Raw genomic sequence first — 58,496 nt, 5'->3', positions numbered from 1 at the left:
CTTTGCCTTAAACTTTAGCATTTATAAGCAGCATATAAACACTTAATAAATTGTTTATCACACACTATAATGTGGCTGTAAGCAGATATATGAACAAACACACAAGAGCCAGTCAGTGTGTTCCAGTGTGCTGTGGCTGGAGTTTGCTCAGTTAATCCATAATTTATAACAACATATTCTAAACAATTACAACAGTATGACATCATATTGATAATTATTTATTGTCTGTTAATCTGCAGTTATTCACAGGATGCTCCACATGAGCAGCAATAGTTACTGACAAATACATTAATAAACATTTCACAAGTCCTCATATCTGCTTACAACTACATTATATAATCTTTATTAGCATTCATTAAAGCAACACCATGCAACTTTTGAAAGACGAAATAACACATTATTCCTCTGACAAAGGAAAAGTTGAATTTCTAAGCAATAAAACTAGACTCTTGCTGAGTTCAGTACACTGCTGCAGCCTTACTTGGTTTGGTACAAGCAGTCCTGAGTTCTTTGACTTAATGACTGTCTTCTATGTGTGGTACTGTTACACTGGACATTTTTTTTTTTTTCACTTGTTGCCCCGGTGTGAAAGCTACATGGTCTCGCTTTAATTGTTTATATACAGCTTATAAATGCTAATCAAGGGGGTTAAAATAAAGTGCTACCAATATTTCTGGCAGCCATGTTTTACACTACTCATTCTGGAAATGTAATTGGAAATTATTGCGGTGATGAGCAACCTCTGCCTTTGTTAGACTGGTGATGGAACAAGCAGATACAGTATTTTGTAGGATTACATGGTGTTTGATTGAGTTTACAGTTGATAAAGGAAGCATTAAGCGGAGAGTCGTGCAGCTTTCAGCAGCAATCAGTCACGATTGGTTCTGTAACTTGAAGCATGTGATTTTGTTCATGTAAGGAGAGGAGTGCAAATCAGCCAAAGCTGAGGAATAAAGATGGATGCATGGACAGAAAGACAAATCAAAATCCAAGGGAACCCATTTGTCCTCTATCCCTCCTTATCTGTCAGCAGAATCTAAATAATCTCCTTATTTACCTGTGGTTAAAACTCACGGGGTGCACCAAAGGGATTTGGAACAAGCTGGAGATGTTTCACCACATGAGCCGTCAGTAAGTGAGTTAGTGATCTTGAGTGATATATCCTCGTATGTCCCTCTCCTTAAATGAGTTAGTATGTGTCTAGTGGTCGTGTCGCCCAGACACCTCGGTGATGGATGAGGCCCTGAGGAGATGGGCTGTAAAAAAGGCTGATTCTGGCACTCAAGGGTGAGATCACTTCCTCAATAAAAAAGCATTGTCCCGAATCATCACGGCAAGGTATGAATGCTGATTAGGGTATTAGAAGAAGGAGAGCTCCTCTGTGGAAATAAATCAAATGAGCCGCTGGTTAATGTGGGGCCCCTCTTATACAGAGTGTTGATGTCTGGAACTGGGGACCAGTGGCTACAGATTTAAAGAAAGTGTTCAATAATCACTTTATTTTGGTAGAATTATTATGTGACAATGTTGCTTTGAAACATTAAATTGTCCTTGTTTTCTTGTTGTTACTGGAGTGGACTTCCCTTCACTGGATCAGGAGTCAGTGAGATGTGCCCAAACACTGAAAGGAGATACAAATATGAATATGAGTTGCATGTTGCATGAGGATAAAAGTGATTTAAAACTCACATTTTCCACTGGTTTCTGTCTCCGTAGGACATTTTTATACAAACTTTGCACCTTAGCCTTAAAAAATTAGTTGTCTGATGTCTTTTTCCCCTAAAAATTTTGATTAAGAAGTTAAAAATTCTTAAAATTACATCTACTCAGAATCAGTGAATATGCAGATGTTCATTCCTTTCCAATGTTTCCAAGACATTTTGTACTTATTGCTTATTGAACTACAATTGGACAGACTAGTTGTGATGTCACAAATCCTGCTTGCACATACACGTCTCAAACTCAGATTTAAGGCAAGCAACATGATGAATGTGAAAACAGCCTCCTGGTGTTAAACCCAGCCAAGGTCAAACATCCAAGTGAAGCAGAAAAATACAAATTCTTTCAGTGGAGGGGTCCTTTAATGTTACTGGGAATATACATCAGATTAAATATTGCCTGGGAAGCCCCATTGTGCACTTCACCACAGAGAATCATGTTTAATTTAGAAAGTCTGAAGCAGAAGGAGACAACAAGACGACAGAGCGGTAAAATAAAACCTGGTCCTGATCCAGCCTGCGGAGCTCATCCTGCGATGCTGCTCATATGTTTGAAAGTTTTATGCCTTCCTGCGGCACTATCATGAACACCCTGACAAACTGTTACTAAATCTGCTGCCTCACCTCTTCCCTGTCATTCTCAATCATTCCCCCAAAGCAGACGGACAACTGTACATGTACAGTTAGAGGACGACACAGAGAAAAGTGACTTTTTTTTTTGCACATCGGGGCCTTCAGCTCACTGCAGCTTTAGTCTCAATACGGAAGACCAAAGGGTTTAGTTGATGTATTTTCAGCGTGCATGCACCTGTGGACGTGCACACCTGCCTTCAGCCCTAATGTGACATTATGGTGCACGAATAGCTGTGACTGAGGAGAAGTGGTACAGCAGCTATTTGCATATGGAGTTTCGTCTCTGCTGCTGTTAACTCATTATACTGGGCTGCCTCGCAACAACGCAGCCAGCAGCTGCAGCTTAGCGCCATCATGTGGTCATACAGCACACTGCAAGGACCACCATGCACTGTATATTCTGGAGTTGTTCTTAAACCCCAGTTATTTAAAATATTCACGGCAAACACATTAATGTAACTGTCCATGAAGCATAAAACATGATCAGAATTTGGTAGTTACAATAGATCTTTGGGCTTTTTTAGACATTACATGTGGCTTATGATACTTGGTTGCAATAAAATATGCTGAACAGTGCCCTTAAGAACAAAAAAGCTCAGACAGTTGCGTTATCATTGTTTGAGAGGGAAAAGAGGATTTCCTCCTCTAAATTTACAGACTCTCATTATAAGATGACTGATTTCGCTAAAGAGGTAATTAAGATAATTGATGCATTAATCCGTTGGCATTTGTAGGCTCTGAATTTAGGCACAGTCAAAGGAACAAATACACAGTATTTCTGCTGATGGCCTCATTAAAACACGTCCTTTCCTCTTTTGTGTGCAGACAAAAATATTATATTATTGTATGAAACCTTGACTTGGAGCACTGTGCTACAGGAGCTTGCGACACGGTGATCAAATCAGGCCATTTACTTAATTTATGTCTTAAATTTACATTGGATGCTGTTGAGATTATTGTTGCGTTCATTAAAGTGTCACATCAGACAGAGCCATGGTGCCGTGCTCATTTATCATGATGACAGGATATAAAAACTCAAGCAATAACTAAAAAGTGACACATAATCAATGAATGTAGATTGAATGCGATCTGTGCCTTGCTCAAGGACACTTCAACAGGGAAGACACTTGCAAACGGTGAAGAATGTGTCCTCTTTTGCATATGTGTCTTTGCCTAACGCTGCCATGAAGTGTAACATCTACAGTGTAACTGTAACGAGACAATGCCAGAGCAGTAATGAACATCACACTACAAATGGGAAATACAATAAGCGAACATAGCACAAAACAACACATTGCATATCTTCTTGTAAGAAAGGACACACAAACCAGAGGATCAGAGGGGTGATACTACCATGCCTCTTCAGGTAAACTGCAACCTGACACCTGGCTGTTACCATGGCAAAGCAAAGGTTGATGGGAGTTCAGAAGCGTCAGAGGAACACACATGCAGTTTGTCTGAGGCTCTTTTAGCTCTGATACTATGTTTCTTCCTCCTGCTCTCTAGGAAACAGTCGCCTCAGGGCAGGGAAAAAGACACGGGGGATCTACCCTTTTTCTCCAGTGTCTGCTCATTTGTGTGCTGCTGGAGAGAGCAAGTCAGCAAGTAAAAGTATCAGGTGTAAAATATTGATGGGGCGACAGGTGTGATCCTAAACGCCCCAGCAGGTCTTACCCTTCTGGTCGATGTACCACACAGTGAGGGGCCGCCAGCACCCCCGCCACAGGCCGAACCACGGACCTCAGCACTGGTGAGTCTCTGGGAGGATGCGTTTCACTCTCACTGCACTTTTTCCCATCACTTCTTTCTCATTTTCCAACCAGAGTGTCTCAACCTGTAACATTTGGAAACACATTGGCTTCTATTGGAGAGCTTTTCCTGTAACATGCTGGAAAGGAGCGTGAAACGGTGGCATTATTATACTCAGTGAACAGCATCGTGTTGCCTTCAGGGTCCATCAATATACTGTACTTCCAGAGACTTGACCTGTTTAAAACTGCATACATTTATAGAAATATGAATGGATAAAAGTGGCATGTGGTGCTATCTGCAGGCTAGAAACTAGGCCACGAGCACAAGGATGTCTCCAGTTACGGCGTTATCTCCTCTACAGTACGTCTGTGATCGTCTTTCTTTCTCACAGAGTGTTGACTTGTGATGTACTCTTATCACATGTAAACCCTACAGAAGTAATAATAAGTATAGGAAACAGGGTTTTAATAGACATTTAAAGGTATGTGCTCTAAGGTGACGTTTTTAATTATATGACAATGCAAAAATTGCCTTATGGACATTTCTACATATGTTGTCTGACAAACCTTCAGTTAATAATGAACTGTGAGGAAATTCTGAGTGTCAGAGATTTAGTAATTACTGCCAAACCTCAGATTAGACACAAATCAAGAGCAAAAAGACAAATACAGAATGACAGTAATAAAACAAAAGCACTTGCATGTTTGAACTCCTTCGCTCCAGAATCACTGAGCCCCACTCCTCCTGGAGGAGGAGGCGGAGGTGGAGGGGGTGGTGAGCGGGCAGAGGGAGGTCAGGGAGGCCAGCCGGTCGTCCGGGAGCTGTGGTTCATCGTGGTGATGACAGGCATCGCCCTGCTGCTGCTGGCCGTCATCCTAGGTGTCATGCTTCATAAGGTAAGAGACGGTTATTTTGTGCTATGTGATGACGTCAACATCACAGATCCTTTGAAACTCCTTCTCTTTCATCAATAAGAAAACAGGGGGTATCAGGACGCACAGTATGGGAGCCCACAACAGAAAAAAGCAAAACTGTTACCTTGTATGCAGCAGCTCTTCTCGTAAAAGTAGTCCAATTAAACCTTTTCCTTCCATGATCCTCCACAAGGCCCTGAACAAACCCCCCTTCACCAGAGAGAGACCCCCGCTGGTGGCCCTGCCCATGCAGAAGAGGAGCCCCATGGCGGTTTATCCACCCAGCAACTCTGTTTTGGTGAGGAGACGTTTGTGTACCAATCTCTGTTCGCTCCATAGAGAATAAATGGTTGTAGCACACCCGTAACTCAAAACAAGCCAGATGACACAGTACCAGGTCTCATCTACAGGGACACCAAAATGGAATGCAGCCATCATTAATGTTAGTGACCACTGATATGATTTTCCTGTTAAGACGTCAAACTATCTGCTGTGAATGTGAGAAAGGAAATCTAGTTTTTAATTGTATTGTGGGATAATCTTAGTAAGCTATATGCAGTCTGAGCATTCCTGAGAGTGCAATGGGAATTTTTAAGAGTGTAAGTTATCATATTGTTAAAGTGTCAATCACTCTCCCTTTCAGTTTGACACTGTACCTGACACAACGGGCTTCTCCAACAGTGTAACACTCAAGGGCTTCACCATGAAGATTGAGGTAAAATCCACCGCCGCACCAACAAAATCAGGCTACGCATCTGCACGGCAAACATATTCATCTCTCTCCCCTCCACCAGGAAGTGCTGGAGGCTAAATGTGAGCCCCTAGATGAGGTCCCACCTCAGGGCGAGCTGGGGATCCTCAGCGTGAACTCCCTGAGGCGCAGTGTCAGCCAGGTGATGGATGGCAAGTCGCTCACAGGGGACGATGAAGCGTGGGACCCAAACATTTCAGGCCATGACAGTGGGATGGTGAGAGACCCCAAAAACGTATGCCTAACCTGCTCAGTCTTATAACCATCTAACACGAGCCTCGCACTCAGCTGTGCACCAATACAGCAGCACAAAGGTGAAACAAGTAACGCACAGATACAGTTGTCGAAGTACTGAGATACTTTACTTCAGTAAAACTTCTATTACCACACAGCAAAAGTACTCTACTTCAAGTTAAAGTCCAACATTGAAAATCTCACTAAAGTAAAGGTATGTAGCATTTTAAGTAAAATGTACTGAAAGAATGAAAAGTAAAAGTACTAATTTTGCAGTAAAATGCTCCCTGTCTGAGTTTCTGTAAATAAGGTACAAGTACCTTGAATTTGTACTTAAGCACAGTACTTACTGTACTGCTCTTGTCCTCGACAGTTTATGGACGATGAGGAGTTTGTTGACACCATCAAAGGTTTCAGCACGGTGAGGAAAGAGCACACCATGTTCACTGACACCAACCTCTGACCTGAAGGATGACCTTTGAACCCGGCAGGACACCGGCCCTGGACGCTTTAACGCATTGGTCTAAAGTACTGACCGGTTAAAGCGCCGACCGCGGCTGTGAGGAGGCCGGACGCAGCCGAGGTGGAGGTGAAGGCGCCAAACGAGACTCACGACAAGATCGCTGGAATAACTGCGGCAACCAGGAGAGGACACGTGGGGATGTTACAGTCCTGACGTGTAAAGACAACAGGTCAAGATGCCTTTAGAGCGGGAGGTCTGAAAGGATGTGCTCAACATTAAAACTGAATACAGACTCAGCACACATTGAGAAAAAGAAACTGTACGGTGATGCAGCAGGACAGTTATCTATCTGAGCTTTTTTCTATAGTTTTCTCCTGAAGAGAGTGCTTTGGTCTGGTAGTTTTATAAGAAGCACACTTTTTTATTTCCAGACACGTTCTTTTTAATCAGGTCTCCATGACTGGAAGCTTTTGGTGGGTGCAGCTTGCAAGTGCCATTAAGTTAGTCAGTAGTAAGTGAAACGCTGAATGCACAGAACAGACTTTATGTCTTTTGCTTGTTTTCCCTTTTCAGCTGATTTCAATATTGATATGAATACTGGTTTGGTTGCTACTTGACTGGCTCATGGGTTCCATTTAATACAGCAAAGTTCATGCGAGCAGCTTCAGGCCTCATCGTTCTCAGTTTGACATCGACGTTCACGCAAACAGTCTTGTGAATCACTCAAATATTCATGACCAGCTATCAAGACACGCTTTCATAATCACGTATTTAAGGAGTGAAATAACTGCACCTGTGTCAATATCGCTGTTTGCTGAAAACCACGCATCTCCAAATTTGGGGATTTTGGTTCTTTTACACAACCTGCTAAATAAGACATCAAGTTATTAGAAATTGTCACAAAGGTAAAAACCAGCTTGTTCTTAGTTCCTGAAAAGTTTGTTTGGGAGATACATGGTTTTCACAGGACAGTAATGCTTTGCTATGTTTTTTCTTTTTTTTAAATGCATGGACAGTTTATGAGTACAGCATAATATAATAAATTGTGATAAAATGTCTCTCACTCACTCACTGAACCAAAAAGCACATTAATCTTCACATATGAATTTATTTGAAATGAGCTGCAATGCATTGTGGGCACAAAACACTTGTACCATCACAGTCAATAATAATGGTTACAAAACGAACATTTACAGAATAAATTAATATACTATAGTACCACATGAGACAGTAAACATAAAACCCCAAACTGGGCAATTATATTGCATTAAAAACAAAAAGGAGTGGGTTTAATGTACAAAAATCTTCAGGCATTTACAAAGGCGGCCTCTTTTTTCCACTTGCTTGTTTTGTTGTACATGTATAAATATAAATCTCTAAATCGTAGTTACACTGATATGTCTGCTAACAAGAGACCAGATCTGGCCTGAGACGAGATCCTCCAGTAACTTCCGTGCTGGCTGCCATTTAATCATACAACAAAAGATAGATTTACACAGTTGGTATCGTTTTCATTGAAGCTTCTGGAAGATTACGATCGATTGCGGGTTTCTTTTCTTAAAACGGCTCATGTTTCTCTGTCACTGATTTGCTCTGAGTTTATCTGCATTCCACTAACATGCACTTGTCCCTTTAGTGTAATATTAATATGTCATCAAACAAACAAACGAATCATTATCAGAAATGTGTCTGCAGCAGTAAAGTGCACGTAGCACATGCTCGGCTGTGAATGTTTTCAAAGATGGGAGCAGCAGAAACGACTGCTCCGTATAAATAGTTAAATATAGCACTATGAGCTTTTGCCTTCTTTTACAAAAGAGGAATGGACCCCTCAAATTTAAGCAACCCTTTGTGCAATCTTCCCCAACATGCATGAACTTTATCACACCCCTTTTCATCCTCCTATGCCTTTTTCTTCTGGCCACATGCATGAGGAACATGCTTAAAATTCACATGTGAAGGTAAATTCCTTTCTTCAGCGTCTCACCTCCTCCTACATATTAACTACTGATTTTCCAAAGAATCAAAGTTTGGTGCTAAATGATACAACTGCATCTACTATCGTCACTCGACTGCTACGCCGAGCGGATGCTACTGCAGCCTGCGCCATTTAACTGCTGGCTACATCTAATGCTATTACTACGAAGCCGAGTCTAGGAATTTAAGCTGTGTTTCAACGAATCGTGACATGATAAACATCTGTAATTCTCCCCTGATCAGTCAGGAGGTTATCACAAGTACCTCCACCTGCTGGTCCAGGCATTTCGAGAAACTTGTGACAAGATAAAAGTGCAGCACGTTGAAGTCGAGCTGATAAAATGTCGCTAGAAACATACAAAGACTCAGGAATGTCAGTACCTTTCAGAACAAGATTTTGAACTACTAACACTGATGGTCGTACCTGAGAGCTAGACTAGACCTGATCTGACAGTGTGTGGTGCACCTGTAGTAGCTGGTGATCTGAACGTTAGTCTGCCAACCTGCTGATGACGTGGCAGACTTGCAGCGCTAGACTGACGGCACGGTTGTTAAAGGGGCGCTCCGGAGATTTAGTATCGCACTACCACAGAGTTGGGAGACTCGCAAGAAGCGTGGTCAACAGAGAACGGTCAAAACCGATGAGGCAGAGGCTGAGATATTCTGACTTTTAGTCCAAAACCACTGGATCCTACAGTTCCCATAATGCAACTTTCTTCTGTTCCCGCCTGGTACATACACACATCTTTCAAACTCGTACGTAACATAAGCTTTCCGTTGCAAATTAGTAGCCTCAAGGCCAATCTGAGGCTTGGCTTTCGGGGGTCATCTCAAGCCCAAAATGAGATGACCCTGCTGACATCACCATGACATCGTCAGGGTTATTTTCTTTGCTAAAGCTTTTTACAGGCTGATCAGTACTCTGTGCGGTTGGTGGAGTGCCCCTTGAAGCTTGTTTTCACTCCCATGCTCACGATGACCAATAGACAGATGGAACAGGAAGCATGACAACAACTGATGCTGACGTGCTTTTGGCACCACTAGCTTAAACGTCTAATGCTAGTGAGACGTACTTTCCACAACTACATGACCAGATCACTGACAGACTAAAGTGCTACCACAAAATTTACACAACAGTTAAAGGTAAACTTTTAACAGAAGCTTAACTACGCAATTATCAATCCTAAAATAATCTTAATTTCACTATTTATCTAAGTATTTGCAGACTCATTTAATGTCGACTCCCGGGGAAGTGATAAAGTTGTTGGGGGGGTGGAGGTCACTACTCGAGGGCTCAGAGGTCAATGGACAGCATTTACAAAATGATGTTGCACGGCGGTCACAAAAAGTGGCTACTGGCAAGTCCCTAATCTCGATAAAAACAAACCCCTTTCTCCAAAAATATGCTTTACGTGTTTTGTTCGTCCAGCTTTTACTTTCTCAAGACTTTTTTTTTCCCTTTTTCAAAAAGTAAAAAGTTCCCAAAACTGTGCAATTTCTCTTAATCGTATACAAAATATGTTACTTTGACATTCACCTAACAGCTAATATTGAGCATAAACCCAAAACCAACATGCAAAGACATGTAGACTGATGATTTTGGACTTTACAGTTAAAGGGTTTGCTCTCTGATCCTTAGCAAGCAGAGTTTTCAACCCCAACACATTCTGCCATTTTGGCAAAGCTTTCCATACAGGATTTACGCTTGATATCACTGCCAGCCCGTCACTTTGAGATTCAGAGACTCTGCGAGGATTTGTTTGCCCCGTCAGGCATGAACGACACGGATGCAAACACGTTTGAATTCTCAAAGCGCATAGACAGGACTGCATCTCCCTCACAGGTACGCCTGACCCCTTTCTCCATTCAAGAGCTGCTGGCTAATCAGGAAGTGAGGTGTTCAGACTAATACTGATTACTGGCATCCATAGACAAATCATCATGCAGTCGGGATATACAGGGTTGTAGCACTCAGGCATTAAAAAGTTAAAACATGACAAATGAAAAGAACTACACAGACTGAAGAGTTATATCTAGATTAAAATCTTAGGGGAAACAACGGTGGCAGAGTTAAAAAAAAAGAAAGAAATGCCACGAGGAAAGAGAGTCTATGTGTCAAAAGTAGGAAGATTTGGATCTTGAATCCGTTATCTGGGGGTCTTCCAAATGACCAGAACCCTCTTCTGATGGTCCGACGAATGGTTCTGGAAACAGGAGGCTCGCCTTTGGCTTTACGTGGGGCAAAGAACTGTGGAGACAAGAGCAGATCAGCTGAGGATGAGGGCTGTTTTCGCGCCGACCGCGGCACATGAAGGAGAGCTGTGCATTATGGAAGAGCGACTACCACAGGGAGAAAATGTGGGGTGAGAAAAGCGAGAGAAAAACAGGTGAGAAGCAGACACATCGACAGCTGCTGCTACAAGCTGGCGGTAAAGGGGGAAATCATGTGCATGAGAGTGTTTGAGTGTGTGAGGGTGGGTGTAGTGCAGCCACAAGCACTGCACAGCACGAGAGGCACTACAGCAAAGAGCGAGTGAGGGAAGGCTGCTGCTTCGGGAGGGAGGGGGTGGTGATACTACGAAGACGTACTGAGAGAGAAAGAGAAAGAAAGGGGTGTTTGACAGCTTGAGAAGGCTGAAGGTGAAGAGTCTGCGTTAATGTATCAGAGCCTCACAAACCTCAGTTTCCACTGCTCTCATACCAGAGCTACCCAAACGACAACGCAGCACAGACGAAAGACAAGGAAGGTACAGGTCAACAGTGAAGGCTGGCAAGAAAGGCATCCATTCATGTTCAAGTGCTACTGTTTCCTGCTCTACCGTCAGCTTCCCTGAAAATGGAGGAATGAATTTCCTCTTTCATGCGAGAGAGGGCAGGATATCTGAAACAGAAGTCACGTGGCTGTGACCGTGACTCTGAATATGAGTCGCTTTGAGGACACAGTTTCACCACTTTGAGGATTTTTTTTTTTTACATTGCTGCAATAAACCGATTTGATGGGACTAGTGTTGCTCAGTTTTTCATCCCACTAACTGCTATCAAATGTATGAAGAAGCAGTAAAAAATGGCGACTGTGCATTTACCTTTGAGAATGTAGTCTGTTAGCAGGGCAGGCACCTTCTCGCTGTCATCCCTCATGGCGTGGAGGACTAATGGGGAGAGGGCAGCAGGTTACATTTCAGTACAAAAACAAAGAAAAGGCCTCGAAAACAAAGAAGCTGCGGAGGTGCACTCACTCTTTGTGAGGATCTGGAGGTCTTCTACTGACGGGGAGCCAGCTTTCTTCTCATAAGGGATTACTGTGGTCAGGTACTGAAGAAGAGAAGGTCAGGTAAGACACGATGACAGAAACATTGTGCAGTCATCTAATTTAATGTTAAAACAAAAAAATGCTTCAGCTTGTATGCAACTGCTAATTGGCTTCAGCCTTTCAGAGACTTAACAGGGTAAATCTTCACTTTCATGCGAGCTAAAGAAAGCGATGATTATGCAACGGTGTCCTCTTAAAATAAAGGAACAATGAGTTGACATCGCAGTGAACGTTGCAAAATATGACAAGTGATGAAAGAAAAATAAAATGGCAAGTGAAGGACAATCAAGTTATTCAAACATGACTTAAATAAAGCAAGATAATTAAAATCAAAGACAAAAGAGATTCAATAAATGACGCCAGCGGTAGCTGCTGCGGAGGAAACAAACATGCCAGTGGTAAAAAAAAAAAGAAAAAAGGAATGAAAACAGAAAGACATCTGAAAAGAAAAGAGATGTGAGGCTGAAGAAAGAGCAGGGGCACCTGTTTGTCCCCTCCTGTGTTGCCAAAAGTTTGACGGAGGCCATTTTGAATGACATTGGAGAGTCCCTCCAGAGTGAGGAGCTACAAGGAGCGAGAGGAAGGAGGAAAAAACAGAGAATTAAGAGTGATGAGGAGGTGTCTATATTAAGAGAAAGGAGGAAAAAGGTAAGGCCCACACCCTTGGTGCTGTATAAAAGCCGCTCCCCATGCAAGCTGTCTGCCAGGTTTACAATTCAGCTTATACTCTGAAGGAATGTGGGGCTGCGTGTACTAGCGCCGTCACTATCATCGTACATACATGACATCTGCCTTTGTTCATGCCTCCCACGCCACATGACTCACCGTGCCCGGTATGTGCGTGCTGGTTGTCCTCTGGCCGTTGGGCCCGGTCGTCGCCGTGCTTCTGATCTTCTTCTTCTTCCGCAGCAGCTCACGGTGCTCCTTCTGCCTGTTCTGCACGTCGATCAACAGCGAGATGAAGCTGTTCTTCACCTGTTAGTTTGTTTAATACAAAACCCTTAATTTGCATTGGTTTTTCAGGATCAAGCTGCAATTTGTTTTGCATTGCGTGTATGCACGGACAAATCTATTTTTATCTACAGTCTAAAACACAGTCATGCCATTGAAGCAAATGACATTGTAGAAATAAAGCTGCTGGCAATTCACTGACCTCTGCCACCAGCCTACAGAACGCTGTGAGCGCTGCAGTCTGTTCTCACTACACAACAGATGTTCAAATGCTCGTCTTCAAATCAACTTTCTCACAATTAAAGGCACAATATGTATGAATGTGAAGCAATTTACATTTATTAATGGATTTGCAATGCCAATGTGTGAATGGACTGTACTGTAACTTTAAAAGTGAAACCTTCCCCTGACTTTCTTAGTTGCTTATAACATCCTGTGAAATGATTCCTTGCTCCCCTGACGTCCTCCACCACAGAGCAGGTGGCCATGTTACTTTCGCTTTCATCCATGTTTGGTGTTGGATGACATGATATGACACTCCTAGTAATGGTACACAGCAATTTGCTCTTCTTCAAATCACAGTACCTCCTTTTCATAGTCCAGTTCGTCTCGCAGGGCCAGAGCCTGGATCAGCTCTTCGCTGTAGCGGCGAATGGCCGTCTCCACCTCCTCCAAAGTCTCCGTCAGCTCAGAGACAGACAGCTGACGAAGCCCTGAAGATGGTGTGCAGATATTATATATCACAAATTAAGTACATGTGAAAATCTATTCTTAAAAAAATGTGAAAGAAATATCCATTCACGGCTAAATGTTAGCATCCAGACACAATCTTGTGTTATAGTGCATGCTAAGGTCTATCGTAGGGTATAAAAGCAAAGACAGTCATTATGCGCTGTCCAATATGCAAAACACACTTCATACTGTAGTTAATATATGCAGATATCTGAGACAAAATGTAAGGCCTCAAAGGCAAACTGGGTGCTCAGTCTGCACCAGTCTGGCATTAGAAATTGTGTTCAAGCCAAATATATGCGGTTGATTATATAACAAGGAGGAAAAACGTAATTGCTGTCTGTTTGCATTTGTCACACATTACATAAGAAAGTTACTGCATGTGTGCATGTGTGGCTGTTTCTTCGTGTGCCAGACTGCCGACCTATTACACTTCATTAAGTGATTTAGATAACTGTCGAACGGCAGCTGAGTGTGAAAAAGCACTGCTGTCTCGCAGGGGGGTGAGCACAATAACGTTAAAAGCTTCACATCATTCACTCTCTTCTTGGAAATGCACCGCGACCACAGTGCGACACTCACGGTCCTCATAGCTGGTGTTGGAGCCGGAGCGTTTCAGAGCGTGGAGGTCCTGAGAGAGCATGGACAGGTCGGACTGCGAGGGACTCTCGTCGTCCTCTGGGTCTGGGGACTCCTGCATCATCTCCTCTATCTCCTCTATCACCTAAACAACGCCACAACAAACAGATGCAAATGTGCTCATACTTGCATGGTGGCATCAAGCTGGTATTTTTAGTTCACACACAGACACTTAGAGCTTGAAACAGTGTTTTGCTGTATAATATTATCATCTTTGGTGTCTGGTACAGTACCGGCTCTCCTGCCAGGTGTCCACATTAATGGAAAGATCAAAGCCGTTGTCTAAGCTGACAATAAATTCATTTTTTCGGGTTGCTATTTTGGTTATTCTTAGTTCAGTCTTTTTGTAGTCCATCTCTTTAAAATCTATTTTAGATCATCATGAGATTTATAACAGCTTCCAGGGGGAAATATCCTGTGTGTATGCATGAAGCTAAAGTAAAAGAACCTCACATGCTCTGAACATTCTGTTGAAAATGCATAGAAGAGGAGAAATAAAATAATTGTCACAGCTGTAAATTTGCATATTATGTAAGTATGTTGCAGGTGTGAAAGACACTGATGAAAACTGAGCTGTATTAACATTGCATTACATTAAAGCAACCACGTGAATGCAACCCATACCACCGTGGGCATGAAAACGTACCTGTTCGGCGGTGAAGAGCGGCTCATCGTTGATACAGGACACGATGATGGAGTGCATGTCCATCTGCTCCCTGAGCTCCTCGTCGTCCGACAGGTCCAGAGACTGGTTGTCCAGCTTCTGTCCGTCAGAGAGGGAGGGGGGTAGATTGGAGAGGCAGAGAGAGAAAGAGAGACAACTTGGATGAGACAGCAAACAGGTGGTTTAGCAGATTGAGGGCAGAGGAGCGAACTGCGTACATTTGGCTCTTCTCCTGCAAGGTGACATTTCAAAAAACAGTGCAGAAGCATGGAAAGGAAGCAGTGCCTTTACTGTGTGCTTCAAATATCACATGAGACAAGTACTGTGTGTGAGATACCTCATGCTCAGTGAGGTTGAGGGTGGGCAGGTGGAGGGTGCGAGTGTGCGACGTCTTCCAGTCCACGGCCATCACATTGCCGTAATTATCTGTGAGAGCGTTCCACACCCTGCAGGAACGGATCAGAGAAGAACAAAATATTATGAGAACCAGAATGAAGTGGAGAGTTAAGGACAGAAGACACGTGAAGACGTTTCATCTCACAGCAGATAAGACGAACCCCGTGTCCTTCTCCTTTTTACTGTGACACAGCATTACTTGGCAGTGTTACAGTATGTCCTGCTGTTTGACCACCCCCTCAGCACTTCACTGTGTTCCTGCTGCTGCCTCTCACAGCAGCCGCCTGAAACCACTGACGAACGCAACAGCTCCTTAATCACGCGCCACTTATTCCCCAGCAAAAGCTCCCTGGCGAGAAACACTGACGCAGTCATGCTACTTCAACTATAAAACAGAGGTCCGCCAACTTTTTGGTTGCCCATATGGAATTAATTTAACAACTGTGTGTTAAGATCACTGGGGCCCTTTCCATTTTTTTGAAGTTTGCTGATAATATTGGCTGATTTAGAAACAGTGTGATCATTACACCGACACACTGTTGAATGTTTACAATACTCTGCAGCATGCAACTTGGCAGAGGATGTATCACAGCCGAGCAGATGGCGGCGGGGAGCCTGCTAAAAAAACAAGTTTACTGTGAGATCCATGATCTTTTTTAAAACATGAGCGAGTGTGTGGTGCTTTTTCCCAAATGTTTGTACGACTCAAAACACCCAGTTTGTAAACCTCTACGCATTACACTCGACTCGTGCTTCATCATTTTACTCTGGATTTGCTGAAGCCTTCATTAAAGGTTAAATACAATTTTAGAAATACTGAATAAAACCGCCCCTTCGTATGGTCCCTGCTGGACACCAAACTGACGGCTGGGGGCAGGAACCATGTTTTCAAACACTGAGTCTGTGCAGAACATAAGTGCACATAGCAAATCACTGTGTTTTTATTCTTGGTGCTGACTGCTGCGAGCAGAGCGAGGATGGATGCTGTGAACCCATGTGTCACAGTGACTCTGCATCGTCATACCCTCGCTCTCTCTCACATGCACGCACGCACACACACACACATGTTTATGTAACTTGCATGTTTCTCCCTGAAGTGCTCATGCACAGCTTGGTGAGTGGGGGGCTGAGGGGTTGTTCTAAATAGGGCAAAGGCTGGCAGGAAATACTTTTTCTGCCTCAAGCAAAGACACTGTCTCGGGCCACGTGAGCTCATGCCAAAACACAACATTGGCCTCTCTGAGAGCATTTACATTTAAAAAAAACATGAGGCCCTTTGAGATTTCAAGGGACCGCTTGTCTTGTTTCTACTTCAGCACTGTGCCAATTTGTCTGAATTACTTGGCTGAATATATTTACGCGGGTGTTGTTTTATCTTGCACACACATGATCCACATGCACGACTTGGCTTAAGCACAAACACATTTTGCTTTCTCCATTCTCGTCCTCACCCAAACTGGCACACATACACACACATTTCCTCCTTGTCATCCCCGTTGTTCGTCTCAGCCATGGTCTTGCTGGAGAACTTGTTAAGCGCCTAGGCACGTCCTGCAAAGTGCAGTCATCCAGAAAAGACTCTCACTGAGCCTGGCGCTGCTCTTTGGGCTTCACCGGGCTGCTGTCCAATTATTCTATTCCCTCCATCCTCCGTTTCTTACCTACGACATTCAGAGACGCTTCTCTCCCTGTCCAACACATTCTCCTAACCATCTAGAGCACCGTTAACAGCGAGCTTCGCTTTGCTGTGACAATTTGTTAGGAAATATCTAAGTAAAAACACAACATCCCTGCTTCTTGGTGAAGATCTTCTGATTTGAAGGTGCTGATTGAACAAAACAAGCAAAAAAATGATGACGTCTTGGACATCAGGAAATTAAGATTTCCATTTTTCACAACTAAGCACCAATTAATACATGTATCGAGATACTAATCAGCAGATTAACAATTAGGACAGCAAATGCTGACTATTTGCACTATAGATTCATCTGATGAACTACTCCAAGTTGATGCCATCAAGTGTATTGTTTAGTCCAACAAACAGTCCAAAATCCAAAGACAATCAAATTAAAATGATAAAAAGGAAGAGGAAGCTATATAAACAGAGAAAAACAGCAAATAATCCCATTTGAGAAGCTGACACCATTAAAAGTTTGGCATTTCAGGCAGATAAATGACAATAATTTGCAGATTGACTCTCTGCTGACTGACTACACTGCAAAAAGTGAAATCTAAGTACTATGAAATATCTTAAATCGAGGAAATATGTGCTTGTTTTCTGTACGACAAGATATATCTTCTTACCAGGTAGTTTTTATGTTGGATGATTTCACTTGTTTCAAGCCTTGTTGTCCTAATTATCTCAACAAAATATTCCAACGTGAGATAACCTGAGATTTATTTGTGCTTCTAATATGCTTGAAGCTAGATTTTCCAGAATTATAAAGCTATTTGATCAACACAGGCAAGTACAAAACAGCTTTGTCAAAGTCAGAATTTCTTTGTGTCAAGAGTCTGAAAGCACTGCTTTAAAGATCTCCAAGTAAAGCAACACTGTCTGTGTGGACAAGTGCATGCAAGACTAACATCCCTTTTGGTAAAACAGGGGAAGCTTAAATACATTATGTGATTACATCTAACAGTCTCACAGTGTTGCAATGCCGCATGTAAAAGAAGAAGAAAGCAGAAGGCATGGGGAGGGAGATTTATGCTGCCTACACAGCTCTGCAGTTACAGCAAGGCCTGTTGATGGTGTGGGATTGATGTGAATGGCTGCTGGGAGGTGATAGCATGCTGTCATGTGAATGTGTAACTGTGACATGTAAGAGTCTACGACTGCTGAGGACCTCCAACTGCAAAAACAAGGGATATTAGGGTGGTAAGAAGAGAAGCTGGCATTTCAGAGAGGAATGACTACATGTATGAAACGTGACATATTGTGTCTGTTTGCACTGGGAGGGACCAGCAGGGCTCCTGAACGTCAAGTCAAAAATGATTTATCTCGGTTGAAGACAGGATACAGAGCAGATGTGCTGGGGTCAACAGCCAATTACTTACTCTCAATATACAGCTGATGGATCACTGGCTTAAAATCGACCAATCTAGCATGAAATCAAGTGTTGGTAACGTGGCATAACACCACCCCACACACTCTCACACACATACACAAGTGTACACAAGCAACATCTTTAACTTAGAAGAATACAAACTCTAATGAATCCCTTCAAGGACCAAGAACATTCAACCTAAGTTAGCCGAATAATGAAACAGGTGTACCATATTTTGTTACAATACAGCAGGAAGTGTGTTGTCGTTTGGCAAACATGCACCAGCTGATTAAACTTTGGACGACACTGATTGCGGCTAAGCTAAGGATTCCCTCAGCGTTAGCCCGCCGAGGCTAAAGCGGCTAGCTAGCTAAGAGATTTAAAAAGTTAGCGTCAATAAAACCCGCATAAAATTCACACTCACTCGTCGTCTTTCAAGTAATTGTCCTCTGTGATGGGTTTAACGGGGGCTATGTTTTCCGTCGTGGTGTTGTAGTTTCGGAAACACACTGTCAGCTTCTCGTCGAAGTCGTGGACGAGGTCCTCCATCGATTTGAAGCTGCAGATCTCTCCGGAGAAACTGTTGTCCAGGTCTGAGAAATCGTCTAGGCCCGACGACGAATCGCCCACGTTTGAGTTCAGCTGGTCCAGCTGGTCGGCCGACGCCGCGGACGGCTTGAATTCGTTAAAATCCTGCCAGTCCTCGTCGAAGTGGGCTAACGGCGCCGCCATGACTGCCGTAGGAGCTCGGTTGACAGCCAGTTATACCCTCTCGGTGGTGCTCTGTTTTCGGCTTCTAGACACTGGACTAGACGGCGAGGCAGCGAGAGAGAGAGAGAGAGAGAGAGAGAGAGAGAGAGAGAGAGAGAGAGAGGGGCGTGACGTCACATAGAAGCCCCTCCCTCTCCAAATGGAGCAAAACAAACCCTCGTCGGCTGTGTTTCTGGAGATGACCGCTGTGCTGTTTGTGCGGGCCTTATCACTGTCAGCCAGAAAAAAACGTGCACTCTGACTCTGCACTCAAAAAGCCATCTTAGGAGAACAGCCCATGCACTTTGCATGTCCTATGCAGAGAAGGAAACCCACCCCCCAAAACCGCCTGGAGCTCAGTTAAAGGGCATTGAAATGATGGAATCACCTGATTTTTGTGACCAGTTTGAAGGTTTTTAAGTCTACCATCTACCCGTGCCTGTGTAGATCTTTAAGGCTAACATACTGTTGTGTTCAAATTGTATTTGTTTTCCATTAAGTGTAATATTTGCCTAAATATATATATTACTTAGACTTACCACCAGGTGGCGCAATGAGTCTGCAGTTTCATATTAATAAAGCTCATAGTGGTCTATTTTTACATATACTAAAGAAATAGAGGTGGAAAAATCATATGGATGAATGCACAAACACATTCAATATAAACACAAAATAGTGAAATAATCCAGGACCTGTTAAAAATTAATCTCATTATTATAAAATGCTTAGCTAAAATGCTAAGATGTAACCAAATTAAAAATGTATGGGATGATCTCACTACTCCATGATTTTATTGTGTATTTTGCCTGTATCAAATCATGTGGTTTTTACCTCATAATCTATTTCTATTTCTAATATTGAACATTTTTGGACTATCCTCACAGTTAGCAGCACCCACGCTCTGTGCACCTACTTCCTAAAGTAAATGTCAAGTTTTGTATCGAAATGTATGGTGAACAACAAGACTTACTCAAAATAACATCACTTTATTGGCAATTGTTCTTATTTTTCCTTATGGCATTGAAGGTAGCCTCTTACCAGATAGTCTGGCTCCAGACATTTCCTTCAAGAAATAAATGACTGAATACAAAGTAGAATTTTGACAGTTCAACCCAGTGTTGTCCACTACAGGCCCTTTGACACATGCTTTTCCAAAAGCAGTGATTCAGGGCCAAACTGGATCCCCCTTCTGTGTTCAAGGGTGAAAGAGATGAGTTTTCTGGGTATCTGAAACTTTTAGGGGACTTCACAATCTCTTGCCCCATCAAACTACCATGGGCTTCTTTTATTTTTCTTCAAAACCCTGAATGCTTTATTGAAAATATGCATACATAACACTTTTCCTACACAACAATACAAAACAGTACAATCACTTTTGTAGATAACACATTGAACGCAAAGCCACACATCACCCCTTCCCGCCCTAGCCCAAGGAGCTTAGAGATGCTACAGTAAGCCCTTAGTATTTCCCACCCAGCCCCTTCCCAGCACCACCACCACCACCTCTGAGAGAGAAATAAGACATAGTTAAATCAGAAACAACTCCCTTGGTAAACTCAAGACAAAAGAAGAGAAGACACCAGGTTGCATACAGACATAGCATTTGCCCCCGGCAGATAAATGATGGACTTTACTCTTGTTTGGGTTCTTAGTGTGTATGATTTGCCTTCAGTCTTATGAAATAATGCTGGGTATGGGAGAGGAGTCCATTCTGCAGTCCAGGAGTTGAGATAGAGGTTTCCAGAGTGTGAATATCAGACCTTAACACACACAACCTACAGAAAACACCAGTGTGCCTCAAGTGATTTGGCTTTGATGAGGGTCAGATCAACCAGCAATGGCACACTAAGAGAGAGATTTCAGTCAGTTACACAGACATGCAATTAAGTAGGTTTTCACATGAAGGAAACTCTTTAAAGGCGAGGGGTGGATAGTTCAAAACCTGATTTGATTGTAGGTAACACACTTCGTAAAAACTCCAACTGGCATGGGTGTTACTGTGCATATTCATTTGTAATAGTAGTGGTAGATAAAATGCAACTGAACACAAAGAAACAATATATATTTAGATAAATGAAAGATAACGGGGGTTATTAAAGATTACAAAAAAAGAGGACTCCAAATGTCTGGTTATATTTTAATATGATCATACAGGGATAGAGGTCAACCAAAAGTGATATAATGTGAACAAAAACTTTAAGTAACAAAAAAGTTCAATAAAAACAGACAGAAAAGCACTGATTTTAAACATGTTTTACTGTATATCAGTCTGTAGCAAATAGTCATTACATACCCTGAAAAAGGGAGGAAGAAAGCTTTGAATGGTGCACTGACCACTGAATAACATGGCTGGAGAATAAAGGGGGGAGGGGGGCGTTTAATGCTGAGCTCTCTCTAAGCTCCAGGAGTGGTACCCTCGTGATGAGGCTGCTCTGCCTTATATGCACAAGGTTCATTTTTTATAACGTCTTTAAGATAATCAGTCACTGCTTTTGGGTGCATAGAGGCATAGTGAGGGAGAGTCAATTCCTTTAGCAATCTCCGGTTAGGTTCTGAGCCTTTGCCAATGCAACCTTTTGAGCCATCAGAATGGCAGCTAGTGTGGCGACCATGAGCCTGAAGGAACTTTATGGATTTATGCCATTGCAGTCGTTGCGAGAGAGCAAAAAGACCACTCAAAGTGCAGTGGGGGGGGGAGAGGATGTCATACATACTGAAGGGTTGTGTGCAATTGTATGAACAGGAAGGCAGTTTGTGTGTGTGTGTTTCAGGATTGCAACAACACTCCCTCACACTGCAGGCTCGGAGAGTGGTTCTGGTTATTGGTGCCTCTTCTCTCTAGCTACTCGTCCGATAATTACAACAATTAGCTTCTCGTATGAAATGACCTTTTGCTAATAACAAAACACTTTATAGCTTTTTGAAACATGTCTCATTCAAATTTTTTTTTTTTCCTGCAAAGATGATTCATTGCCGGTAACTCAGTGCCATTTGAATGCCACGTGCTGAGGAGAAACAAATTCGAATGTAAAAATTAAAGCCCCGGATGAAAGAAAAGTTTTTCTTTTACAAAAAGGCTCTCAAGTATTCTTTGTTCCACAGATAGAGATCCCTATGGGGCTTTGGATAACTTAGAATTGGTTTAAAATCCTCTTTACAATTTTACTATGGGATTAGGAATATTTGGGGGGGGGGGGGTTGGGGAGATCTTCTGCTGGTGTGAATTGAGCACACATACAAAAACACGCACCAATTAAACTTGCACCCACAAATGTCAACTCACACTAATGTGTGCATGCATAATCGCTCTCAGTCAGTCACTCTCACGCACACACAAACACGCACACACACACACACACACAGAGGAGGGACAGCAGTCACTGGTGTGCAATCCAAGTTGCACTTGAACTCTTTCACATCTGAAAGCATGTCTTTTTGAGAAAGGTCAGAACACGTGTCCTGACAGAGGGAAATCCCACCACACCGTTGATATGTGACATGTGAATTCCTCTGTCCTTCTCCTCTTAGGCAGATGTAATGGAGTTGTGCGGTAGCTAGCTCGCAAAGGGGGTTGGGGGGCTGTCAGTTGGAAACATTACAGTGACTGTCCTTGTTAGAAGTTAAATTAAGGAATAAAAAGTTTGTCTTTCTAATGTCGAGAAACAGAAAGTGGAATCTTCACGCTAAAGCTTTCCACGGGCACTACTTGAGCTAAGATTCACCTCTTAAATGAGAATTACGCTATGACTATCATAAAAAAAAAAAAAATCCAACATTTAGCATAGCCTTTTTTGTGTTCTTTGTCAGCTGGTCGGTCAGTGTTTTCATGGTGGATTTTTTTGGCCTTTGTCCAACAGATCGAATGCCAAGAATATAGCAAGAGAGTGGGAAGGGGAAAACATACATACAGAAGAGTTGCTATATCCCCCAATGCTCCATCCTCCCCCAACAGCACCCCACCCATGTCCATGGAGACATTATACACGCAATGTGAGAGACAAGCAGGCAGACGGATGTAGTCCTATGAGAAGACGGCTGGTCTGCGGCGCCTGTCTGGAAGCATCACGGAGACGCTCCGAGCGCAAGGTGGAGGTGGGTTTCTCTCTGCGAGGACCTGGCATGGCCGGTGGCCATGCAGCGAGATGGGGGAAGAAGGGTCAGTTGGAGGAGGAGAACATCCGTTACAGCTCACCAGTGGACCACTGACTGGTTTTCCTCTGGGTCAGGATCAGGTGTTGGATGCGGACCTGAATTTTCAGTGTCCGTCATAAACTCCACCATTTTGTCTAGGCCAGTCAGGAGGCAAATTTTTCTCACCTTTATTTTCTCTTTTGTCTTGGTGGGTTGCATTTGTTATTCTTGACTTGCTTTAGGTCGGTGTTAGATTTCATTCGCCCGTTCAGATTTTGTTTGACTGTGGGATTCTTGGATTGTTGTTAAAGAGAGGTGTCATCTGGTCCGTAAGTGACCATCAACTGTCCATGTTACTGCAGTTCTCTGAGGAGACAAGAAAAAAAGAGGTCAGATAAATACAGAGATGTAGCACCTTAAACAATAACCTTCAACACAACAGTGATGCTTTAACCAGAAAATTCTCTCCTCAAACTCCCCAAATATGGTGAACATCAGCAAATAGGGTCAATCCATGACCATATATAAGCTAAAAATGTTAATTTTCACATATCAAAAACACATTTAGTTTTTACCGTTGAGTCCGTCCACCTCTTGTGAGTCGAGGAAGGGTGCAGGACCCCAGACACGCACTGTGCCATCGTCTGAGGCAGAAGCCATGAGTCCTGGGATGGCTGGGTTCCAGCTCACACAGTTAACGGTGCGTGTGTGGCCTGTTAGCTCAGCAATGGGAAGTTCACCGCGGCGGTGCCAGATGTACACTTTGTGGTCTGTGGAGAAGGGGTGGCAACGGCAGCAAAACAGGTAGAGATAAATATATACAATACACTGAGAGAAGACTTGCTGCAGGACAAATCAAACTCAGCGAGCACAGCAAGATTCTTGACTCCCAGAAAGTCTGCAGATAAGATGAAATTAGCATAAACGGTCTAAGTGCAATGGTTTATTACAAAGAACAACATCCACGGTATTATCCCTGCTCATATTTTACTCTTCGACCGTACCTTCACTACCACTGGCAATGAAGTCTTCGTTGTGTCCTCCAAAGCAGGAGTGGATAGTGTAGAAGCCCTGGGTCACACCTTGGTACTTCCTCACCAGCACCCGGTCCTGAAGGTCCCACAGGTGCACTCCCTACAAAAAGTTTGTAGAACAGCCAATGACAGGGTGTCTGCAGGTATCAGACAATTATATTTAATGCTTTTTGGATCTTTTCGAGATAAATTTATACCAAATTTGATTTTTGGACAAATCAACTTGTTCTTGTTCAAGCACTACAAGCATTAAGGTAAGTCGTACATATGTACTCCCCTGCAAAGATAGGATTTATGTGGGAATATGGTCATCAGACTGGATGACATCAGAGTGGCTTTTTAAAAACCTGCAGACACTCTGTATATCTACTGGAACGTACTGCATATTTTTTTCACATAACAAAGTGTCACTGTGCTTTAGAAGAAAATCAGCTGATATTGATAATGGCTGAGTTGGTCAAAAAGCTTACCTGAGTTGCTACATTTAACAAAGCTAATCTTCCATTCTTTGAAACAGTAAAAGACATGATAGGGTGGTCCTCCTGAACTCTGTAAAGAACATGTAAAAAAAGGCACATGCAGTCAGGCACCATACTGATTAAGGCAAATATACAGATATAGTTGATATGGAAATCTTGGAAACTTGAGGACATGATACAATTTGAAAGCATGCAAAAATTTGGGAAGGCTGACACATACATGTTTCTGTCTGTAAGGTCCTCGAAGTTGTACCCCCGGATACGCTGGTGGGTGTCAGAGGCCAGCACTGCTCTGCCATCACTCAGGCACCACAGGCACTGCACTCTCACGCCCTCCCAGGAGTCCAACAAGTTACCGTCCAGGTCCTGACAACACAGACAGCAGAGCCCTCATCTCTCATTCTTGACAGGCAACCTGTCATGGCAACTTTATTTAACAAGAAGGCCTATTAAGATGCCTTTTCTTTCTGTTCAGACACTGACACAGTGCAACAATCAGACAACAGAGCAGAAATGGAGGAACACACAAGGCCAGACTGCTTTCCTTCTTCTCGACAACATGTGATTTGACAGTAGCTTACTGGCATATAGAGTCTCATCTATTCTAGAATAAAATGGTTTATCACACAACACAAATGAAGCAGCTGCATATTTTGACATTTCTGCTGTTTAACAGCTTTTTAAAATGTGTGAAATGAATAAATAACTCCACTAAATCATAATTTTCATTCCTAGCATACTAACATCTACATACATGATCAAGTAGAAAAGAGACTCTGTTTTCAAAGCACATCAACCATCTTCCCAACAAAAATGTGATAAAAAAAAAACAAAACAAACAAACATCCTCATGAGTTGACTGAGTTCATGGCTAGAAAATCAATACAGGGAAAGATCCAATTATCTTGAAGCTGCCTGTTTAAGGTCAAGACACACACATGACAGCTGCTATACATATAGCTATGACTCATATACAGTGTCCTTCTTTAATCCCTCTCCTCTGCAAGCTTCCTGCGCCTTCAAAACAAACCAGGCATTCAGCATTGAGTCAACACAGATGATATATAATTCTCAAGAGGAAAACAGACATTAAATATTGGAGGCATTTACTCATAAAAACACAAACTGTGCTTTAAAATAAGGCAGGAAAAATGGTCCATATACTTACACATTGATAAAACTGCCCCCTCTGTCCTCCTGTGACAAAGCGTTTGCCATCGGGGTTCCAGGCCACACTGGTCAGACTATCTTCATGGGACTGGGACATTTTGGTCCGCAGCTCCCCCGTCTGGTCACAGGGGGGATTGGTAAAGACAGAGGAAAAACAGAGGCAAAGAGAAAAATAGGGGGGGGGAGGGAGACAGCAAGAAGAGACATTAAGTAAGTATGGGGGAGGGGTGAATAAAAGGAAAGGAAAGGGCAGGGGAAGGGATGGGAGAGGAGAGGAGGAGAGGTCATTGAGTACACGCAGCCTAAACAGTATCTCCTGGAGCTTTAAAGCATGTTTTTCTTTTCCACTGGTTTAATGAATTTGACTGACACATCTCCAGTCTTTGACATCACAGCTGTTTGCTTTCGTACACGTTTGCCCCGTCATGTTCTCATGAGAAACAGGGCTGGCATACGGAAACGGGTTGTGAAGAGGTATCACCGGTATAAATGTTACCTGAACATTCCAGAGCCACAGCTCAGAGCAGTCGTCAGGTCCACAGGCGATCAGGTAGGTGTCATCGGGACTCCAGGCTAAGTAGGAGACTCCATAGGCATGACCCTCCAGAGTTCGCAGCAGCTTTAACTGGTGGCTCTCCTACACAAAGACAGAGAAATATGATTTCTCAGTAATGAATCTTTAGGCTAAAGAGTGGTAACTCATGTATTTCTTTAGATAATATCTCACAATCTAAAACAGAAAATAAAAGTCCTTCAAAGAGCTATGTATTTGTAGGCAGAAAATATGCCCATAAGGGTTTAGAGCATGGGAAATTCTAGGAAAAGTATATTACTGTAAGATACATATTTTGAAAAGCCAAGACAAACCTGCCTGCAAATGTAAAAGCCCCGACCACTACATTCCTGCCGGGTAATTTTAGCTGTGACTTAAATCATAAAAAAAGGGTAACGTGTGTTTATTCAGGAATTTTTCTCACTCACCGGGTCCACTTGCCAAATTATGACAGTAGTGTCTTTGGAGCCAGTGGCTAGTTTGGTGCCGTCATTTGAGAACTTGCAGAACCACACCTCGTTACAATGCTCTGTCAGAATCTGTTGAGTGTAACAGGGGAACTGCTTCCTGCAACACGGAGAAAGACCAAAGGTTAAAATCTTCATTCTGCAAGTCTGCAACAGAAGGTCTTCCCTCATTACATTTTCTATATTTCAAGATGCTATGATTGCTGTCAGTTCAAACAATACAGGGCAAGGACAGAAAACTTTGACGATTCAAACTCATAAAACGACAAGAGTAGTGCAGCCATAACAGGACAGTAAGATGCTAGGGGCAAGTCATTAAAGAGAGGGGAAATAAGTTGAGACTTCTGAGGCAGAAGATTTGGAAACACAGAGCAAGGCTTTCAGTGAATGTGCCTCAACATTATAGTTTTATAACAGAGGTCAAGTGATACATAAACATCAGATGCTGCAGTATAACACCAAGGTCTCGAAAGGCTTGAGCACGGTAGCTGAGCAACACCAACCTGCTGCAGACATGATCAAGGAGGAGAGAGACCGAGTCCAGATTACTGTCCAGCTTGGTGTTGTGATAGAGGCAGCGGTCCCTCTGCAGCTCCACTGCTTGCCGCAGCAACGTCTGCAGCCGTCGAGGGGGCAGCATCACAGAAGGTGGCAGGTACGCTACAAGGAGAGACAAAAGCAGACAAGCTGAATTCCCGCATACGGGTTGCGTGTCTAGTAGCGCTGCAGTCATGCAAAATGTGAGTTAGCTCCACAGGGTCAGTTTATGGACACGTTTCCTCACTCTGTAATTTGTCCAGCAGTCGGCAGCGTGAGGCGGTGCCCTTGCCCTCCCACTCTGCCTTGGCCCTCAGATCCTCAGCATGGCTACACATTAAGTACCTACAGGATGACACAAGCACACAGCTCAGGCAACACAACACGCACAGGAAATGGAAACGCACACCTGGTACAGATTCAATGCCAAGAAAATGTTTAATCAACATGAAACTTTAGATGTGAGAAATACAGCATGCTGTCAAAAGTTTTCCATAAGCGGCTGCTGTCGTCTGATTTTAAACATGAAACTGCTTTATTCATTTGTTACATAAGAGATATGTTCCATTACAAAGACTAACCAGCCTCCATTAAAAAGTCTGGTTCACCACCAGTGTTAAGATCTATAATCACTATGATTATTGATTACAGAGCTAACTAAGAGCAACACACGTATGTCCAGTAGCTGTTTGCAGGTGTGCATTTGTGTAGAAAGGGTGAACAGTCTGATGACTGCTGTGAAACAAATGCAATATCAAATTTGTAACAGTACCCGCTAAGCACATGGATGCGATCTGTGTTGTATTTCAGTGGCGTCAGCTCTCCCCGGAGCACCTGCAGAGCCTCCAGGACTTTGCCATCTTCCAGATACTCGAGATACTTCTGCTGCAGCAGTAGGAACTTCATACGCTGAGTACAAGACGAGACATACAGTGATCAGATTTTAGAAAAACTGAGAGAAGGAAGAAAGGAAAGAGTGACAAATGAGCTTAAAAACTACAGCTCTGGGGTTCAATTTGACATTGATAAGAAGGGATTTCCACCACAGCAGGTCTGCATGACTATGGAAGGACATAGTTTTTCTATTTCTTCGGGGCACCTAGGTAGCATAATGCAAGACAGCATGGTAATGTCAACATCAACAGCATACTTCCTTCACTGAACTGAAGACCGCTGGCAAGTATTTACCAGTCCCTGCTGCTGGTCACCATTACATTTGCGCTACTATAACTCAATGTCTTATCTCAGGTATGCAGTAGGAGCCGCAGCCCTGAAGATGGCCGCACACAAATTCAAGAAAACATCCACCCACAAGAGTCTACACATAAAGTGTACAAAAAGACACAGACAACTTCTAACTCGCAAACTACACCTGTGATATAAGTAAACTCCCTCCTGGAGTGAAAGACATGTTGACAATGACAACACTAACCTGCTACAACTCAAGGCCTAAAATGGCTACCCACATTGGACATGCAGCTGAAAATCAACAGCCACAGTCATTATCTCAATAACCCAACTGGTGATGGCAGTTAAGACAGATCCCTGACAGAGAGCAGCACGCACTTGACAGAGACACAAGGGACCGCGTTTGAAGCTCATCTTGTTTGCTAATAAGCATGCCAGAAAGGGCAAGTTAGCCAGAGTTAAGTCCCATTTCCAAACTGATACTGAATCCTTTAAGAGAAAGCAAACAGTTTTTCCTAAAAATGTAAAATTTGACTTCAGTTCAAATATGTTCCTGGAGCCGTCTTTCCACCGTCCACTATTAGTTTTTATTTTTATTTTTTGCATCTGTGAGTAGCTCTGATATTTCCAGTGGGCAGCGCACACTACAGTAATGTAGATCAACACCACACTCAAAAATCACACAAGTGTAGCATGCATAGTAATTTACTATCAGTTCACTGTGTAGTGTGGAATTGGGACATATATATATAACTATTTCAAAACTACCTTTGGCATTTATGTACTGGAATTTCTTATGTATCTGCTGACATACAGGCAAATACAATATATCTGCAAGAGTTTCATATCAGCCGGCCAAAAAGCATGAGATGACAATTATAAATCAAGCCAATAAATGAAAAACTGCCTATTTTGGGTCTATACATTTTAAATCTGTTTAAGGACAAACAAAACGAGCAGAAGAAGAAAAGAAAAAAAAAATCATGCTAGCAAAATTAAACCACATTTTGCTTAAAAACAACAGAATCATGCAATCATACCCTAAATCTAATGTGGTGTCTGAGGTGCCATCCAGAACATTTTAGCTTTCAGTGTTCCACAACAAGTACCTGAGGCCCTGCATTATAACGGTACCATTCTAGAACTTCCAGCTGTGCCTCCTAACTGACTGGCTCTCATTCAGCCCAGTTCAGGTTTGGGCAAGGGCAGCTTACCACAATAGCATTGGGAGAATGCATCAGTGCTCTCAGCTCATTGAGATCATTCTCAGCCTGGACCAAAACAAAGAGGGGGTGATGGAGGGGAGAGACAGAGAGAGAAATGGTTAGCTCAGCAGTTTCCATGCATGCTCAGGAAAAAACTAATCACAAGAACAGTAATACAGATCTTATGGTGAACTTCTTATTTAGGATGAGCAAATTGGGGCTTTAATAATGGAGCTGATGTCCATTTGCTGTCAACAGCATAACAGCTTTATGTCTCTGACACAATACTGGCCTCTTTTACTATTTACCAGTAGAAATAAAAGATGTTTCTGGAATCAAAACAAATGCCAAACGAGTGGCTGGTTTACGATTGGTTTACAGAGAGTACAAAACCAACACACCCAAAATTTACCAGCAGTTGGCTGAAGGCTGGCATTAATTTTCCATCCTGCAGTTCTGACATAGGTTCATTATTCCAGAAGATTCACAAGGCCATTTTTAATAAGTTGTGTGCTTTTATAAGCCTCGGCTCGAAAATGTTGGAATGAGAGTTATTGTGCAGGGAGAACAGAAAAATACTGCTGAGCGTTAATTTAAAAGCCAATTACATAAAAACTCCTTAAAATGAACTAATATAAACCTAATGTTTTCAAATTCCACATTTGCGGGCCTAATGGGGCCTTCAACGTTCTGCAATAATGTTCTGCTATGCTCCGGGTGTCCTAATGAACCTGGATTTCATCTTTTAATGTAATCACATAATGGGGCCTGCACCTTATTATTTTGTTATAAAAATGACAGAAAATGTATCCTAGAATTTTCAATAGGCACAATAACAACAACTAGCAGATTTATCCTACCGTGTACTCTGCCTTAACAATGCAAGGCCAGCTGACTGACCAAACATTGTTCTCAAACCACCAGATAAGATTTTTCCCTGAGCTCTCTCTATATTAATATTGACAAGCAGATAAAGTGTTGTTCTATTCGTGTAAACCATAAGATTAAAAATATGAGTATTGTACTTAGTCTCAATTAAGATACGTGCCCTAAAATGACCAGTTCTGAAGCCAAATAGCACTTTAACACTCAGATCTGCTGGCCAAGAAAAGACTTTCATTGGTACTAAGTGATAATTGCGCTCGTGCAACTGTGGCCCAAAGGCAGGCCGCTTTAAGTCCTTTGCTTATGCTTTCCCAGACTTCCTTAAACAAATCCCAACAAGAATCATATTTGCTTTTGTTGGTAAGCCATATGAGACGATATGAGATATACAATTGCTGGTGTCCTGACCACACAATCTCTTCGTGTTACAGTACAATACGGACAACAGATCACAAAGAAGGTCACCAATTCCCTGTCTATCAAAGTGCCTGCTATTATGTAACCATGGTAACTCAAGACCAACCTTGTCCCACTCCCCCTCCATGACATGGTTGCGGAACTTGGTAGCTGAGGGGTGTTCCAGTCTGCAGCCTGATTCCTGCATCAGCAGGTCCACTGTCTGACTACAGAAACACATAGAGTGCGAGAGACAGACAGAGACAGAGACAGGGGAAGAAAGACAGACAAAGTTAGTCTGAAATATAGACACAAGACATGAAATAAAAGAAAAGAGAGGATAACATTAATGACTTTAAAACTCAAGAATCAAGTGCAAAGGTAATATCTAAGAGGCCAGGCTACATTAACAAAATGTGAACTCATTGTGATTTTGCAAAGCCAGCACATTTCTGAGCAAATCATTCAACTTTTCTTGATTATCTAATCACCCATGGCATGTCACCATTGTGACTGTGCTGTGTTTACAAGGTGGGAGATCCGCAACAATAATTTAACATGGGGACAATATGAACGTCACTGGCAGGCAATAGGATGGGGGCAGTTCATGGCCAGCCCAGAACAGTTCTGTCACTATAGCATTATTTGTGGTCAGGAGGACGTTTGCTAACATGAACTGAGCTTGTGCTGCAGTTATCATCCTCTCAGCCTGTCAACCATGAACCATGACCATCTGTCCAAACACCACCTCTGCGCTAAACCCACTCCACCACCACAAACAGGTCTGCTGAGATGCGTGCGTGTGATAATGAAAGTGGGTTGGGGATGGGGGTGGCTGACACCTTCAGCATGATGACATCATTCTCAGGTATCAATGGAGTGGCGCAGCAGCTCCGTGTTGAGCTGCACATCCAGCTACACTGATTTCTCTTGCATTTCCCCAGCTGAAATGTAGGGGCTCTGTTTCATGCCAGGCAGTGCCATGTATCCCCCTGACCCACCCTCTCTGTAAACACAGTCATGCTAAGCTGGCTTTTATAATGCCTTGTAATGGCAGCTTCACTTTCTCAGCTGGATGCCAGGGATCTGCGGATGTGAGCCATCCACCAGTGGCCACCACAGCCACTTTGAAGAAGAGGGGCAGACATACATTTCTTGTAAACCCCACTATGCTATTATTAGATTCAAACACAGGCTTCCATCTAAAACAGCTGGTAGAAAGCGCATTCTTCAGTCGCCATGAAACCAGCAGATTCTGCTCTATTCGGGACCAACTGTCGCCCACGGTATTGACTGCTGTCTTTAAATAAATACATGCCCTCATACATGCATGCGCGTCACTATTTGTGACTGGCTGCTGACACGTTGCTCTGATAGTCACAGAAAAAAACACTTTAATCCACGAATAAAGTTATCACATTCATCAGATGGCTGTTTAAAATCGTGATTAATTAGATGAAATAAAAGACCATCTCGAAGTGACAGCTCAAGACGTGCAATGGGTGCACTCGAAATACAACCAGGACAGTTTTCATAACCATGATAGTTATTACATTGTGGCCGATCTATTAATGGTCCTCCCACACGGTCCTGCAGAAACCATGTTATTTTTCCCGACGCAGCCAAGCTGGAAAATGAAGAAAACCACCAACCATCCTGGCGAGAACCTACGTTGTCAACCCGCACATTAACATTTCCTCCGCATTTTTTTCGCCTTGAAACGCAAAATTGTACACTGCAATTGCGATAATCCTGCTTCTGCCTCATTGAAATGCAAAATCAAGTTTCTCCATTCGCATGACACTGACTTCAAGCTTTACAAACACAACAAAACGGTGATTCTTGTTTTCTCTGAATAAACGTTAGTAACGTTAGATGATGTAATGCCTTTTACTCTGTGCGAAATCTATAACGTTTATTAACGCATCATGGCGCCACTGGCACGTTAAACAGTCTTCACCTCACGATGGAGTTGAAAAGCAGCTAAATGTTAGACTGTGTTTATGGTTGAATGGTGGTTTAATGTCAGGACACAGCACCTCAGCGCAGGCTAGTGCTGTTAGCTCTCAAGCTAACTGTTATTGTGCAAGATGGACCCCTTCTTTCTACCAACTGCCGAGCTCAGAGGCTAACTACCCCATCCCCCCATGTTTGTGTCTGTCAAACGCACTAATAGCGCTCTTACCAGCTGCTGTTTCGCAGTTTCTCGCATGCGAAACACTAGTAATAAAGGCCACGCTTCATATGTTCAACGCTAACGTTAGATGCATCTGTAGCTTATTCCTCGACTTTGAATAAACTTACTTCAGCCCTAGTCCGTGGAGATGTTGCCCTATTAATCGTATGACATCTTCCTCCGCCTGCGATAGTCGTTTTTTCTTTTTCAACGAGCCGACCTCCGAACTCGAGGCCGTAGAGGCAGCCGAAGTCCCCGAACCGGGAGCGGTTGAAGACCCGTTACTGGTACCGACACTATTCCCGTTGTCTGTGCTGGAGAGAAGCCCATTGGAGTGGGTTCCGCATGCCGAGGATGACTCCCCGTTTTGTGCGCTGTTAAGGCAGGAGAGCTCTGAGGATTCTTGTCCCTGTCCTGCCCCGTTTGCCTGCATGCTGCTGCTGAGGTTGTTGACTATACTTCGGTTAAAGAGGATAGCAGAGGTGGCTTGAGAGTGTGGAGACTGAGTAGCAAGTCCTAAGACAACTCCGGACAGGCCTGTTACAACTGCTGAAGCCCCGGGCTCTCCTGCTCCCTCCGCCGCCGAGGCTCGGTGCTTCTTCCGCGGGGGCGGCGACGCTCCGCCGGTGTCCGAGTCGGAGGAGGAGGAAGCGGAGGCCAGAGTTTCCTCACCGAGAGCGGCCGTGGTTAGAAGCCGGCGGAGCTCCGGGTGGGAAATGAAGGTTAAGCTTCCAGGTTTGAGGCCTCGTTGTCGGGCTCCGAGCAGACTGTCACTAGTGGAAGCGCTGTCAGTTAGCCCGTTTTTGTTGTTGTTTCCCTCAAAACAGCTGCAGCTCTAATGGAGTCCTGACGCCCTGACGTAACCGGAAATTCCTACACTACCAGGCTTCCGGGTAGAATTATAATCCATGGGTGGTGGCGCATGAGAACCTACTTAGCATAATAATTAACTGATAAAAAAACACATCACATTAAAATTCATTTGAATGTCTCCAGAGGCTTGACTTAAATATATCGGGAATTTCAAATTAGCATAATGGGTGAACCTCATACTGACTTTCCACAGGTGTTCAGCTTTTACATTTCGAATTTAGCCACTCGCATCTCATTACACCATGTGGCCCTAAATTAATTATCTCCAAGAACAGGTCGAGGCGTCTAAGGAGAAGGTTTTTGATTTTGGCTAAAAATTGGCTTGACTTGAGCATTAAATGAAAAATAATAAACATGATTATGTAAATAGAAAAAAGTAGCTATAGCTAGTCCTGACCAGTCCATATTTGGTTATTATATTCTGCAAAATATGCTACTTTGAGCGCCTTCACAGTTGACTGCAAAGTTGTCATAACCATAAAACTGACATAAAAAAATGTGTCACACATCAGTCACAACATTGGTATAAACTGCCATAATCTATATATTAATTCCAGTAATTCTAAATTAATTCCAATTAAGTCCAGTTTTAAAAACCTTAAGAATCATAATCATAATTATTAAGATAATGATTATTTTCATTTAGTAATTATTAATGTAGAAAGAAACACTGTATCAACAGCTAACAATAAGGCTTCAACTGTTTTGATGTTTTGCAGTGAGGCCCTGATCTTGTAGACATTTAGATCACACACTGTGCCTGTGACTGATCAATCAAGCCAATTTTCCGACTAAACCTCAAAGGAAAACAAAATGACAAAGGCTGATCAAGGTCCTTTTGCTACCATACGTGCAAACGAATGCCCATAGTATTTATAATGAGATCACTGATCAATTGTAATTACCAATCAGGCTAAATGAATGCATCCAGCATTGTTGATTGCCTTTGTCTTGTAAGAGTTCATACCTTTAGCATGGTAACATATTACATTAGCATGCTAACATGCACACAACAGAATCCAGCTCATGCACTGCTCTTGACCAACCAACATTGCGTCTCAAGATCCACAAAACAATTTCAAAAAACAGTGCAAACGGGTTTTATTAATACAGTATAAATACAGTGATTAAGCTACATTATTTTACAAAGCCCGAGCTCAAGGTAAAACAACAAAGGAAACTAATTTATATATCTGTTCCAAGTTTGTAATTTTCATAGCACTCTATGAATCAAGTGCAAAGTAATAAAATCTGTAACGCAGGACCTCTGTGAGATCATCGGCTGTATTCCTAAATTATGTACAACTATACAGAACCAGTTTCTGTTCTTCAATCCCTCATGGGTGAAATGTTTCACAGTTTTAATTCTCATTATGATAGCTACTATGCTGTTGTGTTGGCCTATTTGCATTTCATTGCTACAGAATGTATGAAGAAAGTTTAGGTACATAAACTGTGTACAGTATATGAGAGAAACTGGCTTATCCATGTGTTAATGGTGAAATAGTCAAGAAAGGTCCCCAACTTGGTGTGGAAGGGCAGTGGTCACTGGACCGCCATTGCTACTGGGTTTGTCTTTTCCTTTCATGAAGAAGGTTAGCAGCTCCCCTTTCCCTTTGACAAATATTGGCCCTCTCCGGATGAAGCGGAAGCCATACTCCTTCAGGATGTCATAGCAGTCCTCCACCACCTGGGAGCAGAGCAGGACATAAAATTATGAAGAGATGAACCAAATCTGAGGTTGAAGCCAAGCATGAAATAAGAAAAAGGGAGTAATGCATGGAAACATCCAAGCATGTTGTGCTTTTGTGTTTGTGCTACCTGGATGTTTCCCATCACTCCAGTGGACTCCATTCTACTGGCTACATTGACTGTGTTGCCCCAGATATCATAGTGAGGTTTACGAGCTCCAATCACTCCAGCCAAAACTCCTCCCTTATTCAGACCTGAAGGGCATCGACATGGAAACGTGAACGTACAAGCTTGCCAATGTGCACGCACACAAGCTTACACAGAGAAACCCACATACACACACACGAACCGATTCGGAGCATGAAGTTATTGAAGGACTGTTTGTTGAGGTTGTTAAGGGTGACTTTCATAGCCAAGGCAAAGTCTGCCAGGTCAGCGAGGTGCTGCCAGCGCTCAATCAGTGACTGGTCCTCTGGCTGTGGAACAACAGCACAACTTCCACAGTTACTGTCATCACCACATGCAGCACCAGCTAAGACAAACAGCTACAACAGATTCTTATACTTGTACCGAGGTATATTTGTAAGATACTTGCAGGTAGAGTATGATACCTTGCTGTTGCTGTATCCATTTGTATTGCTCTCTGGGGTGAGTCCTGAGGCGGCCATGTAGGTGCTTCCTATTGTCTTGATTTTAGTGATGCAGCGGAACTCGTCCCTGTCTAGTAACTGGCAGGGAAAGCGGGCATTCAAGGGGAGTCGTGGGTATTTAAAACATTTGCAGGCTGTTCACCCCATGATGTCACATTCACACACACACACTGCTGGGACTCACGCTGTCAAAGTCTGAGATTATCTCATTGAGAATCCTGAGACACTCAAGGCCTCCGTTGTTGATGCTCTCCTCAGTGTAGAAATCAGAAAAGTTGGGGATGGAAGCAAACATCACTCCTATTTCATTGTAAGACTGGCTGTACAGCTCCTACAAATGACAAATGACATGGTGTTAGTTTCCACTGATTTTATATTTCTTCTTTGATAAACTACAGGACAGCTCTAATATGTAATTATGGAATCAACCACAAGATGGCAGTGATATGCAATGAATGAGGCACAGCACCCACAGCCACATATCTACATGATACCACAACTTGGCACATGCTCATCTACCTCATCTCTCTTCTTAGAGCCCAGGAAGTGTTTGGCAACATGCTCCGGCAGCATGTTGGTGACCAGCGCCTCGTTCCAGCGTCTCATCTCGAACACCCTCTCCTTTTGGTCGTGCACACCGATCTTCCACAGGAACAGCTTCCTGGACTGACGCTCCAACTACTCACACCACAGAAGGAATGAAAGTCATAAGTAGAAAGTCAAGTAAATTATTTGGAGGGGAAAAAAACAGTATGATAGAAATGTGATAATCGCTTTGTCCGGTCACAGGAAGCTTTCCTCAATAGATGCTGACTTTCAAGGCTGTAGCAGACAAGCTGTGGTTCAGCAAAGTGTGATACAGTGTGGGTGTACAGGAGACAGTGACTCACATGGCGGGCGAAGAAGTAGAAGCCAATCATCATGACAATGATCATCATGGTCATGAGGTACTTGGAGGGCACTATGGATGTTCTGGAAACACAAAGATAAGAAGCAGAATGATGGTAATACTATCATCATCATCATCATCATCATCATCATCATGTTGTTCATGAACGTACACTGGACTAACAATTGTATTTTGGAAACAACCTTCTCTATTGGCTTATCACAATTCATCTATGCATATCAAATAAAATGACAAACATTCACTGTTCATTGATCTACCCATTTCTCACCTGTATGAGGCAAACTGTATGTAATCATACAGGTCATATATGTCCCGCCAGCTGTAGATATTAACAGCTCCATTTGCTGTGACAACCAGCACCATGAGTCCCAGTTGAATCAGGTGGCTGACCTGCACCAACATGGCGGTGGCGATGAGGGACATTACAGCCATGAAGCTGTAGTGCTTTGGATTCTCTGCGCAGCCTCGGTCACCGAGGGACTCCAACATGGGGCCAGTGGTGCTGTTGAAGACTCGAAGGGACGGCGGGACACAGCTCAGCTGCAACGTTAGATATGGGGTGTAGGAGTAGTTTTCAGTAAGCATCTGCTATACAGCTCAGTATTCATGGAGTTCAAGTCACTCAGCTGGACTTGAAAAGTAAAATTCAACAAATTCATTCATTCATTTCAGGGTTTAAACATGAAACACAGTCTGAACATAATTTCCTCTGCCACTTTTAACTGTACTTTAGTGTTTACATTTTTACTGTTTGATTGAATTAAGTACAAGTATATAAATTAATATATAAACAAAGCATGTTCACTTCTTTTTCAAGCATTTTTGTCCAAGTGTGACTGTCACCTCCACATGACAGCTAAGACAGAAAAAAAAAATTAATGTTCTCTTTCTCTATTCCTGTCAGACCTTGAAGGCAGCAGTGTGTGTAACAGGCTGCTCCTGTGGGGCCGTGACAAATGAGCCAGCAGGCAGCAAGACAGACAACTAATGGACCCCACTGGGAACATGTAGTCAGACACATAAAAGGCAGTGATAGTTTGATGAGGACAAAGTGGAAACACACAAATGGAAAGACACACACACACACACACACACACACACACACACACACACACACACACATCAGGGATGGGTGACATGAAAATATGCACTGTGATAGCAACATTGGATTAAAGGGATGGAGTACCTTGATTTTTTAGAAATGTAATTATCTAAATTAGCGTAAAACAGAACATTTAAATCAACTTGTTTTACCATTAAATGCTTCTTCCACTGATTTTCCATGTTCTAAAATGAAATACACCGTCAGAGAAAACATGAGTGTCTTGCAGTCGTACCATGTCAGCGATCACAGCCATGGTAAGAACAAATATGGCCGCCATGGCCCATGTGTTTCTCGCCCATCGTGTGCGATCAATCCACACTGAGAAAGACACCAACCTCTTTGAGAACATCTGAGACACACAAACATCAGAGTCATTATCCAAAAAAGTGTTTTAGTTCATGTAATGTTTCTGTATACTGCATAAGATCCCGACAGTCTTGTGTTACAAATGCAATTTCACAAATCAGCATTGACTTTGACAAGAATTTCTGTACATCTGCATTAAACGTGAGTGTTGATCTTGAGCCAAAAAGCTTACAGAGTGCTGATCACACACATTCTTCAATAAACACAACCATGGACACTAATTTTGTTTTCGCACCCTGGGGAAGATGGCAGCCAGGGAGCACACGGTGAGGATAAGCAACAATACCTCTCCTATCGCGAGAGTCACATAGTTCACAGCCAACCTAGAACAGGAAAACACATCTTCAGTCAATCTCTTGGTTCGACGTTAACATTTTTAAAGCGAAATTGATTCAAATATGAATTCACAGACATCCAAAGGAGCGCTTCAAAGCAATCAAAGCAATACATGTGAGCTCACAGTGGGTCTACGAACACCTCCATGGCTGTAATGAAGAAGAGCACTATGAGGCAGCAGCAGAAGGCCGCTCCGCTTCGCTTCTCTTTCTCTGAGGAGTAGTGTTCCTCCAACTTCCCGTCCACAAAACGCAGTGACACAGGGTTGATCTGATGATACTTCAGTCTGTGAGGAGCACAGGGAGATATGGCAACAGCAATATGAGCTTGGGACGAGACAAACTCACAACGGCTGCAAATTAGTTCACAGCTAAATACATTTCTCCACAATTTCTGGTAATTTGCAAAATCAGAATTAAACTTTCATGTTATCCCTCTAACTCATTGTATCATGGTCCTCTGGTTTTGTTCTCTTTTTTGTCTCATTTTCTTACATTTGCTGACTTTCTCTATCCAGAAGCTCTTGCTGCAGTCGTCTGTTGATCACTTCTTCGTCAACCATCTTGTTCCTCTGAGGTTGTGAGCAAGACAAGAAAGATCAGTGAAGTTTGCAATTTGGAGATTTTACAGCTGGGCCTGTTTAAGTAGTTTACTTTGGACCCAGGTTTATAGTTGTCAAAAAAAAAGCCATTTATCATAATTCACCTCCTGTTTGGAGGCATTGGGTGTGGATTGGGGTGAGGCTGCATTCCCATTAGTTGCAGTAGTGTTGATCAGCTGGTTTGAATTTCTGTTTGACAATGTGCCTGGTTTCTGAGGGAGGAGAAGCAGGAGAAACACCCGTTCATTTGTTTTTCAAAAATAAAATAAAACATGTCTCTACAAAAACAAATTACTTTTTCATCTAATGTAGTGTTTGAAAAGTATGAATTTCAGCTACAAAGCAAAATCTCTAACTAAATAAATGAATAAAAGGAGAATTGCCTTGAAAGATGCAGGTCACTCACATTTCCGCTGAGCCCACTGGCCGCCTGTTTAGGCACTAGAACCAAGTAAGTGTCGATGCCTTTCTCCAGCAGGTACTCGCACCTCTCTCCACCATTCCCTGCCTCCAGCTCAAACTCTCCATGCAGGCTGTCCATGGTGCTCTGGGAAATATGCACTCTCCTGTGTGGGACACAAACCTGTTGAAACTAAACGCATGGAAGAATGTGACTGCTCACTGTGAAATAAAGTATTATTCTCTTACCCAGGAATCCCTCCAGACTCCATCTTATTGGCTACAGTGACATCTGTGGACCAAACGTCAAACTGCCACCTCTTCTGGCCGAGCACTCCTCCCAGCACGGTGCCGGAGTGAACGCCCACACGCATGTCCACTTCGGTTTTAGTCTTCTCTCGCACGTAGCTGGTGCCAGAGGGAAATCAGAGGCTGTCATTCTGTGACAAAAAGCCCACCTCTCTCCCCCTGTGTTGTCTTTTATGTCTCCTTGGCTTCTTCCATATTATTTCATAATATTATTGCTCCTTTCATTTTCCTTGTGTGAGCTTCTATATCTTTCTTAATGATGACTGCCTGTTGTCTTATGCACAAGATATGCAAACAAGCCGATAACCACCTCAACATCATCATCATGTCTTAAGTTAAAGTCACTACTTACGAGATGGCTTCTACCATCGCCAAACCCATCATTATGGAGCAGGCGGCATGGTCCTCTCTGAAGTCAGGAAGGCCACAGATGCAATAGTAGCAGTCTCCGAGGATTTTAATTCTCAGCTGGTGGTATTGCTGCAAGATGAAGTCCGAGCAAGAGAAATTGTGTGTACTATACTGAAATAAAGTGTAGCAAAGCAAAACACTGTCGATATCTAGAAAGAAGGCACTCACTGCTGCCAGTTTATCGAAGCGGGCAAACAGTTCATTAAGCAGCTTCACGAGCTCCTGGGCACTACAGGCTGAGGACAGCTGGGTGAAGCCCACTATGTCAGCAAACAGGATACTGGAACACAAGTGAAGAGGTTGCAGTGCAGTGTTTAACAAGATGTAAAAACCTTCCCTGTAACAATGATCATCACGACTGTTAAGAGCTTAGAAACCTCAAAAAAGAAGAAAAAGAAAAAAAAAAGCTGGCTCTGTGATGCTGACCTGACGTTTTCATGGCGGTACATGTACATGGTGTTGAACTGCTGCTGCTGGACCTCTTGCTGATTGGCCTGGTTCTTCATGCCCTGCAGCATCTCATCCGCTATGTGTTTGGGCAGGATGGACAGTAAGAGTTCCTCCTGCATGGAGACACAGGTGAGGAAAATGTTCATGTTCAGTAATGACAGACACGAAGAATAAATGATCCCTCTGTGAAGGCACCTGTGTGTGAAGCATGACTGAGGCAGTAAACAGATCCTAGCAGCCCTCAGGAGATCCTGTCAGCTGGTCAGATGTGATCTGGTTGGTTGGTTCTACCTGTCGTCTACCCAACTCCCCACTGAAAAGGCACTATGGGAATTCTATCCACTTTTTCCCCCTCTATCTGTTTCCGTTTCTCCACCCTCCTCTACATATCACCACAAACACCACGTTAAGACAGAGCAAAAGAACCATAAACAACATTCTCATTGTAGAGAAAGAGCAGGGTAGCTGCAAAAGGAATACAATAAGCAAGAATCAAACACAACAAAAGAGCAAAAACCTTTAAAATATCAACTCATTTCCTTCCATGGTTTTGGTAAAGGCTCTGTTGGTGTCACAGAGCTTATATTGTGTCAGGTCCCCGACGGTGGCTCCGCTGGTGAAAACAACAGTCTCTCTAATCAACCTGTTAGCCCTGAGCTGAGCAAAACATGCTGTAATTAGGCAGCACAGTGTTCCACCTCACAGGTGTATTTGTGTGTTTGTGCATATGTGTTTGTGTGTGTTTGCCCCAAATAAGAAAATGTATTATCTCATTAAGCAGATGTGTGATTGTGGGTGTGCTCTCTTACCTGCTGGGTGCTCTGCTCCTCCAGTGTGAGTTTGACCTCGAGTGACTGCCGAGCCTCCAGAAAAGCAGTCCTGTACTTCCTGTCCGCCATGTAGAATGACATCACACCCACTGTGGCTGCGCACAGGTACAGCATCACGTTGGCTAAGAGCTGAAGACAGCCAGAGAGGATGCGTGTTTGTATATTTGTGTGGTGCTTTCCTCATACTGCCACTTTGTAATTCTTAGTTCAAGCACAGGATCAGTCAACATGTGGAGCCGTGTGGAAACAGACTTGTCAATCCTTGACAATCACATATAGTGCATTGTATGTTCTAGATTGATCAACGATCAGCGACCAAATTAATCAAATTAGTGATGCTATGAGATAACATTTAATTCTATGGCCCTATAAACTGCCTAAGTGTGACAAAATTGTGCACAAAACACATGTTGAGCATTGTGGAGGAGTTAAAATCTCCTGCCTTTCAAACCTCTGCCTGTGGTGCATTATTCCCTAAAACGCAGATTCCCAACATTTTTGTCTTGTGACCACTGCCTTAAAATAAAGTGTGGACACCCTGCAGTCCCATGCAGCCCCTCCCCATCATTCTGCACACCTGTGTGACCATCTGTGACACCCTGAACCTCTTTCATCCTTTACATTTAATGTACTTTGTCATTAACCGCTTTACTGACGGCCATATTTACCTGTCTCACCAGCAGAGGCCCCTGCAGGTTATCCTCAAACCTTTGAGCCACAGTCACCCCTAGTACAAGCGTGTGTATCCCACAAGAGAGGGCTGTGAGAAGGAGCAGCGGCACCAGGTTCAGTGGGAGTGTCAGAAAGCTGGAGAAACTGAAAAATGCCTGCCAGCCCACAGAGTCGCTGGCATGAGGGAAACGCTCATAGTTTAGACCCATGTAACATAAAACGTGCACGGCGATCATGAGCCACAGGACGTACGGCACTGCGCCGCGTGAGACTGGTGACGCAGGCAGCTTCTGGAACCAGCACAGCGCGTAGAGCACCATGTCCGCAGCCAGCCCCACGGCAGCCACCACCACCATCGCCAGTTTGTCTTCAGTGTACACCACCGCGCACATGATGATGACAAAGCTGTTGAAAAGAGCGGCAAACATCGCCAGCAAGAGCAGGTTCTCTTGTCTCTGCCGGCGGAAGTAGCGCTGGTAAAGCCTCTCCAGCGACTCAGGCGTAAAGGTGAGGCGCGCTGAGCGCGGCAGGCAGCGGCAGCAGCCCGACTGCAGCACAGTCACATCACGCGTCCGAGCCGCGTCATGGCTGGAGTCACTGGGAACCTGCACGGAGTACTCCACTGAGTGCTCCGCAGTCGCCTCCGTGTCTGCTGTGTGGACCCGGTTCACAGACATGTCCGTTTCATTAAGGTAACCCTCCTGGTTTATGAAATAATACTGTCGTGCCAAATGTTTCCTCAGGTGCACGGAATGCCAGAATCCATGAAAAGCGATGTAAAGCGCCCCATTGTTGCGCTACTTTTGGAGATGATTGGTTTCGAGTAAAAATCCATCCATCTCAGAAAGTATTTCCATCATAAGGTGTCAAGTAACAATTAAACACCGTCTCAGTGACTAGTTTCACCCATATCCACAGAAACTCGCTTACCTTTTGAAAGTATTACCATATTTCTTCATTTTATGGTGCCATTAAATTCCTTAGAAGTGTATTAGATTGTCAGAGCTTCTCACAGGCTCGGAGCCGCTGGTCTGTCCCAGTAGAGAAACTTGCAACCTCTTCTTTCTTGCTACTGAAGTCCTGTGTCCTGCCATGGTAGACCAACAAAACCCTGAGCCACAGGTGGCTATCCATGTGCATGCAGCATGCCCTGTGTTCAGAGGGGGTAATATGAGTATATAGAGGCAGATGGACAAAGTGTTTTGACGTATGGATCCATATTCCTCGTAATCTTGGTAAGATCTGCACAGCCGACTGTTGTAAGATGCTCTTCAGTCTTCTGATGTGATTGTTTGCTCCTCTCTCCTCCCACTCCTCCCTCCCTTTTCTAAACAGCAAGTCCTCCTGTTACTGTTGCTAAGATGAAACCAAAGTAACTGCCAGCTTGCCGTCATGTCTTGGGAAATGTGGCAGTGATGGTGTGAAGAGGTGAGGAAAAGGGATCATTAAAGCTGCTCTGCAGAATGTTAACAACTGCCCATTCGTTTGATCCTCGAGTGTTTTTCAGGAATCAGAGAGAAATAAGAAGTCAATATTTCAGTGAATACATACACAAATACAGGCTTAGTTAAAATCAAGCATCCATTTTATTCATCAGTAGCCACAATAATACATGTCTGTGACACGATTGTCAGGACCGACAAGCAAATGTGCTTTTTAGGGAAAATATTACACAATAGGCTGAATTTAACCTCACATTGATGTGCTATAATTACTTGTATGTCCATGTAGAATTGCCATAATGTAAAAACACACACACACCTGAATATACACACAAATCTCCCTTCAGTGTTTGAGGTTGTGTTCAGACACTGTTGCAGGGGCAGGAGAAAAACTCAGTTCAATCACTCTCTGTGTGCATTTGTTGTTGGTGGTGATTTTCCTATCGTACCACTAAGAGTACTTCCCAAAGCCAACCCTATAGCCACCAGAACTCCCACAGTCCCCAGTCTCCCCAGAGCTGCGGTACCCAACGCTGCAGCCCCAAGTGCCCCAGCTCCAATAGGTGCTGCTGCTGCGGTGACCGTCTCCATGCCGATTCCTATAATTAGCTGTGGCCCTGTGAGGAGGCCCCTTTGCAAATTCACCTGAGTGTGGAAAGGGCTCTTTGGTGCACCCAGAACAAATGCCCCTACTGCAACAAGGGTGACTGTCACAAGGTCTGAAGTTGTCGGCGAAGTTGCTGTCAGCGCTACACCTCGCATTGCCAGAATCGCACCGACAACCACTGAAGCCAAAACTGTTAAAGCTGAATTTCTAGATCCGAATGCTTGTTTGGCTCCAACGCTTGCGGCTCCGAGTGACAACCCTGCAGCTGTAGCTGCTCCTAACGCTCCCCCCATGCTGCTTCGGGCCCCTAGAGAAGAGCTCCAATGCAGAATGGCTCTTAGGGCAACTGATGATATTATGGCAGCTCCCTCAGCGACCTCTCCAGCCATGTTTGGTCCCAGCCCAACTGTGGCCACTGTGCCCAAGCCAGCCCCGAGCAGCCCTGCAGACAGAAATGCGACCCAGAGGACCGACCGCAGCATCAAAACCACCTCTGCTTCAGACCCTTCTCCTGCTTCACCTGCCCCTAAACCCACTGAAAATCCCATTATCCCCACAACAACAGAATAGAAGAATATCCTCTCCAAAAGTTGGCACTCAGTTTTTGGTCTTTGGGTAATCCTCTCTCTCAAAGCTTTTCGAAGGGCACAAAGGACAGAGATGGTCAATCCCATGATGAAGAGTCCAAGTATGGCACCCATTCTTCCATATACGACACTGAGGTAGAGAGTGGTGAAGATGATTAACAGGGCTGTGGTCATGTCACTAATATTGGAGTATGAGTACACTATAAGGGCTAGGATGCCTTGAGCTGCAATGTAGATCCATGGTGGAAGGATGCCCGCTAACACTCCAGTAGCGACAGCACCCACCGCAACAGAGGCTCCTATTGTGAACTCCACTAACCACGGTGGCCTCACTCCAATTTTGGTCCACATCTTCATCGCCATTGCAGAAAGGAGGAACCCGCTTCCCAAAGAAACGAGCGCTGAGGTGAACACGAGGCACGCCGTCACTACCCCGACACCCGTGGAACCGGCTCGCCCAGCGATTAGAGTCGCGGCGGTCAGCAGGACGCCATCTTGTGTCAGTGTGGGCTCGACCGCAAATAGTGCAGCTTCTCCAAAAGCAAAGCCTGCTGCTGCGCTTCGCAGGATTGTCCTCGCCGCACCAAAAACACCTGGGAAGGAGGTGGAGACTTAACTTAAAGTGTCACTTAAAACTTACTTTTACACAAGAAGTTCAGTTTACATTATGATTTTTCATAGGATCGAATTGGACAGGATCAAACAGTGCATAAAGTACTTAAAATGAGGTTACTCTCCACCTGCTGCATTAAATTGCTGCTTATATGATAAAGAATCGATAGTAATCCAATATTATATACAGTATTACAGTACAGAACTCTGAAATAGGGGTACTTTTATGTTTGGTATTTTAAGTATATCTAGATAATCCATCTGTATTTTTATTAGCTACATTTTGAATGCAGGATTTTAACTTGTAATGCAGCCATTTTTATTATGATAGTGATCCCTTTACTCTCTGTAAATAAAGGATCTGAATACTTTCCACCACTTGTATGCGCAGACAGTCGTGCACACGCTATGAACCGCTCCTGTCACTTTAAGAGGAAACTTAATGAGTCCAGGCTGAAACTTAAAACCAGGAAGTCTGTCTGTATTATGAAAGAACAACAAACATTTCAGCAGACTGTTTCACCACCTGCAGATCTGTGTCGGTGCAGTTCATACTCTGAAAAAAGAGTTATTTATACTGCTGTACTCGGGGTAAAATTTAGGTATTAGAACAACGACTCTATGAGTGACTGCAGCTGATAGATCCTGTTCTAGGATCAACTCTTGAGTCCTCGAGCTATCACATGAAAGCAGCTGCATGGATATCTGATCCACTGTTCAAAATCTCCGCTCTAGCTTTTCCAATTGGCCATTTTTCACTTAAGTGCATTTCTTATGTCATCTCACCCATGTTCGTTTCTGCCATAGCTCCTTGTGCCTCGGGCTCCTTTTCTTCTTCTTTGAGGTTTGACAGCAGCTGGCATCCGGGATGTTACATTACTGCCACCCTCAGGTTTTATTCTCCCTCTTTATCCATGTCAAGGGGAGATTTCTGTAGCATCCCTCTCGAGCTGTCTCTCCAGTCGAGCCATCCTTGGAAAATGATATACCCCCCCCCCAACAGACTAATACAGCGGTCCCCAACCTTTTTTTGTGCCACGGACCGGTTTCACGGAAAGCAATAATTTGCCGGAACGGCATAGAAATGAATAAAAACAAATGACTAAAAATACAACTCACCATTACCGTGAATGTAGTAGTTGTAATTAGTGGGAGCCCTGCGCTTGTGTCTCTTCAATGAGGAGGCTTCATTGCCTCATTTGCGAGCCTGTCGCCACATATTACGCAGAGCGGACTTGGTGCGTGAATCACCTGAAGCGATAAACCCGTATTTTAAGTAGGACTGCTGATATTGTCTCTTAAATGCAGCTTTCTTTTTCTTGGAAGTGGTAGACTCTTCTTCTTGTGTCTCATCATTTGGCCTTTTCTCCTTCCCGAAGAAGCTCTCCAAAGACGTTTGTTTTTTTTACTCATTTTTTTTTCCACTTTTTTTTTTTTAACTAACCGAGACGAGCGGTTTGACAGGTGCACAGAGGCACAGGCGGATGCACCTGATTTTCTAAATAAAACTTCTTTCAGACCCTGATGATCAATAAAGTATTTTTTGTTCAGTCTCTCTGTGCGGCCCGGTAGCAAATGGCCCCGGTGATTGGGGACCGCTGCTCCAACGCACTATTTACTGCACTGACTTCTGTAACTGTTACCATTAGTGTGTGTGTGTTGTCCCGGGTCGGATCCTGGCCCGGGTTGCTATTATTATTATTATTATTATTATTATTATTATTATTATTATTAGTAGTAGTAGTAGTAGTAGTAGTAGTAATAGTAGTAGTAGTAGTAGTGTGTATATGTGTCCCGGGTCTGATCCAGGGTCAGGTGCCAGGTCGTACACGGTAAGTCTTAGGTGGGTTCCAAGGTCGGATCACAGGTAAGTTCCCGTACCGACCCGGGACCGATCCGGCAATTTCTCCGGACACTGCCGGGACCGACCCGGAACTTACCCGGGACCGACTTGGAAATTTCTGTTATCATTATTATTATCATTTCTGTGTGTGTCCCGGGTCAGATCCCGGGTCGGCGGTCAGTGGCCCGGTGGCTGTGGACCGCTGGTCTACGTTTAATGTTGTCCTCGATCCGTCCTATTTTCTTTAACTGTGTCATCGTTTCTCGTCTGTCATGTCTAAATTTCCTGCATGATATGAGAACATGCTTAACTGCCTCAGCCTCATGACACAGATTGCAATGGCCTGTTGGATGTTTCCTATGATGAAAAGTGTACTGTAAAGGTTGCTGTTCCCATTTCTCAGCCTTTTGATCATTTAATATTGCCTTCAACCACTTCTTTTTTGACTGCTTCTTTTACCAGTTTGTTTGCTCTCTCGTTTCCCAGGACACCTGAATGAGCCGAGACTCACATGGATGTCACATTTTCCCCTGTCGAACTCTTCTCGGCTCCACCTTTTCCTGTTTGGTGCCATGTTTAACCCACAGTGGGTGGAACCAACCACAAAATATAATGAGAGAGAGAGAAATAAAGTACTGACTGGAGTCACTGTTATTATAACCTAGAAAACAAACAGAAACTTGAAATAAATGCAGTGATAGAGAAATTTATTCATTCACAAGCAGTCCATCTCCCACCAAAATATTAGTTTGGACTTATAAAACTGGATTCAGGTGATAGTGTGGATAGACCAACTGACTTTTTCTTATCTTAGTGCGCCTCCTGCTGGACACTGCTGTACTCTGCTACATGCTCTATGTTGTAGTTGCTCTCTGTTCAAATGGAAAGCTCACAACTGCCATGGAAAACCCAATTCACTGAAAACCACACACACACACACACACACACACACACACACACACACACACACACACACACACACACACACACACACACACACACACACACACGAGTTTCTCATATAAATGTTCTCCTTTTGATTAAGTGAATGGTTAGAGGAACATTCGGGTAAAAGATGTGATGCCAGAATCTCCCCACATCAGTTGTTCTTATATGAACAGTTAACTGGAGCAGAAATGGTGCCAATAAAGAGATTGAAAGTCGGCAAAATGTGCTGGAAACAGAAAAGAAGGCTGGAAAGATATAGTTAACCTTTATTTTTAACCTATGCCCTTTTACTTGGTGATTGAAAAAAGGACGTCTGATTTTCTCCGCAGCTGGGAGACGCAGGTGAGACAAAGGTGGATGCAATTAAGAGAATTGGGATGGAGCCAATTAAAGCAAACGAGAGGCTGTCATTGGCGACCGAGTGTCAAGAAGGCGGGTCTTACCTGTTGTAAGACTGTCAGCGGCAAATGTGACATATTACGAGCAGAGAAAGAGGAGAGGGAAGATTGAATGAGCGACGGCCGATCAGCTGGTTGACTTCACCGGGTTCAGGTAAGACCCGCGTCCTCTCATGCGGTTGGCAATCCATGGTTTTCAGGCTGCTCTGTGGCATATTGGTCAGTGGCTTAAACTATTAAAGTGTACAAAGTTTTCAGAAAAAACAGTGTCAGGCAGTGCTGTTTGACACCTTTTGTGCTGCAAGCTATGGTGACAAATACTGGCTCTCTCTCACATGTAGTTGTAAAGGATAAAGGACGGTGTGTGTGTGTGTGTGTGTGTGTGATGCGATGCGATGCCTGTGATTTGTCAATACACAACATATCGTCTGTAAAACTTCATCTTTCCAACAGGTCATCTTGTCTCTCAGGTGTAATTGAGCACCTGAAGCATCATTCACACCACAGCGCTGATTTGCTCATCTGTGATTTTCTGCAGGAATGCTTTGGGTGGTGCTGGCGTCTGCCTCTGCCCTCTTTGTGGCCACCTTTGCCCTAGACAATGGACTGATGAGGACCCCTCCCATGGGCTGGATGGCATGGGAACGGTTCCGCTGTAATGTTAACTGTGACAATGACCCCTACAACTGTATTAGGCAAGGCAATATGTTGCATATCACACACTGTAAATAGCTGCTTTTCTTACCTCTTTTTTTTTTCTTTTTTAAGAAGTATGTCTTCTGGATCTGGCTTTTGAACTCCATGATCCTCCAGGAGGAGCTAGAGAGAGGGACATCTGGACGAACCTGCTGCCCCTGCAACCAGGCCAGGGACAGAAAATTAAATAGAAATTTCTGCCATAAAGCATGAGAAACAGAACAAATGTAACAGCAGTATTACTTTAAAGCAGTGTTTCTCAATTCCGGTTCTCGGGGCCCCCCTGCCCTGCATGTTTTAGATATTTCCTGCTCCAATTCAAATGAGTGGCTCGTTATCAAGCCACTGCAGAGCTTGATGACGAGCCGATCATTTGAATCAGGTGTGGTGGAGGAGGGAAACATCTAAAACATGCAGGGCAGGGGGGCCCGAGAACCGAAATTGAGAAACACTGCTTTAAAGGCTGCATTCAACAAATACTCTTCCAAACTAAAATAAAATGTGGCATTGCTCTTTACACTCATCTTTATTAACGCCGTACATTATCCCTCCCTCTCATGAGACTTTTCTTTGTTTCAGTGAGACTCTGTTCACTGACATGGCAGACAGGCTCTTAGAAGACGGTTGGAGGGATCTTGGATACGTCTATGTGAATATAGACGACTGCTGGTCCTCCATGGAGAGAGATGAGAAGGGACGACTGCAGCCTGACCCGAAGAGGTACTGTGTGCTCCACGGCGATTATGCCGTTTTTAATCCAAGTTAACATCTGCTGCATATTTGGCTAAATTGACATTAAAATACTAATGTGACAAATGTTGATGTCTTAACTCTACTGGCACAGCCCCGACACTCACTGGGCAGCTCATGTCATTGTTTTGCAAAAGCAAAATAAAGAGGACTCACCATGCATCATAATCAATATTGCAAACAAACTTGAAGGGCACTTTGAGCGCAGACCTCCGCCAAGTGCAAAAGTTCACTCATCAATATGCTGCAAGTACACACCACCAAAGACAAATGCTGCAATGTTAACTAAAGTGAAAAATCATGTATCCGCCCTGTGACTCAACCAAAATTTCATGGGTTCTCCCTTGGTCTATGCTACACCCTTCTAAGTTTCTAGTCAATAACTTTCCATAAACTTGCTATCGAAGTGGTCTGAAAACGGAGCCTGCTTGGTAATAAAAAGCTTTTAAGGACAATATTCATATGTTTTGATTGAATAAAAAGTGCTTGAGAATAGTGACTTAATTTTTAATGTGACATTCAATTTAATATTTAATTCCGATCTATCTGTATGATCTTGTCTGCTGTACACTCAAAAGTATTGTTTGTAAAGCTGAATCACTCCTTTCATTGGAATGTATTGTCTAATCAATGTTTTTGTCCTCACTCCTCAGGTTTCCAGGAGGTATCCCTAAACTGGCACGCTACATGCACGACAGGGGTCTCAAGCTGGGGATCTATGCGGACATGGGCACAGACACCTGTGAAGGCTACCCCGGCACCCCACTGGATAAGATCGAGATAGACGCTCAGACTTTCGCCGACTGGGAGGTGGATATGCTTAAATTTGATGGCTGTCATTCAAATGCTTCGGAGCAAGAACAGGGTAAGCGTAGAAGTGACTTTTACATCGTGGTTCTTTTGGTCTTTTTGACTCGGCTCTTGTTCCTCTGTTGGACAGGTTACCCCCTCATGTCAAAATCTTTAAACGCTACGGGCCGTCCCATTGGCTACGCCTGCAGTTGGCCTGTCTACCAAGATTGCCTGCCACCTAAGGTATAATCGGGATGTCCCAAACTTTAAAAAGTTTTTGTCTTTGACTTGAAACTGTTTGTTCCCAGTGGACATGTACCTGTGAAGATTGTTACTAGGTTCACACTTTAACTTTCACTCGACTGATAAACTTCAGGTAAACTTCACCCAGCTGGGCGAGATCTGCAACCTGTGGCGTAACTACTACGACATCGAGGACTCCTGGGACAGTGTTCAGGAGGTTATTGACTGGTTCTTTGATCACCAGGATGTCCTGATACCTGTAGCCGGACCTGGAAGGTGGAACGACCCTGATATGGTCTGTTGATGACTTTGGCTTCACTAACACATGTTCTGTCTACTGTATGATCTTAGGTATAAAATTAATTATTATAATTTTTTTATAAATTAAACCTTCACAGCTGGTTATTGGCAACTTTGGCCTCAACATGGACCAGTCTCGTACTCAGATGGCTCTGTGGGCGATTATGGCTGCTCCTCTTTACATGTCCAATGATCTGCGCAGCATCAGCAGCGGCGCCCGCAGCATCCTGCAGAACAAAGTGGCCATCAGCATCAACCAGGACCCCATGGGCATCCAGGGAAGACGCATTGTAAAGGTGATATGCTTTTTTTTCTTTTTTTTTTTTTTCTTTTTTTTTTCCCCTCTTCCCCCCTCTTCACATGGATCAATCCTGCAAGTGCTGAAGATGAGTTCATTCAGAGGGCTCTTTTCTAGCCTGTTTTTAAACATGTCATCTTTGTGCCATTATTCAAATTTTCTCATCAACTTTCTTTCTGCCAGGAGGGGAGTCGCATTGAGGTGTTCTGGCGCCCCCTGTCCAACAACACCAGTGCACTGGTATTTTTTCGCCGTAAAAACACACACTACTGCTACGAGACATCCCTCAGGAGGCTCAATTACACTGCTGGCAGTTACAAGGTACGTCTTATCTGTGTGCTGAACTGATTAGTTGCCCTTTTATGGCATAGAATGCCTGTCTGTTTGCTTTTACTAACCAAATATCTGCTTTCTTTCTACTGTCCCTCAGATCTTTGATGTCTTCACTGAAACGAACATGACACTGAAAGACTCCACTGATTTTGTGGTGACGGTGAATCCCACTGGTGTGGTCATGTGGCACGTGTCTGCACCCACCAAGCTGAACCTCCGCTAGTTCTATAAAAATGGCAAGGAAACTGGCATTCCACATGACTACTGACCGTTCTTAACTATAATTGTATTGCTGTGGTTCTTGATGTGTTGAAGAAATGTCATTTTTTAAAAATGAATGTGTAAAGTTCTAATAAATAATAAATATTCAACAAGGAAACTGTTTCAGTATGTTTGACATCATTACATAATGGACCATTTGATGTAGAATCTCAAAGTGTTCTTTGTGCTTTCTGTGAACAAATGCATGTTTTACTGGAGTGACTTTAACTCAAAAGTCTGGCAAAAGACCAAATAACTGAATAATCGTAATGAGGTGCACACAGTTCACACAGAAGTATTTTAAGACTGCACTTCTTTCACTATACATCAGAGTACTAGGATGCAACCTGTTTACAGCATGGTTTCATTTTAGTTTCTAAGAACTTTCCAGGTAGAAGTAATGGGCTGTTAAGTGTCTCAACTTGTGGTTTAATCAATTTCAACATTTTTTTGTTGAAAGTATTGCCACCTACTTAAGCTCATCTGTACAAAACTCATTTTCAGTGTGCATTTTTCCACATTTAGCTTATCAGCAGCATAAACTCATAATGTAGATTAATGTACTGCTCTCTAATAAGGCACCTCTTATGAAGAATTGCTTTCTAGATTAGCTGGAAGTCTTCCATGCAAACATTATGGGGCTGCCAGGTTCTGGAAAATCCTCCTCCAGCATGACATGACTTTGCTTGTCTCTTACGTATGGCCTTTTATAGTTTGCCATCAAAACTAAAGAAGTCTTTGGGCAAAATGTCCTCTAGAGCCACATGCAAGTCCAGCTGCCTTTGGAAGCACTTAGAAGAACCAGTGAAAGACTGAACGCCAAGGGTTTATGGCCGAATGAGGTGACACTGACATTAGTCCAAAGGTTCTTGAAGACTGAAGGAAATGAACTCAGGCAAATACAATCATATAACTTCTTTTCTAGGATCGCGAAGGAATGACCCCGCCTTAGTCTGCCTCTGATTGGGTTACTCTGATATTTCACCTTAACCAATCATCACGGCTTCTGCCTTAACTTAACCTCCACGTGCCTTTACCGAACCAACCCAACGCGCGAAGACAAAGAATATTAAACAATCAGAGGCAGAGGAAGGCGGGTCATTCTTAAACCATTGGCCCCGTTTCCCCTCCAGCTTCCGGCTGTGTAGTGAGCTGACTGAACCGCTATGTCACGTGACCGTTGCTTCTTTTTTATGGCAGAAGCTCCGTTTATTTCTTAGCAGTCAGTCCGTAGAAAAAGGGTTTCTGTGGTTTCAGTCTAGAGGTGTTAAACACGGGATTTATTTAAAGGTCCGAGCGGAGTGAAAGAAACGGGAAAGATTCGGAGCTGAGGAGACTCTATCTTCCTCACTTCCTATAACTAAGAGCCACTGAGTTTCAGTAAGTCAGCGTGTCTTCTCACGAATTTTACGTGGGCTGTATGGGCGCATGCCAGCAAACATTAGCTGTCACACCATTTTTAAACATATATTTGAAAATTTTTTAAGGATACAATTCATTTATTCCGTCTATCATTGGATACTGCTTAAAAAGCCACAGTTCAGTGTCGAGTTTGACCATAGTATGAACCTTACAGTAAAAGGAAATGGTACTTAAGCTCGTGCTTTTTGGACATGCATGGTTATTTCCACATGTGTATGCCATCTGATAACTTTATGCACTCTGAAATAAGTAGCCTGCTTGCTTTTGATGTAGTCAGACTGAGTGATGGGAGATGTCACCTGGCAGGATGTTTCTGCTTTCACAGGTTGTTACAGTCACACCCAATCAGGTGACACTCAGGAGGTGCGCGAGGTGTGAGAGATGCCTGTCACTCAGACTATATGATGTGTCAGTGCCTGTAACATTGTGCACACTCAGAGCACCTTAACCTTAAGGTCACCTAGCGTGCAACACTGACATGACTCCACTGAAAGGCTTTTCCTCTGCAGGGATGCATTTGGTGGCGCTTCTCTTTGTCTCTGCGCTCTTTGTGGCCGCCTTCGCCCTTGACAATGGAGTGATGAGGACCCCTCCCATGGGCTGGTTGGCATGGGAGCGATTCCGCTGTGACATTGACTGTGAACATGACCCCAAGAACTGCATCAGGCAAGTCAACATAGTATGAATATTACACACTGCGAAGAATCGTCTGGTCTGGAGGTGGACTTTACATGCATATCGCTAAGATTAAGAATTAATAAGATATTATGCATAGTAAATTCTGTTTAAGGTGTAAGCTGGTACACATCAGTGTCACACCTGGAAAAAATGATCAGATTTGATATCTAGCTTTTCCAATTCAGGGTCTGAGTGAAGCAGCTCCACTGTTTCATGCGATCTTTAGGCATGCAAATGGGGAGGAGCACTTCATGACTAATGCTACAGGTGTGTTGCTTCACTTTAAACATCCTGTTTTAATACAGCAGGGTGTGGAGCTCTGGAAACCAAACAAGTTTTGTGGCATCCAAATTAAACCTTCAGTGAACAAGTATCTCCAATGTGCATTAAAGAGTGTTAACCAAACACCACGTTCAAAACATGCTTTAATACACAGAAAGCACACATGCATTTATCACTGAATGGCACAGTGAGAGCAGTTGCTCATGGGGATGACCAGACAGAGAATTATCACCTGAATCTGCAGCTTTTGCTTCACTCGCTTTTTTCACCTGCCCCCAAGCGGCTAAAATTGTTGCAAAAGATGTGGTGGCTGTTTATTCCACCTGTTAATGAGACACTTCTTGTCTTTCTTCCAGTGAGAATCTGTTCATCGACATGGCAGACAGACTCGCAGAGGACGGCTGGAGGGAACTTGGATACGTCTACGTTAACATAGACGACTGCTGGTCCTCCATGGAGAGAGATGAGAAGGGACGACTGCAGCCTGACCCTAAAAGGTAACATTACAGTGTAGATTGTAACTTCACCCTAAAATTTTGTTTTTTTTTCCCCAATAAGGAAGATGAATCTCCACAATGTGACTGTGTAAACAAACTGAAAAAGGTGGTGAACAAATTAAGACACAAGCAAAATCGCACCATGGTTATTATCTTAAATAAACAACTGTAGGCTTTTCTGGTTTAGAGTTTCACTATTTGAGTGCACACATACTAATTCTTAGTAAGATTGTACACAACCAGAATGTGATCATTTGGACCAATTCAGAGTAGTTTCTCTGCTGCATACTGCATGTTATACAAAACAAAACTAGAGCTACAGATGATGCAAAATAGTTTTATTCATCATTCACTGAACTGAAAACCTTTGATACAGACTGCCCTTTTTCCTCACTCCTCCTCAGGTTTCCAGGAGGCATCCCTAAACTGTCTCGCTACATGCACGACAGGGGTCTAAAACTGGGGATCTATGGGGACATGGGCACACACACCTGTGGGGGCTACCCCGGCACCCCACTGGACAAGATCGAGATCGACGCTCAAACCTTCGCTGACTGGGAGGTGGATATGTTTAAATTTGACGGATGTTATTCTAATGCCACAGAACAGGAGCAGGGTAAGAGCAGAAGTGACTTTTACATTGTGGTTAATGCGATCTTGTTGACTTGACCTTGTTTGACCCTCGTTCCTCTGTTGGACAGGTTACCCCCTCATGTCAAAATCTTTAAACGCTACGGGCCGTCCCATTGGCTACTCCTGCAGTTGGCCTGCCTACCAGGGTGGCCTGCCACCTAAGGTATAATCAGGATGTCTTAAAGTTTAGATTATCCACCTGAAGCTTTAGGCATAGCCATTTTCACATTTTGACTTTTCCACTATGTGAAGCTGATGTATGTTTTCAGGTAAACTACACTCAGCTGGGCAAAATCTGCAACCTGTGGCGTAACTATGACGACATCCAAGACTCTTGGGACAGTGTCCTGAACATTGTTGACTGGTTCTTCGAAAACCAGGATGTCCTGATACCTGTAGCCGGACCAGGAAGGTGGAACGACCCTGACATGGTCTGTTTAAGTGACATATTAACATCATTAACGTCATCATACATCATATATTCACATATTTACTCTTTTCTAGTCTGTTAGTACAGTCTGGAAGCACCTGTGGTTAAAGAAAAGGCCCTCAGTCCAGTCAAAGGCCTTGACTGGACCTTCTTTAGTATTTTTCAGCACATCACCCTTTAGCATTTAATTTATGATTAAACTTTTTAGTCCCATTGAGATCATAAAGTCTATTTTTCAAAGGAGCCCCGGCCAAGATAGCGGTTAAATGTTTTAGAAACCAAGCGTTTCCCATCCTTTCACTCCGATCCCTCTGAAAAGAACATTTTATCCACAACAAATGAGAAACAGTCATAAAATGTTTACAAGCATCGTCAACATCATCAACAAGATTTATATTTTTTCCCCAGTTGTAAAATACATCATGTAGAAAACCCTTTGTGTGCTTCAGAAAACAAGGCTTGGGCTTTTTTTTAGCATTTCTAATTGCAGCAATTACACAGTGATCACTAACACGGCTTACCAAAATACAGCCTGAGAGTACTTGTGGGGGCAATCGTTAAGAACAAACCAATTAAAGATGATTTCTCAGGGCATTTTGGGTTAGGATGTGTGGATATTTGCTGGAGACTAAACTGACCCCCCAGTTATACTATAACCAATTTTGAAAGCCAAAATACAGAAAATACAGACCTTCCTTCTTCCTTCCTTGTTTGTTTATCTTGACTTCCTCTTGTTTGAAATCTCATTTCATCCTCCTTGATCGTGTGATTTTTGATCTCCACAGCTGATTGTTGGCGACTTTGGCCTCAGCATGGACCAATCCCGTGCCCAGATGGCTCTGTGGGCGATTATGGCGGCTCCTCTTTTCATGTCCAATGATCTGCGCACTATCAACAGCGGGGCCCGCAGAATCCTGCAGAACAAGATCGCCATCAACATCAACCAGGACCCCATGGGCGTCCAGGGAAGACGCATTGTAAAGGTGACGCGCTTTTCCATGGATGCTGCAGTTATTCTAGATAAACTTTTAATTTTGTCTTGGATTCCTCAGTTGTTCACATGTAGACATCTTCTCATTCTTTGTGTCATTTTTGACATTTTCTTTCTGCCAGGAGAAGAGTGGCATTGAAGTGTTCTGGCGTCCCCTTTCAAACAATGCTAGTGCATTAGTATTCTTCAGTCGCCGTAATGACATGCCCTACCGCTACCACACTTCCCTCAGCAGACTCAACTACACCACCGGCAGCTACAAGGTATGTCTTTAAAAGTCTTCTAAACTGTCTTCTGGACTCCGGTGGAAAACGTATCATTTGTGGTCCACTCCTGTCTTCTCAGTTTGAAGACATTAAATTTAGCTGTGTAGGCCAATTGCATATCTGGCTAAAATGATGCTGTACTGTCCCTGGAATTCAATTTTTTCATGATTTCACTGCCTTTTTAGATACACCCTCACTCTTTAAACATGATGGAATACGCCTGAACTCTACTGGTTCCCACAATCCTTCAAACAATATAAAAATTATCCAGAATGCATGCAAATCATTATGCAACTGATGTTATGTTGGTCCTGCCTCGGCCATCTTAAAATTTTTTTCCATTATCCATAATGCTGACGTCTGCCAAGACCTAGCAGCATCCATTGCTAAGTCCAAAGATCACGTTCCACTTAAAACTCTCTGAATTTACT

General features: G+C 43.4%; 6 protein-coding genes across 11 annotated transcripts in view; 2 read left to right on the top strand and 4 right to left on the bottom strand.

Moving 5' to 3' along the window:
- Nucleotides 1-7,553: 7,553 nt before the first annotated feature.
- Nucleotides 7,554-19,003, bottom strand: fez2b (fasciculation and elongation protein zeta 2b). Of its 4 annotated transcripts, XM_076755742.1 has the most exons (11): nt 18,606-19,003; nt 15,076-15,184; nt 14,721-14,837; nt 14,018-14,159; nt 13,289-13,416; nt 12,578-12,727; nt 12,236-12,316; nt 11,679-11,754; nt 11,526-11,591; nt 11,121-11,148; nt 7,554-10,690 (listed from the first exon to the last, which is right to left on the bottom strand). In XM_076755742.1, exons 1-10 carry the CDS (start codon nt 18,911-18,913, stop codon nt 11,138-11,140), a joined length of 1,188 nt encoding a protein of 395 aa, XP_076611857.1. In that variant the 5' UTR covers nt 18,914-19,003; the 3' UTR covers nt 7,554-10,690; nt 11,121-11,137. The 4 variants fall into 4 exon arrangements, with proteins under 4 accessions (XP_076611857.1, XP_076611856.1, XP_076611859.1 ...); XM_076755741.1 differs by lacking the exon at nt 11,121-11,148; XM_076755744.1 differs by lacking the exon at nt 12,236-12,316 and having other exon boundaries at nt 18,606-18,994.
- Nucleotides 19,004-22,090: 3,087 nt separating this feature from the next.
- On the bottom strand, nt 22,091-34,032 carry LOC143336169 (WD repeat-containing protein 26). The gene is made up of 14 exons (XM_076756123.1): nt 33,281-34,032; nt 31,104-31,203; nt 29,705-29,761; nt 28,075-28,211; nt 27,550-27,647; nt 27,269-27,425; nt 26,727-26,865; nt 26,242-26,382; nt 25,744-25,863; nt 24,796-24,941; nt 24,567-24,645; nt 24,067-24,196; nt 23,638-23,832; nt 22,091-23,428 (listed from the first exon to the last, which is right to left on the bottom strand). Exons 1-14 carry the CDS (start codon nt 33,583-33,585, stop codon nt 23,403-23,405), a joined length of 1,830 nt encoding a protein of 609 aa, XP_076612238.1. The 5' UTR covers nt 33,586-34,032; the 3' UTR covers nt 22,091-23,402.
- Nucleotides 34,033-35,129: 1,097 nt separating this feature from the next.
- Nucleotides 35,130-44,009, bottom strand: LOC143336454 (adenylate cyclase type 3-like). Of its 2 annotated transcripts, none has more exons than XM_076756651.1 (20): nt 42,753-44,009; nt 42,064-42,213; nt 41,231-41,367; nt 40,973-41,084; nt 40,746-40,873; nt 40,334-40,492; nt 40,092-40,251; nt 39,790-39,897; nt 39,579-39,655; nt 39,209-39,370; nt 38,984-39,071; nt 38,615-38,731; nt 37,546-37,817; nt 37,258-37,339; nt 36,887-37,045; nt 36,552-36,698; nt 36,329-36,445; nt 36,067-36,193; nt 35,847-35,971; nt 35,130-35,715 (listed from the first exon to the last, which is right to left on the bottom strand). In XM_076756651.1, the coding sequence occupies exons 1-20, from the start codon at nt 43,431-43,433 to the stop codon at nt 35,533-35,535; spliced, it is 3,291 nt and encodes a 1,096-aa protein (XP_076612766.1). In that variant the 5' UTR covers nt 43,434-44,009; the 3' UTR covers nt 35,130-35,532. The 2 variants fall into 2 exon arrangements, with proteins under 2 accessions (XP_076612766.1, XP_076612767.1); XM_076756652.1 differs by having other exon boundaries at nt 40,092-40,248.
- Nucleotides 44,010-44,323: 314 nt separating this feature from the next.
- LOC143336455 (uncharacterized) lies at nt 44,324-46,868 on the bottom strand. The gene is made up of 2 exons (XM_076756653.1): nt 46,791-46,868; nt 44,324-45,985 (listed from the first exon to the last, which is right to left on the bottom strand). The coding sequence occupies exons 1-2, from the start codon at nt 46,807-46,809 to the stop codon at nt 44,601-44,603; spliced, it is 1,404 nt and encodes a 467-aa protein (XP_076612768.1). The 5' UTR covers nt 46,810-46,868; the 3' UTR covers nt 44,324-44,600.
- A 3,506-nt stretch (nt 46,869-50,374) lies between these two features.
- On the top strand, nt 50,375-52,862 carry LOC143336456 (alpha-N-acetylgalactosaminidase-like). 2 transcript variants are annotated; one of them, XM_076756655.1, is made up of 7 exons: nt 50,375-50,609; nt 51,293-51,504; nt 51,580-51,674; nt 51,808-51,969; nt 52,073-52,270; nt 52,456-52,593; nt 52,703-52,862. In XM_076756655.1, exons 1-7 carry the CDS (start codon nt 50,389-50,391, stop codon nt 52,826-52,828), a joined length of 1,152 nt encoding a protein of 383 aa, XP_076612770.1. In that variant the 5' UTR covers nt 50,375-50,388; the 3' UTR covers nt 52,829-52,862. The 2 variants fall into 2 exon arrangements, with proteins under 2 accessions (XP_076612770.1, XP_076612769.1); XM_076756654.1 differs by having other exon boundaries at nt 51,293-51,674.
- Nucleotides 52,863-53,961: 1,099 nt separating this feature from the next.
- Nucleotides 53,962-58,496, top strand: part of LOC143336791 (alpha-N-acetylgalactosaminidase-like) — a 6,947-nt gene continuing 2,412 nt past the window's right edge. The window contains exons 1-8 of the mRNA XM_076757132.1: nt 53,962-54,246; nt 54,798-54,954; nt 55,605-55,745; nt 56,150-56,361; nt 56,447-56,541; nt 56,648-56,809; nt 57,594-57,791; nt 57,922-58,062. Coding sequence (XP_076613247.1) covers nt 54,800-54,954; nt 55,605-55,745; nt 56,150-56,361; nt 56,447-56,541; nt 56,648-56,809; nt 57,594-57,791; nt 57,922-58,062 — 1,104 coding nt within the window. The 5' untranslated portion in view covers nt 53,962-54,246; nt 54,798-54,799. The remainder of the gene's footprint in view (nt 54,247-54,797; nt 54,955-55,604; nt 55,746-56,149; nt 56,362-56,446; nt 56,542-56,647; nt 56,810-57,593; nt 57,792-57,921; nt 58,063-58,496) is intronic.

This window comes from Chaetodon auriga, chromosome 18 (genome assembly GCF_051107435.1).
Source record: "Chaetodon auriga isolate fChaAug3 chromosome 18, fChaAug3.hap1, whole genome shotgun sequence".
NCBI classification, from domain to species: domain Eukaryota; kingdom Metazoa; phylum Chordata; class Actinopteri; order Chaetodontiformes; family Chaetodontidae; genus Chaetodon; species Chaetodon auriga.
The sequence above is the reverse complement of the archived record's forward strand: the minus strand, read 5'-3'. Positions and strand labels throughout refer to the sequence as shown.

Excerpts from the sequence above, each read along its gene's own strand:
- LOC143336456 (XM_076756654.1), top strand. The coding sequence starts at position 50,389 with ATGTGGCATTGCTCTTTACACTCATCTTTATTAACGCCGTACATTATC. Across the intron at positions 50,610-51,292 it reads CTGCAGCCTGACCCGAAGAG|GTTTCCAGGAGGTATCCCTA; the intron begins GTACTGTGTGCT and ends CTCACTCCTCAG. Across the intron at positions 52,271-52,455 it reads AGGGAAGACGCATTGTAAAG|GAGGGGAGTCGCATTGAGGT; the intron begins GTGATATGCTTT and ends TCTTTCTGCCAG.
- fez2b (XM_076755741.1), bottom strand. The coding sequence starts at position 18,913 with ATGGCGGCGCCGTTAGCCCACTTCGACGAGGACTGGCAGGATTTTAAC. Across the intron at positions 14,838-15,075 it reads TCAACCTCACTGAGCATGAG|AAGCTGGACAACCAGTCTCT; the intron begins GTATCTCACACA and ends TCTGACGGACAG. Across the intron at positions 14,160-14,720 it reads CGCTCTTCACCGCCGAACAG|GTGATAGAGGAGATAGAGGA; the intron begins GTACGTTTTCAT and ends GGCGTTGTTTAG.
- LOC143336169 (XM_076756123.1), bottom strand. The coding sequence starts at position 33,585 with ATGCAGGCAAACGGGGCAGGACAGGGACAAGAATCCTCAGAGCTCTCC. Across the intron at positions 27,426-27,549 it reads ACTGCTGGACAAATTACAGA|CGTACCTGCCACCTTCTGTG; the intron begins GTGAGGAAACGT and ends CTCTCCTTGTAG. Across the intron at positions 26,383-26,726 it reads TAATTTGGCAAGTGGACCCG|GAGAGCCACCAGTTAAAGCT; the intron begins GTGAGTGAGAAA and ends GTCTTTGTGTAG.
- LOC143336454 (XM_076756651.1), bottom strand. The coding sequence starts at position 43,433 with ATGTCTGTGAACCGGGTCCACACAGCAGACACGGAGGCGACTGCGGAG. Across the intron at positions 37,818-38,614 it reads TGGCTGTGATCGCTGACATG|CTGAGCTGTGTCCCGCCGTC; the intron begins GTACGACTGCAA and ends CTAACGTTGCAG. Across the intron at positions 37,046-37,257 it reads TCTACTTCTTCGCCCGCCAT|TTGGAGCGTCAGTCCAGGAA; the intron begins GTGAGTCACTGT and ends TGGTGTGAGTAG.